At 37.6% G+C, this 72,089-nt stretch overlaps 1 pseudogene; it reads right to left on the bottom strand.

Moving 5' to 3' along the window:
* Positions 1-44,268: 44,268 nt before the first annotated feature.
* LOC106986125 (tubulin alpha-1C chain-like) lies at positions 44,269-45,603 on the bottom strand (annotated as a pseudogene).
* Between the last annotated feature and the right edge of the window lie 26,486 nt (positions 45,604-72,089).

Here is a 72,089-nt window from a genome sequence, read left to right as displayed (position 1 = left end):
TGACTCAACTTAAATTTGCTTAGACACTTCTTTCAAGTGTAGGAACACTGACCTCTTCCAGGTGCCTCCCATGTTCCTTTTCTTGTTCCGACCCCCTGAACTGCAGTCCACACAGGGCTTCCTGCTCCCTTCAATCTCCGAACCCCTCAGTTAGAAGAGCACAATGGGGCAACGTTTGGTTTGCAGAAGACAGCAGCATAATGCTTGCCTTCTATTAGGTTCTATATAAATTTTCTCCCAGATCAAGCGTGTTTAGGGGGAAGAGAGAGAAAGAAAAAGGAAACGTGTGTGTGTGTGTGTGTGTGTGTGTGTGTGCGCGCACGCGCATGTGTGCACATGTAAGAGAGAGAGAAAGAGATGGAAGATGGAAGGTGGGGTACCCTTACAGTCCTGCTGATAAAAAACAGCAGATATTTGGAAGCACATTACAGTTTTATTTTTCTGCCAAACCACAATGCTGAGGGATTTGGCTGCTGGGAGAAAAAAAAGAGGGCACATTTGTCAGACTTTTCATTTCCATGTGTACTTGTGGAATTGGTAAATAAAATACCTGAGCAGATAGAAATTGCTCTGGTGTCCAGTGGCTTTAGGGCTGAGGGTCTACCTTACGTTGTTGCAAGACCTCACTCTGGCTTAGCACAGCTTTGTATTGAGTGAAGATATTTGAAAACCATTTCCCTATAGAAGGCCAGCTGAAAAATCAGTTTGCTGAAAAGTAAGCTCACAGGTATGAGGAGAACATCAAGAGATGTGTTTTGAAAAAGCTTGGTATTTCTACATACTGTGTGATTTCAGTGCAAATTTTGGGACATAGTAGGCACTTGATAAATGCTAGATGAATGAATGCATGCCCTATGCTATGTTTATATCATATGTGTTGAATAGTAGTTTACTGTTTTGCTTTTGATCTAAGTAGTGGGTCAATAATGGGTCCATGTGGTGTTTAAGAAAAAAGATGTGTATAAAAAAAAGTTGGAAAAGACAGCAACCCAACTTAGGTGTTCAATACATGTCAGTGGGATAAATTAAAAATTCCCTACTGAAAAATATCACCAGTAAAGTAATTTTATTCTGTCTTTTGCTTCAAGGCTATGGGACCTGGGATATAAGCAGAACATACATTAACCATGTATTTATGGTAAACTCTTGCCATTCCTTTTAAAGAAAAGAATTCCCATGGCAATCTATTTCTGGATTTGCCCAGAACAGTTGTTTAAGTCATAATTAAAACATTTTCCTTGGTTTGGAAGGGAAGAGGAATGGAGCCCTTGGCTGCCCAGCTGAGAAGAACAGCCCTTCGTGGAGAAGTAGGTGACATTCTTTCCGCGCATAAATCAGTGGCTTAATCCTTAGCAACAGACCTAATCATTGCTTCAGGATTTCCAGCTGAGTGGAACCAACATCAAGATATGAGGACAGTTAAAGAATGCTCTTGTTGTTCACAGACTGATTAAATTCTATATGTCATCGCTCCGTTTTTAAGGTGAAAATTAATAGAAGTTAGGAAACTTTCCCAGCATCCTCAAATGACTAAATATTTAATTATAGGAGATAGAATAGCCTAAGTCTGCAGCTACACACGCATCCTGATGTGTCTGCTTAACAGTCCTTCATCTTACCTTGTACGACAGTGTCCCTTATGATGAGCTGCTTTCAGAAAAGAGTTCCTGGGGAATATTTGCCACCTCTTGAATAACATCAGTTGATTTCCTTTTATCAGACCACAGTATCTTTGTGCCTAATGATGTTTTTCCTTCTCACTTTGACTTAGAGAGAGGACAGGGTCAAATTTCTTACTCTGCTACAGACTTCATAAAGACCAAAGAGTTTTTACACTATACATTCCCTATTGCTTGTGGAAGGCTTTCTGTATGTAACATTTAAATGTTATTTTCCTCTTTCTATTTAACAGTTTTGTATGTGTGTGTTTTGTAAACTGTCAGACACTTCTTTTGGCATTATGTGATCTATAAATAACACTTTTTGAATTATAAATTTAATCACAAACTATACTAAAATCATTACCGGCTATGACATTTCTGGCAAGTTTCAGAACTCTTCTATGCTTTCATTTTCTTATCTGTAAAATGGGGATAATAATATTTATCTTCTAGTGTGATGATGAGGACCAAATGAATTAATGATACAAATCATGAACTCATGGATTCGGAGTTCCTTGACAACTTAGGAGGTGATTTAATCAATTTTAGATTTAGGGCCTCAGACCACACCTGGACTTCATCTCATTGCCTTTGGCCACGGGATCTTCTAGGCCTGCGATGGCTTTGTATCTTTCTCAAACACCTATTTAACTTCACCTTTACAATGTCTTTCCACCTCCTGCCAGCCCAGAATAATTCCTTGGTCCTCATTACCCTGATATTCTGTATATACCAGCATTTCTCAGCTTTGATGCTATTGACATTTGGGGCTGGTTAATTCTTTGTTGTGGGTATCTGTCCTGTTCATTGTAAGATATTGATCAGCATCCCTAACCTCTGCCCACTAGATGCGGTAAGGTCCTCTCCATATGACAACCATAAGTGTCTCCAGCTATTACCAAATATCCCCTGCTGGGCAAAGCTACCCTGGTCAAGAAGAATGGTGAATACCTCTCTTATACCACTTAACAACATGTTATGGTTCTTATTTCATTTAATAAACATTTATGTAGTACATATAAATATCAGGTATTTTTCTAAAAGTGACATGAACAAATTGATAGTAACACTTTTGAGTTAGGTGTTAGTGTCACATCAGTTCACAGCTGAGGGAAAAGAGGCACAGAGAAGCTAAAGTGTCTTGTCCAAGAGTGGGGATTCATACATGGGTAGTTTGGGTCCAGAACCCATAGTCCTAACCATCATACTGTGCTTTTTCTCTTGTGAATGAATTTGCCTCTAGCCTGGACTGCGTAAGCCCTGTAAGCCCAGGGAGTGTGGGAAAATGGGGATGGGATTCAGGCGTGGGAATTACCTTTGTAATTATCTTTGATTCCAGAACATGAAACACACTAAAAAGGTTAAGGTAGATGGATGAGTGCCTGTCAGTAATTCTACCTCTTTCGCAAAGAATGTCTTCTATCCCAGAGGGAGGCCAAGGTTTCAAGTCTAATGTAGAATAATTTCTAGATAAGGAAACTGAGGCTGGGAGATTAAATGACTTCCCAAGGCCACAAGGCTGGTGAATGGCAGAGGCAGGTCTTCTAACACAGTTCAGTGCTCTTTTACCATTTCCGGGCTGTGTTCCTTCTGGGGGGCTACAATAATCTATGTGTGTATGTGTCAAGATCAACTTCATCTTCATTATCATCATCCCCATCCAGGTTTCATTATTTATTCTTTCCTAAAACTATTTGGGTATGTATCAAAAAATCCACAGTGTAGGGCTTATCTACTGTACTTTTTTTTTTCCATCCATGACACAAATTCAAAGATCAAACTGTTTAACCCCTCTACTAATGACTCCCTTCCCAACAGGACCATTTTTCAAGTCACCCTATGCTAACTATATCTCAATAAAGCTGGGAAACAATCATTCTAAGATCTTTGATTGTGATTACTGGGTTTTGTTCCCCTCAGAGTCCAGCTTCTTGAAGATCTGCATAAATGATGTTTGATTTATCAACATGAGCAATTATCAATTACTGACTTTTCAGATGTCAGATATAGTGGTAGATCGATTATGGAATCATTAGGGCTTTTCATGCTTTCAAATTACACCCCCCTGGTCCTTTATGTAATTGTCCTTTGGTCTGCCATTGATAATGATGACAGAAAGTAAGGGTACAACTGCTGTCCTGACTCACAATTACTGGAACCAGAAAAGAATCTTAAGTTAGGAAATTAAATATGTATAATATTACTAATAAGACTGGGTCACAGCTGAATGATATCATCAAAATAAATCTTACATGCAAGTAGGTATTCTTCACTTAAATTTTATCTGATTTATGGAACACCCAGAAGGTTCTTTCCCTTCCTTTAAATATCTACTTACTCGAAGTCTATAATGTCTTAAATTCCAGCATTAATGAATACGTCCTTTTACTTGCTATGTTATTTTAAAAGCCAATAGCCCTGGGAAGGAAGCACTAATTAAAATTAATTCACACTGAGGTATTAACAGCAGGGCATGGTGGAGAAAATTTCTAGACACAGAGTTAAAAGACTTACTAACTTGCCTTGTTACTTTAAACAAGTCACTTAACCTCTCCCAGCTTGAGTTTCTTCATCTGGAAATTAGAGATGATGAACTGACCCATAGATTCCTATTGTGAGCATTAAATAATGAAATCAAGTGAAAATACTTTCTAAAGCCTAATATGCTATTTTTTTTCCAGTTTTCATGACATGTTTCTAACTAAAAAACCAGGACACAAAACCACTGAATGCCTGAGATGGAGACATTTAAAATAGATTTCCTGGACTTCAAAGTTTTAGCTACAGTAATTTGTGTGTGTGTGTGTGTGTGTGTGTGTGTGTGTGTGTGTGTGTGTGTGTGTTTAAATAAAGAGCTTGCAGGATTTCTGGAGTTTCAGAGAGAAGATTGAAGGCCAACTGATATTGGAACTATGAAAAGATTTCTCAAATGACCAGCTACTCTCCAGATACTACACTCCCTGCTAGTTACTCATGACCCTTACAGACATGTGGATGTCCCATTTGCATTTGAAAATATAAGGAGTCATTATTCAGCTCCTGACCAGATTTTTAAAATCCAGAGTGGAAGTTATATTACTATATCATTTTAGGGAACTGCTATTGAAAACCATCTATTAAAAGGATAAACCAATGTGTAAACCAACTAGACTAAGTGGAGGGATGGAAACTGAGTTTTTGGATACCAACTTATGAGTGTCTTGGCAACCACCAATCTAAATCTTAACAGTAAAGGGAAATGACTATTGCATTCAGGGCTGGTCACCTGAAAACTGTGTTTGTCAAGGATCTGGAAGTCCTACCTGCTCTACCTTATGCAAAATCCCACTGTTAGACATAGCATTGCCTCACCAGGCATTGTGGGAATACCATTGCCTTGTGGAGTGGTTAGACCAAACAAATGGTTGCCCATCTAGACAAGGAACAGTGAACTGTCCATCACTTTCCTCTAAATTCATAGTCATGTGCCATTACTAGCCACTCTGCTCTGCCAGGCTTTTTACAAACTTTATATATTTTAATTTTTTCAACAAAGGAGTGAGAGGAATAAGTATTTTAATCCTCTCTGTGTTGCTGAGAAAATTACTAAAGCTACAGAAGTTAAGTGTGTATTTGTCAGATGTGGAGTTGCGATTCAAACTTTGATGTTCTTGCTTTAAGTGAGCATTTTGTACCACACACAACCAGAGAATAAATGAACCCAAACATATCACATGGTCAAGTCTTAACAGTACTTTAAAAAAAATTTTTTTTAAATGTTTATTTATTTTTGAGACAATGCAAGAGACAGAGTGCAAGCAGCAGAGGGGCAGACAGAGGGAGACACAGAATCTGAACCGGGCTCCAGGATCTGAGTTGTCAGCCCAGAGCTGGATGCGGGGCTGGAACTCACAAACAGTGAGATCATGACCTGAGCTGAAGTCAAACGCTTAACCAACTGAGCCACTCAGGCACCCCAGGTCCTAATAGTACTTTAAAGCTCAGCATAAATGGCGGGTCTTTAACCTCAAATCAGAACTTGGGTCCTCTGAACTCCTATGGTTCTTTATTTAAACCTCTTACTGCTTTTATTGTCTCTTATTTTAAATAGCAGAACCATTCATAAGTATCTCCCCTATTAAGCTTAATGTTTTGATGTTTCCTACAGTTTCATTATATTTTTTCCATCATGTTTCTTCATTCATTCATTCATTCATTCATACCTCCCATGTTTGAACCCTAGCAATACAGAAATAAATACAGTGGGCATGACCCAGTGGTTCTCATTCCAACTGTTGTTAAGTGAATGAAATACAGGCCTCCTTGACTATTTTAGTTACTTCCCCAGATCCCTGGAGATATAAATTATCCTTTCATAGCGCTTCACTCACACATGTTTTTTATTTTAGATTTTTTTTTTTCCTACCAAGTATGTATTTCTAGCAAGTGATACTCAGGGTCTGGGAAGTAAGTTCTCACATGGTGGAACCTTTTGTCACCTATTTCAAAGACAAAATCCACGTCTCTCCTTCATCTCATTCTTGCTTTTACAGCCATAAACTTGTCTATATTCATTATAATCATAGTTGCTGACACAGATAATCAGCCCAGTATGGGAAGGGGGGTTTTGGAGTTTTCACAAGGCTGGAGAAGAGTTCCCTGGGTGAAATTTACCCAGGTCCATGGCAAAATTCTTGTGCTTGTATGTAACACGTTTAGAGGCTTTTATTTTCTAGGGTATTCGCTCCTGTGAACAGCACCCCACATCTACCTTTTTATTTTGTTTTTTAATATTTCTGCCATTGTTTTTGAAAAGACTTTTATAATACTTTTAGATTTTATAATATTTTTAGATTTACAGATGCCTTGCAAAGATAAAGTAGTGAGTTGCCATATACACTTCACCTAGTTTTCCTGATTGTTAACACCGTATATTTCCATGGTACATGTCACAAAACTAAGGACTTGACATTGGCACATTACTATTACCTAAAGTCCAGATTTAATTTTGATTTCAGCAGTTTTTTTCCATTAAACTCCTCTTTTTCAGTATCCAGTTCAGGGTACCACATTTCATTTAGTTGTCCCCATAGTCCTTCTGGTCTATAATAGTCTTGCCCTGTTTGTCATAACTTCAACTGTTTGGAAGATTTGGAGCCAGATATCTTGTGGAATTGCCCTCAACTGGGTTTGTCTGATCATTTTCTCACAATTAGAATGGGGGTATAGATTTGGGGAAGAATACCACAGAAATGGAGTGCCATTTTCATTACATCCTGTTAGGGGTGCATGATATCCACATGACATTGCTGGTGATATTAACCTTCATCAGTTGTTTAATATAGTGTTTTTCAGGTTCTTCATTGTGCAGTTATTATTTTTCCATTTCCCTGTGCCATTCTGTGGAAAGAACTACTAAGTCTAGCATTTTCTCAAGGAAGATAGAGGAGGACATCTAAGCTTTGTTCTTCTGATCATTGGTATCAGAATTATTCTCTAAGAAAGTTCTGTTGCTTCACCATATTGATTTATTCAGTCCTTTGTAACACATGGAATCATGCATTTATTTTAAACTTTGGGTTATAATCCAATGCTACATTATTTATTATGTTGCTCAAATTGTTCTAGCTCTGGCTATTGGACACTATTTTAGGTTCTGCCACTACTTTTTGTTTTATGTGCTAACAGAAACAGATTTGCTGTCTATTTTGAGAATTGACATAGTCAATACTTGGTTAACCAGCTATAAAACAGCATGAAAAAAAAAAAAAAAATCATCCTGCTGCCCCATGAGGACAGCAACTTTGGTTCAGTCCTGGGCCTTGGTACTTAGAGAACAGTTCTAACAGTAAACACTCCATGACTGTGAATTGATTGTGTAGGAGCTCTATATGCCCTTAAATTGCTTGATAAAAACAACTTCCTGTTACAACTATACTATTGTTAACTGTCCTTTTTAGACAAATTCTATCACACAAGTGTATGTACATGTATTCACATGCATAAGCAAGTAGATATAACCTTCCTGCAACAGTCAGTTTTCATTTTCTGCCACCTACTTTTTCTCTTCCCCTTGTCATTTACTCTTGCCAACCTCAGAATCCTTGGTCTTTTCCAGTCTCATCCCATCCCCTGTTCTTACCTTGATTCGGTGTAACCCCTCTTTCACTCAGCACCCATGGAGGGAACTATTGACAAAGTGAGGACAGTATCTTTTAGACGTATATAAATTGGATTGTAGGGAAAGGACAATCCATATTCCAGGAGACAGAAGTGGCTTTTGTTTGTCAAAGAGTTGAAAATAGAATGAATATACCTTTAAATATGATTTGGCCTGATTTATTCTTTCATTCTGCATTTATCCTACACACATAAGTTGAGGGCACTAAGTGCTATGATATATTAATATGCAAAAGGGGACTGTGCCTCCCACCAGCCTCCTCCCTCCAAGAAATTTGTTGGAGTTGACTGAAGTGATTGTTTCCCGATTTAAATTATCATAATTACTAAATATACAAAGTTAAATTCCTTTAAAGGTTGTTGAGGGACTTTTTAATAACAGAGCTGGAAACTTCTTTAGCAGACAACAGCAAGAAGTAGTGTAGTATATGCAGTACTGCTCTTCCATCAGCTTCCAAGAAACAACATTCCCCTCACACTTTGTTTTCTTTTACCAATAAAGTTAGGAGTCTAGCCTCAACTATTTCAAAAGTCCTTCTGGCTAAAAAATTCTATTTTCTAATGGGAAGAACAATCACTTTGAATCAAGAGACTAGGACTTGAATTCTGATCCCATTATTCTAGGTAAATTACTTAACATCTCTGAGGCTCAATTTCCTGATCAGTAGAAATTGATTGAATATTCTCAGACAGTTTTGGAATATGTAAAATGTACAATTAAAATATGCCTTCATTTCAGTGTCATTTCCCTCCTTGCCTTTGACTTCTAATACTCTGAAGAAGACTTTGAATTGATAGATATGGTCTTAAATTCCAATCCATCCTTAGGCAAACTACTTAACTTCTCTGGGTATTCAGTTTCCTGACTTGTAGAAATGGAGCTGATATGATGATTCTTTTATTATTATTTTCTTGATGATGAATGAGATTATGTATTGGAAATATCTGATTCAAATATGTCATTAATATATGCTAGTTCTTTCCTCTTTTTAGACCCCAACATGATTTTGGTTGTGTTTGCCCAGAAGAATAGACAGCATTAAGACAGAAATCTGGGGCACCTGGGTGGCTCAGTCAGTTGAGCATCTGACTTTGGCCTAGGTCATGATCTCATGGTTCGTGAGTTCGAGCCCCACATCAGGCTTTGTGCTGAAAGCTCAGAGCCTGGAGCCTGCTTCAGGTTCTGTGTCTCCCTCTGTCTCTGCCCCTACCCCACTCATGCTCTGTCTCTCTCTCAAAAATAAACGTTTAAAAAAAATTAAAAAAAAAAAAAAGACAGAAATGTGTTCCAATAGAGAGAGCATGAACTTTGGAGTCAAGGAGATTCAAGAGTGAATCCTGGCTCAGTGACTCATTAGTGCTTGAAATGTACCTTCTGGCATTTATTTTCGTCATTTGTAAAATAGCACAAGTTGTTTTGAGAAGATTAAACCAGGTCGTGCATTTGAAATGGTGTTGCTTCTTTTTTAAAGTAAGGCCACTAAAAAAGTACAGTACTTTTAATACAGGAGTAGAGTGAATCTGATTTTTGCCTCATTATGGAAATACTGTTTTCAACATGTATTTCTGAAACTGTAACTAGAGTAACCTCATCCTTGAATCACAGTTCTGAACAAACATGGGAAACGTTCTGGGTGATAATGTCATTAGCCCTTTTATGGATCTAGCATCTTACTCATTTATTCAACTAGTATTAACTGAACACCTACTATGTACTTGTGTCTATTCTGGTTGTTGTTTGTTTTAGGTTCTTTGAAAACGTTGTTTCTCATAAAGTATTAGATGATGCCAATGAAAAAAATCACCAAGCTACACAATTATGTAATTATATGTATTTGGTTATCAGACTATTATATCATGAACTATGCTTGATATAAAAAATGATACATAAAAATATATTTCAGGGCAGTAAACATTGTATTTTCAAGTATGCTAACTAAAAGTTGAGCGCTGCTTTCTATCTGGGGAAGAGTGATTCTTCATAAATGACAGATGATATGCTTCACATAAGCCAAAAAAGCATTGAAAATGTCTGTGAAAAGCATTTGAGAAGTACTTGGATTTTCTGTAAACTTTATGGATATTTTTCCTTGAGTTTGAAAAAAACAGTCTCTAATTCTACAGAGATTCTAGCAGTAGGTTGATGCATGCCCTATCTCTGCTGTCCATCAAGATAATCCTTTTCATGGACTCCTGGAACTCTGAAGCCATGCCTTTGTTCCATAAAAGATCTAATTGTGCACTCCTTATTAACATGTGTGCATGTCAACAATAATTCTCTTTGGAAAATTAGCCTAAGTGGTCTTGATACTTGAGGACCAGCAGGCCTTTTGAATTCTCAATGTATGGTTATTCATCTGCCAGATAATGTAACAACAGAGAAAAATAAATGTATACACGCTTGGGACTAACAGACAGGAGGTATACAATAGCATTCTGATTAGTGGCATGTGACATATAAGCAGTTGTTAGAACTGCAGTTTCCAAAGTCAAACAAACTGGTTTTTACCCAGATCCTACCATTTCCTGATGATGTGGCCTTGGGAGAATTTCTGTATCTCTTTCTCAAACTGGGCTTCCTCCTCTAGCAACAGGATTGAGTCAGTTCCCTAACTTACTGGGTTGCCATAATGATTAACGTAAATGATGCACCTGAAGTGCTTAGTTCAGAGGTTTGTGCACCTTACGTGCTCAATGAATGGTTGATATTATTATTATTATTATTATTATTATTATTATTACTATTATCATTGTAATTGATGACAGTATTGATGATGGGCCCAGAGCAGTAAGAAGAAAGGAGATCTCCCAAATATCCTCTATTCTTTCAGTTCAGGAGCTGGTTTATTCTCTAGCTGTTTCCAGAATATTCTACCTCCCTTTGAGCATTTCCATTTCTACTTCCTATTGCAATGTGGCTCACACTGAAATTGTTCTCCACAGAGAATCCAGGGGGGGTTTGTGGTATAGGAATAAGAAAGCAGCAGCAAAAATAAAGAAGGCTTGTTTAGTGGACGCTACCTGGGCTTTGGAGTAAAACAGAGCTGGGTGCGGCTTGCTGTCCCTCATTTGCTATCTCTGTGAGATCCTGCACACATCTCTTTTTCTCCTACTCCTCTGGTTCTCATCTGTAAAGGAGGAAAATCACACCTATATACCAGGGTTAATAAGAAAGTTCAGCAAGATAAAGTACCCATAAGGATGAAGACAATGAAGGACAAAACATTCAAATAGAAAAATGAACAAGACATGACCAGGAATTTTACAAAAGAAGAGACACAAATGACTGTAAATATATTATGAGATTTTCAGTTTCACTAGTAATCTGGAAAATGCAAGTAAAAGTGTAATGAGATACTATTTTACCTATTAAATACCAGTAAAATGTGGAGGAATAGGAACTCTCATCCATGATGATGAAAGAATAAACTGGTACAACTATTTCAGAAAACAATTTGTCATTAATTCATAGAGCTAAAGGTTTGCAAACACTAGGACCTAACAATTTTGTTGCCTAGTCTTTACATAAAGGAAATATTCTGGGAAAATAGACTATGAAGATGATTGACACTTTGTATCACCATCTATATTCCAAGGGCTTTACAATGTCTTTTATTCTCTCAGAGATTCTGTAAATGTGGCTCTTAACTCCAGATAAAATATTCATGTGGCACAATCCTTGCAGATCATACTCTAGAGTACCATTTATAATTTCATGATTTAATTAAATGCTGGCCCATGTACAGACACATGTACAATGTGTCAGTTTATTCATCCAGGGGACTGATCAGACACGATTGTCAAAAGGACAAGGCAGTGGAATCAGTGAAGATACATGCTTTGCATCATGTCGCAGGTCTAAATGAAACACACGTTCTAGCCCCTGCTGCATCTTAGCCAACGGTTGGCCTTTCCAGCAAAATTTATAAATTAATCTTCACATGAACTTTATTCATAAATCACAAGTATCTAATTACATGGTTTGGGACTTCTGCTTTACATCCCAGACTTTCTCTGTCTTTCTTTGCAAGATACTACTCTACTTGGTGATAGGAAATGAATACACACAAAATTATGAATAATATGTCACCATATGTTTCCATGATAAAATACTTCAAAAACAGTTTGTCTTAACCAAGTTCCGTGTAGTAGACTCATCAGACAAACCCCTTTATGGTATAAAACATATTGGCATCCACAACACTGTGAGCATTTAGGTCAGAAGTCTCCTTTCTGGTTTAGTGATTTGCTGGCATTGTAACTTACTGAGCTGTTTGCTTACCCAGAGATAGTTTCCTTTTGATTCCCAATGGGATTATGTCAATATTTCTTGTCATTACTTACATAATTTTATTAAATATTACATAAATTCAGTTAAGTAAAAGTGTGAAAGTATAAAGGAGTATTAATTATAATAATAAAAATTATGTTAAAAGACTCAATAAAGGAGAGTTTCTTAAAATACTTTAGAAATTAGGTGTAGGTGAGACCTAGGTGCAACAAGATAGGGAAAACAATCATAAATTTTCAGGTGAATGCAATAGACTGATACCTTTCACATGTGCCTCTAAATTCTAGCTTCAATTTAACAATTCTGGAGTTGGATATTTTTTAAGAAGCATTATAGGTGAAATTTATATAAGAAAAATAAAGAAAGTGCAAATAAGCATGTCATTTTAATATGTTTTGGCTAAAACTGTTATGTTTTCCTGCTGTATTCAACCTTTTAAATTAATTGATTACCATGCGGATCAGGTTTGATAAAATGGATTCTAGAGTAGTGATAAAGTTTTAATATCTAATATAGATTATTAGGAAAAAAGAGCCAGCATTAGGCAGTATTGCATGTGCAGATAGTATAGAAAGGTATTTTCTTAGCTAAATCTAAAATAATGGGCACCTAGAGCCTCATTACTCGACGTGTTTTGAACTATGTGACCCTCCATCCAGGTTGCTGGAGAAGTTATTCCTAGTTTTGTTTTGGGATCAAACTTGATATATTTGAAGGTCTTTATGCATTCAGTAAAAACTTGTTCATCTGAAACCCTAAAATCAAGAATTTTCTTTTTCTTTTCTTTTCTTTTCTTTTCTTTTTTTTTAAGTTTATTTATTTATTTTGAGAGAGACAGAGATAGCATGACAAGGGGAAGGGACACAGAAAGAGGGAGAGAGAGCCTGATGCAGGGCTCAAACCCACAAAACCATGAGGTCATGACCTGAGCTGAAACCAAGAATCAGACGCTTAACCGTCTAACCAATTGAGCCACCCAGGCGCCCCAAGATTTTTATTTTTCAAAGAGTAAGACACCATGATACTATAGATGTAAAAGATTATACTTTTCCTTGGATAGACTTTTCGGAGTTAACTTGGGAGTGGGGGGTGTGTAATTCGCAGAGCCCTCTTATGGGTTCCTCAGGGTGTCCGAAAGTGGGTTGGAGGAAGGATGTTTCTTCTCTCTCTAGTTACAGAAGGTGAACTATACACTGACTGCCTACAGCTGAGATAATATTAACAATAGCCACCAAACTTTCTTGTCAAGTTAAATAGTACCCACAGAAATTCTTACGTGTTCTTGGCATTTGCTTTGCTGGTACCATAATGGGCTGATTAGCATCTCTGCTCTTTCAAAAGGACCATCATTTAGGGTTCTGTCTCTTTGACCACTTCCAGTTTTCAAGTATGATTCATATTGCCATATGGATGTGGGCTTTTACATTGTAATCAGTCATGTTTTACTTTATGGAAATGATATTTAAGAAGGTGCAAGATGGTTATGGCTTGTAATTGAATGGGTTATAGGTACGAGGAATAAAGAAATCTTAGAAATGCACTGGAGATCTTACAAAGTGAAACGGGTGAAATGGCAGTTCTACAGTCCCTTTCCAATTAGTTTGAAACTTGCTGGTGTCTTTACTAGTAGTTCACTGGAGCCTTTTGAGCTCCTAAATCTTTGATCAAAGTCAAATCTTAGCTCCACTCCTCCACTCTAATAAAAATAATAGTTAACATATATTGAAGCCATATTGCATACCAGGAGCCATATTGAAGGCTTCACATTTTATTTAATGCTTTCAAATCAGTGAATCAAACATAAGTGTGCCTAAGAATCTCCTAGAGAGCTGTTAAAATACAGATTCTTAGCTAATGCGTCCCCTTCCTGCAGTTCTAATTCAGATTTCTGGGGTAGGACTCAAGAGTTTGCATTCCTAGCAACCTCCTATGTGACTTGACAAGATGCTGCTGGTCCAATAATCACACGTTGAGTAGCTCTACAGATGATTTTCTGAGTCAGCTAGTACTATAATTATCCCCATTTCACCCATGAGAAAACTTAGCCTCAGAAAAAAAGGGTAAGTCATTTTCCCAAGATTAAGATATAGGAAATGATAGAGCCAGGACTTGAATTTGACAACAAAATTCACTATCTTAACTTCTGCATATATTACACCTTGACTCTAGGTGGATTCCATTTTTGTTTGATTTGCGAGTTAGGTCCTTGATATGCTTGAGTGAGTTTGACCTACAAACTGGATTCCTATGGCTAGCAGAACTGGGGAGAAAAATTCTTACTGATAGAAAGGAGGAAAAATAATTTTCCCTCTAATCTTCTAGGTTCTTGACTGAGATATGACTTATATTAAAACACAGATTAACGAGAGAAAAACAAACAGAAGTTTAATAGCATGCATACCTCCTGTATACAAGGGTGATGTCCAAAAAACTGAGCAAATCCCTGAAATGGGCTGAGCCACCACCTTAAAAACCATCTCTAGCTAAAGACAGAAGATGTTGGGGGTGGGGAAGCCAGTTTGGAAAGGTTATCAGGCAAAGCACACTAAACAAGGGAATGGTTGTTATGCTAATTTAAGTGCTTTATTGATAAGAGTTTCTAGAGATTTAGTCTTCCTTCTCTTCCTGGTATAGAGAGGGAAACACCCTAACCAAAGGAGATATTCCTTGTAAATGTTAATGTCTCTTACAAAAGGGTAATTTCTACTTGGTTTTCAGAGGTTTTCCTCTGTCTGCTGTTTCTTAAAAATAATCAGCCTAAAATAATCCGTAGGCCAAAGAGCCAAATTTTGGGATGGCAATTTCTGCTCCACTTTGCTGGATTCTGTGTCACCAAATGAAGCACATGGCTGTAAAGACTAGAGAAATGCAATCCTGGTAATCTGGTGATCTAACTGTGTAGTTTCAGACACAGGTTGCCAGGATCTGTGAATAGTTAGCTGAGCCATTGGCAACATCCCAGAATCTCAGCAGGGCTAGAGATTCTGAATGGACAATATTTCTTTGTTGAATTCCTAAAACTAAAATTAATCATGACTGGACATTGTTTAGAAATTGTCTGAGTGTATACTTTCCAGTAATTGATTTGTTTCCACATGGACACCTTGTTTTCGTTGTAAATGGTTTTCTTTGATGGGTTGTTTTATTCCTCTTTGTGTATGCCAGGAGACAGTGTGATGTAACTATAGTGATCATGTGTTTCTTGAGGCCACGTTACTTTTTTTTCTCTGGAATCTAGGCTTGTAGCCTACAGAATGATGGGATATGGGACATTCTTTGACTCTTAGTTAAGCCTAGTTTCTGAAACCAGCTTATCTTGTGCCTGTATTTGCTTCTCAAATATGGTATTCACAAGCTCAAGAATGCTAAGCAAATCTGACTTTTGGATGGTAGCACTATCGGCAAGAAGGTAACCCAATAGTATATAGTAGAAATCGTACAAAGTTAGTGTTAATTATATATTTAAACATTAGAATGGAATGAAGGCAAAGCAAAGTGGAATCCAGCATTAAAATTAGTATGATTCATTGATAAGACGCTGTAGAGTGGGATCACAAGGGAATTTACAAGTGACCTTTCAGGACTTTGGAATAGCTACTTAGGACAATAGGTCTTACTTATTTTAGGTACTCCCAAGTACTCAATCCTTGAGATTCAGGGGCACCATGAGAAAAAAAAGACATTTGTTTTATGGATGGAGAGCTTTATATCCAGCTGATGTGTTTTATCATGGTTGTAGCCATCTTTCTTTGAGCCCTCAAGGGAAATACACAAGGCAATTTTATCATTTGTCCTTATTTGGCCTTTGGGACCCCCCCTAGCCTATGAGTTGAAATTGATATGAGCACAAAGGGCTTCTTTACGTTCACTAAAATAGTGTGATAGTTGAGTGTACAGTTTCCTGAAGTCAGAATTCCTGGGTTCAAACACCATCTCTGCCTTTTACTAGCTGTAGGGCCTTGGATAATGGAGTTATCCTGTCTGGCCTCAGTTTTCTCATCTATAGAATGAGATCCATAGGGTCAGTGAAAGGAGCAAATGAGTTAATTGATGTGAAACATTTAGAAAGTAGCAAAAACATTTGATGTAGCAAATGCTACATCAAAGGTAAGTGTCAATTATTTGGTGGTAACAAAGTCAAGAAAAGAGAGGTTGATGACCTACTATGGTCTCTTTTCCTAGTTCTTTATCCTGATTGCCCTTCCAATCTACTCATTCTGAAGTGAGCCAAACCATACATGGAAGTATCCCACAGAAAGGTAGCAGCTCCTCTAAGCACTCTATTTTAGGTCTATTTACTCTGGGCTCCACACTAGTTTCTGCTGGGAAAGGGATCCCTCTGAAGGGAAATGTGCTCCAGGCCTATCTTACTGCAGCAATTCTAGAAGAGGAGCATTACAAAGAGGAAACAACTTATTCAGTGGAAAAGGAGTTTTAAAAACTTCTATGTTCCTCTTTCTAAAGGAGGCCCCTTGTCACTTGGCCCACTGTTTCTCCTAGGACTAAGTTTGTCTCTAATAGATACCTCTTCTCCATTTCTTCTTGGAATGTGGCAGAGACCCAGAAGAGGCCCCATTTGAGATCACTTGCATATCAAAGTACAATCCCTAAAGGGCATGCCCAAGAGTATTGTGTGTACTGTACTAAATGGCTATATAGCTATGGCAGCTTCACTGTCAGATCTTGGTTATTTTTCTTTGGATTTTGGTTTATTGTTGTTTTAATGATAAAATTTTTAATTCTTGTAATTCCATAGCATCATGTATCTGATAAACGTTTTCCTTTTGTTTTGTTACATTTTATCAATCCAAAAGAAATTCATGTGTTAAATCTTTAGTATCACAGAGTTATCATATTGTCATTACCCCTTTCCATTTTTTTGCCTTTATTGAGATGTAATTAACATATAACATTGTTTAAGTCAAAGGTGTGCAGTGTTGGTTTGATACACTTACATATTGCAAAAGGATTACTTTCACAGCATTAGCATAACATGACCTCCATCATATCACATAATTACCATTTCCTTTTTGCGATGAGAACATTTGAGATCTACTCTCTTAGCAACTTTCAAGTATACGATATAGTATTGTTAGCTATAGTGTATTTTAGATCTCAAGAACTTTTTTATTATATATCTGGAAGTTTATACCCTATGACCAACATCTCCCCATTTCTCTCACTAACCCCCCCCCAGCTCCTAGCAACCACCATTCTACTCTATTTTCATTAATTTAACTTTTTTAAAATTAAAATTTCAAATATAAGTCATATCATACTGTATATGTCTTTCTCCATCCGATTTATTTCACCTAGCAGAATGCCCTCAAGGTTCATCCATGTTTTTGCAAACAGCAGAACCTCCTTTTGCATGGCTGAATAATATTCCATTGTGTATATGTACCATCGCTTTATCCACCCATCTGGTGATACGCAGTTAGGTTATTTCCATATCTTGGCTATTGTGAACAATGCTGCAGTGAACATAAGAGTGCAGATATCTTTTTGAGATCCTATTTTCATTTCCTTTGGACATATACCCAGAAGGGGTGTTGTTGGTATTATAGTAGTTCAATTTTTAATTTTTTGAGGAACCTCCATACTGTTTTCCATAGTGGTTCTACCAATGTCATTCCCACCAACAATGCTCTTTTCTTCACATCTTTGCCAACACTTGGTATCTTTTGTCTTTCTGATGACAGCCATCCTAAAATTTCATTGTGTTTTTGATTTGCACTTCCCTGATGACCGAGTGCTGCTGTTGAACACTCTTTCCTGTACCAGTTGGCCATTTGTATGTCTTCTTTGGGGAAATTACGTATTTAGTTCCTCTGCCTTTCTTTTCTTTTCTTTTCTTTTCTTTTCTTTTCTTTTCTTTTCTTTTCTTTTCTTTTCTTTTTTAAATCAGATTGCTTGTTAAATTGCTATTGAGTTGCATGAGTTCTTTATACATTTTGGATATTAATCCCTTATTAGATACATGATTTGTAAACATTTTTGTCCATTCCATAGGCTGCCTTTTCATTTTGTCAATTGTTTCTTTTTCTCTGCAGAAATTTTTACTTTGCTGTAGTTCCACTTATTAATTCTAGGTTTTGGTGCTTGTGCTTTTGGTGTCATATCCAAAAAATCATTGCCAAGACCAATGTCAAGAGACTTCTTCCCTATGTTTTTTTTCTAGGAGTTTTATGGTTTTAGTTCTTATATTTATGTATTTAATTCATTTCCAGTTAATTTTTGTTAAGTGGTATAAGTAGTTGTCTGATTTCGTTCTTCCACATCTGGTTATTCTTTTTTTTTTTTTAATTTTTTTTTTAACGTTTATTTTATTTTTGAGACAGAGAGAGACAGAGCATGAACGGGGGAGGGCCAGAGAGAGAGGGAGACACAGAATCCAAAACAGGCTCCAGGCTCTGAGCTGTCAGCACAAAGCCCGACGCGGGGCTCGAACTCACGGACCGCGAGATCATGACCTGAGCTGAAGTTGGACGCTTAACCGACTGAGCCACCCAGGCACCCCCACATCTGGTTATTCAGATGGATATCTGGTTACTGAGTTTTCCAAAAATATTTATTAAAGAGACTTTCCATTTCCTATATGAGTATTCTTGGTCCTCTTGTCAAAAATTGAACATATGTATGAGGATTTATTTCTCGACTCGTGTTTATTTTTATGCCACAACCATATTGTTTTTATTACTCCATCTTTGTAGTATAGTTTGAAATCAAGAAGTGTGATGTCTCCAGCTTTGTTCTTCTTTCTCAGGATTACCTTGGCTTTGCAGGGTCTTTTGTGAATCCATACAAATTTTAGGATTGCTTTTTCTCTGTGTGAAAAATGCTGCTGGCATTTTGATAGGGATTGCACTGAATCTATAAAAAGCTTTGGGTAGTATGGACATTTTAACAATATTAATTATTTCAATCCATGAACATAGTATATTTCCATTTATTTTTTATTTCTGGCTGTTTCAATTTATTTCATCAAAGTCTTATAATAATTTTCAGTGTACAGATCTTTTCTCTCCTTGGTTAAATACATTACTACAAATTTTACTGTTTTTTTATTTATTTTATTGTTATTAGGATTAATTCCTTTATTTATTTTTCAGATATTTCAGTATTAGTGTATTGGAACACAACTTATTTCTGTATGCTAATTTTGTACTATGTAACTTTATTGAACTTGTTGAATAGTTCTTAAAAAATTTTTTTTGATGTTTATTTATTTTTAAGAGAGAGAGAGAGACACACACAGTGTGAGCAGGGGAGGGGCAAAGAGAGAGGGAGACACAGAATCCAAAGGAGGCTCCAGGCTCCAAGCTGTCAGCACAGAGCCTGATGCAGGGCTTGAGTTCATGAACTGTGAGATCATGACCTGAGCCAAAATCTGACACCCAACTGACTGAGCCACTCAGGCACCCCTGAACCTTTTTATTAGTTGTAATGTGTGTTTTGTTTTGTTTTGTTTTGTTTTGTTTTGTTTTGTTTTCTGGTGGAGCCTTTAGGATTTTCTATGCATGACATATCATCTGCAAACAAAGACAGTTTTACTTCTTCCTTTCCAATTTGGATGCCTTATATTTCTTTATCTTGGCTGATTGCTGTGATTGCTTTAGAATTTAGATTATGCTGGCCTTGTGGAATGAGTTTGGGAGTCTTCCTTCTTCTTCTAATTTTTGCAAGTTTGAGAAAGAATGCCATTAGTTCTTCTGTAAATGTTTGGTAGAATTGCCAATGAAACCATCTAGTCCTGGACGCTTTTTTTGTTGTTGTTGGTTGGCCACCCTACTTTGAATTAGGCAGTTTCAGAACCCTTTTTCAGCCACTTCTGTGTTCCAGGAAACTGTTTTTCCTTCATCTTGAGAGAAACTTGACTAAATCAGAAGTCTAGGTGATTGAAGAAGGTATAGAACTCTGCTTGTTCTATACTCTAATGCATGTACAAAGAAGAAACTGTGGAATGCAACACGGCATTAGAGAAGCAGTTGATAGCTGCTGTATGCAGTATTCAAGGTTTGCAATTTGAATGCCATCCAGAGTAATTCTTAAATACCACCAAGTTAAGGACAGGATGTTATGGTTTAAGGACTATGGTAAAAGGTTATAGTACCTGTGGCTAACTGATGAGGGTTATTGCAAATCATCATACTACTCCCATTATATTAATACAATTCATTCTAATTCAATTTAGTAGATCCCATTCCAGTGATCAAATTTCAATTGCAGCTATCAACAGCACTCCCCACTCCCCCACCTTTATAATCAATCGGAGCACCTCTTTTCATGTAGTCAAAGGATCTGCAAAATAAAGTTGACAGCATTTTGAAAAGGTCAAAAATGTTCCTCAAATGCAGCTTATTACTTAAATATATTCTGAGCATTCAGAAGTCCTGCAAAGCCATGGTACCTTTATTCTCCCCTAAAGTCAACTGTTGAATATTGAAAGATATAATAATTTTGTAACTAGATCAATCATTGCATTGAGTATACAACCTACTGAAACTGTCTTTATTTCTCAAATTGTTCATCAAAGAGTGTGTGTGTGTGTGTGTGTGTGTGTGTACATAGAATCAGACCAAAGAAGCAGGGGTGACCTACTGTTTTATTTAATAGACATCCTGAGCAAGATCAAAGCAACATCTCCCTCCCACATGGGATAGGGTCTTTCTTGTGACTGGATTACATTTTGCTTGCCACAGGTTTTAAGTTAAACTATAATGGTAAACTTAAAAAATAAGAATGATAGAATAAAGAAGATTCAAGGATGATTGAAAACAGTCTTTCAAAGGTACTATTGAAAGTATTTAATGCTTTCTATGCTTCCTTTCTCTATTGAACTCATAAATTTATAACTCAGAAGTTTGTACAAATATTAAAAAATATTTTTCCACATGCTATAGTTGTTTTTTTTTTTTAACTAGTACCTGATTCAGTGTCCAAGTAAATATATTATCTCCCATGACACGGAAAATAGTGTATTAATATATTTTCTACTACACAGGTTTCCTAACTGGAGACACTGTGTTTTCCAAGGAAATAAAACCCCTAAAATGTCAATATGAATAAATTACTAATAACGAACTCTTCACTTATCTTTAATGCTTTGCCAAACACCAACTTGATTGAAATGCTGATATTTAGTAGAAAGAAGAAAGGGGGTATCTTGGGGAAGAATCAAACTAACAAGAGTAGTGGAGTAGAGCATTTCTGTGTCAAATTCCATCTGAACAATCCTGTTTTTTTAAAGGTCGGAAGCCCATACATACTTGGAATTTTTGCTCTCTGCCTTTGATTTAAAGCACAAAATCAAAAGCCTGTTCTATGAAAAGAAGTGCACTTGAGCAACCCTGGAATGTGCTGAAGCCTTTCTACAAATTAATCTCTTCTTTAGTGAAGTGAAACATCGGGACCATTCAGGGACAGTGGGAGGGGCTCGGGGGGCTTGAACTGGAGCCAAGCTTAATGAGACGGAGTTGGAGGCAAAATGGAATTGAACTGTACCTTGTTAACTGGTGAAAGCTGTGAACGAGGTGGACTTACTGGCCAAGAATTCTTTCCCTTTGTTGAAATTAACTACAGGGGATATTTTGAGGTAGTTTTCATGATCTTTAAAGATTATGGAATATTTTAAAAACTTTATATATATGTATATAAAGAGAAGCAGTTGATAGCTGCTGTATGCAGTATTCAAGGTTTGCAATTTGAATGCCATCCAGAGTAATTCTTAAATACCACCAAGTTAAGGACAGGATGTTATGGTTTCAGGACTATGGTAAAAGGTTATAGTACCTGTGGCTAACTGATGAGGGTTACTGCAAATCATCATACTACTCCCATTATATTAATGCAATTCATTCTAATTCAATTTAGCAGATCCCATATATATATATATATATATATATATATATATATATATATATATATACCTTGAGATAATTCTCTAATTCTGATTGCCAAATTTCTCACTGCCTTGAAGACACACAATTTATGTTTCAGAAGAGTAAACATTTACTTGTTTGGCCCTTTTATTGGGAATCTATGTTGCTAGCCACTCTATCAGGTGCTAGAGAAAAAGGGATGATAATCTGATAATCATAGTACCAGGCCCAGAGTGACTCACATTCCAGTGAGAAGGGCTTGGATTTCTCAGCCCCAGTGAGAAAAGCAGAAACCAAGAGACCAGGTAAGCATCAGGCATTTTGCTTAACTTCTCTGAGCAAATAATTTCTCTGAGGCACCATTACATATCTTTCCCTGCTAGAGACTTTTCTGTGATCCAGTGCTGGTTTATTCCATAAATTTCTTCTATAAAAAATTTTCTAGGTAGGAAGCCATGTATCTTGAGACTGAATGTTCAACTAGAACTCAGGATACCTGGGTTTTATGACAGAAAAAGATCATCTTGAACAGTTACCAAAACATTCTATGCCCTAGTTTCCACTTTTGTAAAATGAAGATGAGACCTTCTCAGTGGGGTTACTGGAACAGAGTGCTGCCAACACTTAGCTATACCTTAACATGTTTCTCAGAAATGAGGTATTTGTTTAGCATCTTCTGATCATTCAGAAAATCCTAATTTTGGTGGCTGTGTTCTGTCTTAAGAGACTGACTTCTAAAGTGTTCATGGGATAGAATAATACTGTGCCTAGAATACCATTGGGTTAAGTGTGGGATTCTAATGGTCTTTTAAGGTCTCTACAGACTGAATGAGTCTCCAAATCCATGAGTAAAGTGGGTAACTAATATGTGCATAGGGGTAAGGGGGAAAATCTTAAACTCTATTTATGTTTGTTTTGTCTCATCTGTTATTACTTTCCACAATTATGTGTTTCATAATGCATGGAAAATATTAGAATAGTGTATATATATGTATATTATATATACTTTATTAATAAGTACATATGTATTATGAGTGCATGCTCAACTTTTCCTTATTGACAGACTTATGGTCAACAAAGGTAGGAGATTCCTGGTTTAGATATGGAACAGCTAGTTATTGGAGATATATCTCCCTTCAGTCAAAAGTTGATAAAGTGTCCAAACAAAGTTTAATTCAAATTATCTTTAATATGAACCTAGGAAGCCCCCTAGATATAAAAACAGAACCAGTTTCTGTCATTATTTTTCCATTTTAATGGGTTTGCACTCTCACACTGTGATTTGGAGAGGTTCTCTGAAACCTGAAAGCCTTTTTTTAACACCAGCTTTCCGGATTCTTTTATAGCATGGGAAAGGCTACAAAAAAGAAACACACATGGGGAGCCTGGGTGGCTCCGTAGGTTAGGCATCTGACTTCAGCTCAGGTCATGATCTGACAGTTCATGAGTTTGAGGTTCATGAGTTTGAGCCCTGTATTGGGCTGTCTGCTGTCAGCACAGAGCCTGCTTTAGATCCTGTCCCCCTCTCTCTGCCCCTCCTCTGCAAGTGTGCTCTCTTTCTAAAAAAATAAATATTTAAAAAAATGAAATGCTTCGATGTATTCTTCAGAGCATTTCTTGACCCTGCAGGATATTTGCATCCCCAGATTCACTGTCATCCCTTTCTACCTTATTGTGAGCTCTGGGGAAGCTGGCCACAGTGACTGCATCATCTAAAGTTCTTTGGCTTCTGACTTTGGTTTGCACTTGGACAATGAGAAGGCCTGGCAGGGTACAAATAGTGGAAGAAGATAAAGTGTGGAATATTTATGATCTCAGCTCCCTCCTGACAAGATGGCAAGTTGGCTGTTGCTGACTGGCCACAACCTCTGTCCCCCAGACCTCTCCTACGGGCACAGGTCACCTGCTTCCTGGTGCTGTTCCTCCTTTTGCTTGTTCAGATTGGCAGAGAATAAGAACAATCTTGCTATTGCTGTGTTGTTTCCTGTTGGTTTCGTAAACCCTGTCCTAGGTTGTAAATAGATCTATCATTAAGGTTTCCGTAATTGCTCCTTTTGGTTTACATCAATTTCCTGTCAGGACTCTGAGTGAGTCTCCAGATCAACTCACCTCTCTTCCTAAACTGCAGGAGATACATAGGTGGATAATCTATGGACCCAGATCTGGCTATGTTCCAAGTTTATTTGTTCTTACATTCAAAGAAGGTTTTTGATGTTCTTATTAAAGCAGAGTTATTGTGTTTTTAAGTAATATACACAATAGTCAACTTCCAGCAGAAAATATTATGCCTATGGTTATTCTTACCTGGAGCACTCCTGGAAAAGGAAGTTAGTATCTACTGAGACAATTGCCTTTCGGGAGGTCACACAAACAAGGATATGATCAAGTAAAGAAAATTACAACATACAGGGATAAGTGCTTAATAGGAAAAGATGGCGAGTTTATTTGGAAACCAAGTGCCAGACATGTCCTGGTGGAGTTAGCTGGCCTCCCAGGGAATGCATATAGTTGATTACAATATAGTTTGGATACATAGAGATCCAAATTTAGGAGGAAAATATGCCTTCTATTAAGTTTAGATTTTTAGAATAGCTACTACTACTAACAATAATACCTAGCATTTATTGAGTGCTTTGTGTTTTGCAAGTATTAACATATTTAATTTTCACAAGAACCCATAAAGTAGGCACTTTGCTAGCCTCTCTCTCTCTCTCTTTTTTTTTTTTTTTTTTTTTTTTTTGGTTTGGTCAAAGAAACTAAAGAATATAAGAAGAAATTCACCCAAGATGGGAATCTATGCAATCCAGCTCCACAGATAGGCTTATGATTTCACATATAATGTTGACTTAACAAAAAACATTTTATGAAAGAAAATAATTTTTTCTTCCTCCCCACCATATAGTACATTTGCCTCATTTTTAGAATAAAAAAAAGAGTTTTACTGCTAGACTTCTTTTTTCATTCTAGGAAGTCCTTTTCAGCAGTTACAATTGGATTACTTCAGAAAGAGACAAAAAATAATTCTATACTTCCTGTGAGATATATTTAAAGGGATACATTTTTTAACAGAGAGGGTTTTCGCTTTTCAGTAGTTAGAACATTAGTGCAAGAGTCCTTTTTGAAGCAAATAAAAGTACTTTTTAAAGTCAAGACCTAATTGTCCAAAGCTTCTCCCAGGCTGGTCACATATCAGTGTCTTAGTTGTCCACCGATAGTCTGGGATGTGTAAGGAGCAGAGACTAATATTTCAACTTTAGTTTACTATTAGAAATCCACTTGGAAATCTACTCCCTTGGAGAAGCTGTGAAATCTCCTGGATGTTTAAAATATATCACATTGGCTGGGTTTTTTTTCCCCTCTCTTTCTCTCTCTCTCTCTCTCTCTCCCTTTTTTTTTTTTTTTTTTTTTTAATCACATTCAACTATGAGTTTCTCCTGGGAGGAAACAGATCTGGTTGGCAAACTGTGGCCACAACCTTGGTTAGAGTATGTGATTTATCCAGCATGGACAAATGGGAGGGGCCTGAGTGCTCTGGGTTCTGGTCTGCTCTGATGCTGCACAGACCCTGGCCTTGCTCCCGAAATCTGGCTGCGGGTATCTTTGGGGCCGGCTATATTGTAGATCAAATACATTCTGTCAGAAGATCTCTTACTAACCTCCTAGGATTACCCTGCATTTCTGAGAGTAAAGTTCAGACTCTGTAGAAATAGCATTTCCCATAGAATTCACAGTGTAAGATCTATCAAAAGAGTAAAAGAAAAGAAAAGAAAAAAAAGAATGCATGTCACGTGAGATCATTATTAAGAAAGAGAACGATTTTCTGATGGAAAATTCCAGGCTCCCTTTGAACAACTGCCTTGGAGAATGTCCTTAGGAAACAGAGGTCTTACATCTAATATGTCATTAACTATGCTTATGATTTCCTTCGAGTGTTTATAGGTGGGAGTCAGGGTGTGGAATGTACAAATATTACACAAAAACTACAGCACGGCGATTGCTTTCTCTGCCAGTCCACTTTCCGGAAAGTCATGAAACATTACAATGGCATCTCTGGTATGCACAGAAACTTAGGCTTTTACCTTTATTTAACCTCACAAGCTAGGTCTGACCTAGAGTCTGAATCACATGCATACTAAGACAAACATTTTGAATGAATTTGGAAATTCAGGGCATGCGTGTTGTGGACAAGATTAAAATCCCTCTGTCCCAGAGAGATCTTCCTCAGCCCTACTCCTGCTTGACATCAAGGAAGAGATATTGTCTGTAGAAAAGAAACCAAAAATAATGTCAGGTTGGGGCCTCAGCTGTAATCCACATTAACCATTGTCGATTTGTCCACTAAAGCTGTGGAGCTATTGTCAGCTGAATTGTTGAGAACCGAGCACTAATGGGACCAAAGGTCACTGGTCTGGTTTAGCTCTTGGAACTGTCATAACTCCACCCCATCTGGCACAGTTATGCCCTTTCCCATCAGGTTATAGGGTTCTCAGAACTGATATGGAGCCTGGAGCTTGATGTTTCAATCAGATGACTGAACTCTGGTATAAACTCAGTGCTTCTTTGCTCTGAGACCTTGAACAATATGTTTAAGTTCTAGCTTAGCCTCAATTTTCTTTTCCAAAGGGCTTTTGGAAATATCATAATTTCACCATCTGAATTCTTAGCCCATGGATGATAGTTAATATAGTGTACATTTCTTGTGTCCCATGCACATGTGCCTTGCATGCTGCCAGATATAAAGACAAAATTAGAGAAGTCCTTACTGATTTATACGGTGCCACGAGAATAGACTGAATGATGGCAAATTTCCTCTATAATATCAAATAATAATGATGATAGTAGTAGTAATAGCGGTAGAGCCACTAACATGTGTCAACAGCGTGACATTTTGTAAAAGTTAGTATTTATTTTGATCCTCAGCACAACCCTCTGAATCAGGTATTATCACCATATCCAATTTATGGCTGAGGAAACAGAATGACACTCAAGTTACTTGAGCAAGGTCAATAATAAAGAAGTGATAGAACCAGGAATTGCTTAAACTTAGTTCCAAAGGTAATGTCATTTAACCACTACAGACCTTCCTGGATTTGGACACCCAGGCATTTCTATTACGTACAAGTATCTTTTTATTCAATCTGTTTGACTACTGTAGAGCATTCAACACATGCAGATTGGTCTAGCAGAGGAGAGAAAGTAGACATAGAGTATGATTCTACCTAACTATTTACTTTGTTACTAGCCTCCAACCATGAAAGAGTTTCAGAAGTGGAGAAAATGTAAAGTTTTCCAGCACCTATTTCCTTGATCTCCTTTATAAACAAACTAAATCAGATTGCCCTGGGTTTATTTTTGCTCTTTGGGAAAAGATATAATTTGCTCTCATTTAGATTTTTGGGTTAAAGCTGGTTTCCATCCAAAGGTAGACTGGTGAATTAAAAAACCCTACGTGCAAGCAAACCTCAAACTAACCATATTCTTGAGTAAAAGCATGAATAATTTTAACTTTCATTTGTCAAGGATCACTTTCTCCTCTGGTTCTTCATACCTTTAGGGCATTATTGATCCAGCTTTCTTCTCCACCAGATCTTTTTCAAAGTTGCCTAAAAAACTTTTCCATCTGTCTTTATAACTGGAACACCAAGAAGGAGCCTACTTATTGGGAAAGTTTAGTAATTTCTTTATACATCTTTTAAATGTTGGTGCTATGGACCAAATTTTGCAACCTCTCTCCCTGCATGTTGAAGTCCTAACCTCCAAAGTGACTATTTTTGGAGATAGGGCTTTTAGGGGGTAATAAAGGTTAAATGATGTCATGAGGCTGGGGACCCAATCCAATAGGATTGGTGGCTTTATGAGAAGAGGGGAAGAGATTTCTCCCTATTGCACCCCTCCCTTAACCCTCTCTCCTACATTTTCCTCTCTCTCTCCTCTGCACACAACTAGGAAGGGCTATGTGAGCATATGGAGTGATTGCAGCCATATATATGCAAGCCAAGAAGAGAGCCCTTACCAGTACCTGACTATACAGGCACCCTGATCTTGGACTTCTGGCCTCCAGAATTATGAGAAAATAAATTTGTGTTGTTTAAACCACCTAGACTGTGATATTGAGTATGGCAGTCCCAACAAACTGATACATATTCTTTTATGTATTTGGAACATTGGAGTGAGCAATGGGTGTAATTTTTGAGTAAAAAAAGCCTTCTTTAGTACCTTTGATGTCATATCAGCACTCAAAGTTTTGATAGGCAAATAGAATTTTATTCTAGTTTTGCTTAGAATAATAAAATCATACCAACCTTAGGTATTATCTCTTCCAATCTTCTCATTTTATATATGAGGAAATTGAGGCATAGATGAGGGGATCACATTAATTGGTTATAAAGCATGTACTAGAGTTCAAATATTAGATTTCTGTTTCTTTATTCCTGTTGCCATATAAAATGTTTCATCTTGTTTTTATCTTTTTACCATCGATTTAGTTGTACATATTTGCTTCATAACCTTCAATGTCAATGTGTTTACCTTTAATAAATATTTGTTTGTTCCTTTAATGCATACTTTGGAATATATTTTCTCTACCTGTTTTTACTGTCTTATAAACCACATGGTTTTCAGGGATTACACTAACAAGATTTCCCATTTCTTGTACACTTAACAAATGACAGTGGTGTTCAGCTTCATTAAAAGGTTGATTTTCCTAAAAGGAACATGTGATTTTTTATTTAATGTACTGAATTTGTAATTATAGACTGTAATTAAGTTATAGTCACTGTCCTTAAATTTTCTTCACTTTGCATTACTAGACACTTTTCCCCCCACTTTTTGCATGAAAAAAGATCTCTGGCTGTTTCCATTTTTAATTTTGCTTTCTTGAGCTACAAAAGAGCTTTTGTTATGCCCTCACAAGAAGTGCTGATGCCTTGTGAAGTCTATCGATGGCTTCGTCAGATAGAGTCTTGGCACAGCCTCAAATAAGTACTCAATCTTCATAGATTGATGCTATGTATAGATATGCATGGTACTTCGTAGGCATTTTGGAGACCATCTCTGATGTTTTTTTTAAATAAGATAGTTTAATCTCAATATCACATTGAAGTGGTACAGACCCCCCCTTTCAGTGATTAAAAGTGTATTTTAATCAAAGGGCTATCATGATGTTGAAAACAAATGTTGCTACAGGACCTAAAAGTTTACAAAGCAATTTCACATACATGATTTCACAAGCTCTTCACTCGAAGCATGTGAGAAGTTTACAGGACGAATAATATTACATTCATTTTGCAGATGATGAAATGGATAATGTGAAATCTTAAATGCCTGACTTAGGACGAACCACCATTAAGAATTGAAATCCATTATTTTTTGTCTCCAGTTCCTTCTTTTCTTTTTTTGTCCTCTATGCATTTTCTTGCACATTGCATCTCTCCATCATTAGGTTATTATTTTCTTTAAAAAATAAGTTTTGCTGAGTTTCTGCCAGGCTATGAGGATAGAAACATAAACTTGGGTTAAATAAAATTTGGCTATTAGTTCCAGCTACCAAGCAGATATTTTTAAAATCAGCAGTTACTTAATTTAGTTCCATTTTCAAACTAATTTATGTGATTGGTGATAGCTTTGGTTAGTCATGGCCTAGACCCCTTGAAGTTCAATTCTTTTCTTTTTGTTTTTTAATGTTTATTTATTTTTGAGAGAGAGAGAGTGAGAGCGAGAGAGAGAGCGCAGAGAAAGGGAGACACAGGATCCAAAGCAGGCTTCAGTCTCTGAGCTGTCAGCCCAGAGCCCAATGCACGGATTGAACCCACAAATGGTGAGATCATGACCTGAGACAAAGTCGGACATTTAACCAGCTGAGCAGCCAGGCGCCCCATGTTCAATTCTTATACACAATGCTCTCATCGGGCGAGAAATGGCACTCAAAGCATATCTGAGCCTCTGTTACTGTTTATGAGGGTCCATTTGACAATATATTCCAGCTTAGAAACTTGGAAAGACACTGATACTGTAGAGGTTAATAACCTTTCAGAGCTACCTGGCTTTGGAGCTTGACTTTCACATGAGCCAAGATACTTAACCTCTGTAAGTCTCATTTTCTTCAATGTAATAAAAAAATGGAAATAATGATAGTATCTCCATCACGGGTTTAGAAACAATTAATAAATAAGAAAATTATTTTGCACAGTGTAAACTCTTGCTCCCAGAAGTTTATTTCCTAAAATCAAAGCTAACCCAAATTCAGAGTCTCAAATATTTCTTGCCTCGATTATGAAATTCATTTTTTTAGTTGAATATAGTTCTTCACAGTCTCCTTCCATTGAACCATTCCAAATTTTACCCCTTTCCATTTTCACGCAACTTTCATTCCAGCCACACTGGAAAGGCAACCATCCCTTCCCATCTATACTGTCCTTCCTATTGCACCAAATGTTTATATGTTCTTTATCCTACCGTCATTTGTTGCAATACCCTCTCCTCCTGCTAGGAAAGCCCCACACTTCTGCAAGATGAAGCACACCAAGAGTTTATTGCTCTGCCATCTGTTTCCAAGGAACTTTTTCCCTTGTGTCTATTGCAAGGGAACTTGCAATACTTTCTGAACTTAATTGTGCTTTCTTGCCCACAGCCCTGACTCTTGCACTAGATGTTGAGTTTCTTAGAGCAAATATTCCATTTGATTCATCTTTGCATTCCTAGTGTCAGGCACAGAGCAGATAGTCAATAATTGTTAGACTGAATTGAACTTATCAATTAATCCATAAGTTATTACAGAATATCTACTATGTGCCTGGGAGAATGCATTGGACAATGCATTTGCCTGTGAACTATTTAAAGTTCACTGAGTAAAAACTTGAAAGATAAAACACTTAGTGAGCTTTTGCTTAATTAAATGAGATGATCACTATAAATAATTAAATGAGATGATCACAGTGCCTAGAATATCACAGATTCTCACAGACTTTAGTCCTTTTACCCAAAGGAGGAAATGTTTTCAAATCTGAAATGATGAGAACAGTGCTTTTTCTTTGAGAAAATTGTTCAAAACTCATTAAGAAATTGTTTATAAAGACATTTGAAATAATATTTAGATAAACAGCTTTTTCAGCCAGTTTTACTCTGTTGACTTTAATATCCTCTGAAAATGTTTGAATTTTAAGTTAGAACATTTCCAGAGAATCCCAGAAAACCCATATCTCACTGGTCTTCAGTTGATGGATAAATAATAACATCAGTTTTATTTTGTTTTCAATTTGAGCTAACCCAACAAATTAATAAGCATGGGAAAAACAATGATAGAATAAAATAAAAATATGTCTATGTAGGTGGAACTAATTCATTATTTGTATATTTTCTCTTTTCTCAATTTGAAAAATACAGTTTAAATCTCGCTAAACAAAATTTATAAATTTTTTTTAAATTTTTTTTTCTTAACGTTTTATTTATTTTTGAGACAGGGAGAGACAGAGCATGAACAGGGGAGGGTCAAAGAGAGGGAGACACAGAATCTGAAACAGGCTCCAGGCTCTGAGCTGTCAGCACAGAGCCTGATGCGGGGCTCGAACTCACGGACCGCGAGATCATGACCTGAGCGGAAGTCGGCTGCTCATCCGACTGAGCCACCCAGGCGCCCCCAAAATTTATAAAATTAAATAGTTCTTGGAGCCCATTTGTCCATCACTCCTAAGTAACTACAGATGCAATAAACTGGTTTTGACTCCCTTCCTTATATTAATCAACTACCTTATGTTTACCCAACCTGATTTTATCTTTATATTCTTTGTCCTGGGATTCAGAATAATGCATGCAGCTCTCTGCTTTGGTGTTGGTGTGCAAGATGATACCATTTTGGGGAATCTATCATATTGATTAGTAAGATTGCTTAAGAGAAAAGCAATACTTTTTGAATATCAGGTTAGAAAGGCCAAAATTAGGGGAAAAATTAATTTTATTTCAGTAACCCTAACGCAAAACTAAATTCTTGTCTTTTAGAAGAAAGATACAAGACATAAGACAACTCTTAAGTTGTGAGAATTAAATCACATCATTAATGTGACCAAGTAAATGCTTGGTAAGAGTTAGCTATTAATATTAAAGTTAGACCTTCAGCTGCAAACTTTGCATCAATCTCCTGTTAATATTTAATCTTAATTTATGTTAATTATAATAGTAATCATGCATTGTTTTCATAAAGCACATATGATTTGAATTGGTGATAAGGCATTACAAAGAAGATTGGCAGAGAAATAACCTTTGGGAAGAATGCAGAGACCTATGCATTTATTCATGCATCCACCTATCTATCCATCAGTCCATCCAAGATTTCCATTCACTTACTCAATACATATTAGATTTGTAACTCCATTATGCCATACTACGCTGGATTTGGCAATGGGTCAACTTGCCTAAGCTGAACTTCACTTTCCAAAACTCCTGTTCCTATGTTTCCCATCAGGGTGGGTCACAAGAGGGATTCTGCTGTGAGATATGAAGGGTGGAAGTGAAATAACAGCCCTGGTGTAGCTTACACACATTGTCTGGTATGCATCTGTGCTTATTGGTGTATGCCCGTGCTGAGGCCTGCAACAACCTTTCCTTAGATACATCTTTGTCTGCTCTGCCTCCTGGACCAGGTGTATATGTTTAGCTCTGTGATGCAGAGCCCTGCAAGACACTGACCCCATTAAGGTCAAAGTCAGCAAGAATTGACACAGGCCTCACACTGTCCTGGGCTCCCACTGCTGCTGTGTTTCCAGCTCATCCTTTTTTTCACCCACGTTATATTATCTTCCCTTCCCAATTACATGCCTTGCAGACTTCAAGCTTTACTATCAGACATGAACTCAATAACCTATAGAAATTGCTTATCCTGCTCTCACAATTGCATATGGTCAAATATCTGTAACAAATCTTCTCATTAAATATATATCCCAGAGATTCTCCTTCTCTGATTGAATCTGGACTGACCCACAAACCTAGCCTTACAACTGTTATCATTGAATCATATTATTCTATAAGGGAAAGAACACTAGAATTTATTCTAAATAAACCTACTTGAACACACCATTCTCTTCTTCAGAGGGAATATATTTGTTGCTTGGTTCAGAAATATTCTACTTAACTTCAGTATTTTTTTTATTTGCTTTTTTTCCTATGGAAACTGTAACTGTTTTAAAACTGATGATTCCATTTTGAACTGACTTTTAAAAATCATATTTCCAAATATTTCTATGCCTTTGGCTACCTTTGAACCCTGTGGCTATTTAGTTGACTGATGGCTTTATTTTGTTTACTGACCCTTAAATTATATCTTCCCTGATTTCCTCATCTTCTTCAAAGTGTAATTTATCCTTTTATTATATTTATCTCAGTTTGCTACATTAAATTACCCTTTTTGAGGGGAGGGGAAGTAGGTACAAATAATAAATGAAAATGAATTGTTCAATATTTTCTTCAGCTTACTATTTATTATATACATAGTTATAAATTTTAACTACTAAGTAGAAGTAAGAGGTTTTCTAATTAATTACAAACATGACATTATAAACCTCCAAAGAAAGAACCCTAATGAATAGAGTAAAACTAATATTATATTGTACTCAAGAATGTGTAACTAACTGAACATGTGTGATGTTCAACTGTCTCTCTTTTTTCCACTCATCTATCATTTATTCTTTTCTTAATTGATTTACTCAAGCACCAGAATCAGCTATTTAATACTATTGAGGAAAAGTGTTAAATAACGGAAGTACAAATTTCCTGCACATCAACTAATGGGGAAAATAAATGAAGAATAGAGGAAAATACAGTACATGATGTGTTAAGCATTATGTTACACACAAGTACAGAGAACACAGACTGAAGGTGAGGTGTTTGCAACTCAGGATTGGATGAACTCAACTCAGGACAGGGTTGTCAGGAAAGGTCTGCAAAGGATTAACCAGGACCAAGTTTGGAAGAGAGTGAAGGAATAAGAAAGAATAGAAATATGTTGTAGGGAAGCAACATATAGAGAGGCATGAAGAGAACGTGATATTTTGAGACTTGCAAATAGATATCAATGTGACTAAATGTTAGAATATGTAGTTGGATGAAAAGGATGGTTTTGTAAGCACACTATGTGTCTTACTAACAAGTTTGGTCTTTATCCTGAGGGCAAATAGAATTCTAGAAGAATTTTTAAGTGAGAGAGTAACAATTTCACATTTAAGTGTACCTCCACACGTATACCTTAATAATAATCTCAAGTTTAACATGGGTCAACAGAGACCCATTATTTCTTCCTGAGACTCACTCTTCCCCCAGGCTTCCCTGTCTCAAAAAATGGTAATGCTATCTGTTGAGTGCTCAAACCAAATATTTAGGCATCTTTCATGTTTTTCTTTTTCCCTTGCCCTTCATATCCAATTCACTCTCACTCCACTAACTCCTAAACGTATTTTGAATCCATACACTCCTCTGCACACCCACTTCTAGTGAGCCAAACTAAGTCATTTGTCTTTTTTTTCTTTGTAATAGCTTTCTAGGTAATTTCGAGTACCTACCCAGTCTTTTTTTACATACTCATTTTAATTATCTACATTGGATCTACCACTCTCTGATATTATGTTGTCCTTGCTGTCTTGCTTATTTTTATCTGTGTCCTTTTAGAGTGTAAATTAAAAAACTGGTCCTGGTCCTGTTCACCAACACATAGAGCAGTACCTGGCAAAGAGAATGCACTTAAGAAATTGTGTTGCATTGATGGATACAAATGTAAGAATGATTGTTCTGGAGACAGGGTGAAGAATGGTTTCCAGAGGGGCAAGCCTAGATTAGTTAAATAGATAAGAGTAGTTAAAAGGCTGTTTAGCAAACACTGCTTCCTTTACCCACTATGCTGGTTTCCCCTGAAGCTCTGTTGGGCAGTTCTGTGCCCTGGGACAGCATGCTATTTCAAGCACCTCACTTATGTCAGCTTTTCTGTCTCAGAACTTATTTGCAGAGTAGCTCAGAAGTTCTGGAGATTTAACATTCCTGGGGCCACCCATTCAATGGGAAAGGAGAAGGGATATGGGAAGGGGAGAAGGAATAAAGACCCACTTCCCGTCCTTCAGAGGGAAAATTCTGAGTTTCATTCTCCATGGTTCTGCAGAGCTTCCCCAGCACCACTGAGCTCCATTACCCACAGAGGGAAGCAGCACAGTAACACAGCTTTGATTGATTTTTCTTCCTTCACTGGCTCACTCTTCCAGCTCTCTTATTCCTGCTCTGGGATCACCTCACCAATCAACTACCCTCACTCAAGTCCCTGTCTCAGATTTTGTTGTCACAGGAAACTCAAATTAATATAACTCTTTTGTGTTAATGTGTGCAAGAAGAGATGAAGATTTGCAAGCTCTTTGGTGGTGAAAGTGACAGGGTTTTGAGACTGTTTTAACGGGATGATGAGGAAGTAACATAGGAGAGGGAATTCAAGAATTCTCAAGTGTATGTTGGTGTAATCCATTCTGATGGGAAAGAGGTTGGGGGAGGCATAGAATGAGTAGTTAAGTGTTCTAGTACGACAACCAAGGGCAAAAGTCCAGAAAGTAGTTAAAGATGAGAGTATGGGCCTCAGAAAAATTCTGTAAATCAAGTAAAGTTTCTTGGAGTCAGTTTCAGCTTGGTGTGGGAAATAGTTGAAGCGAAAGCAGAGACAGTCCCAAATGGAAGATGGGTAGAATGAGAAAACAAGAAGAAAAAGAACAGATCCTTGTGCTAAGGACCCCTCAAACTCTTGAAATAAAGAGAACAAAATGTCCACATTTGAATGACTTCAGGTGTTCAGTGCTACTAGTGTTCTACTAGTTATTTATTGATGCGTTGCACATAAAGTGGTCTATGGTTCACTATTTGAAGGTGGCTGAAACATACATAGTTTTCATTGAAGTAAAGCTTTCACATTTTAAAATCTAATATGCTTTGAGAAATTTCAAAAAAGGAGGAAATGTGTGGCATTTCTCAACATTATTTGATATTATTTGATATTTTTCTCACTTAAGAAACCACAGAAAATATTCTTTAGTAAACATTAGTTTAGCTGCACTTGAAATTTTTGTCTAGTTATAGTATCTGATGCTTACATTGCCCCAAGTTGAAATGGTCTCCAGAAATGGCCTGTTTCCTGACCCAAAGAACTTGAATGAAATTCAATGAACTCCCAGATATCAGACATTCTATAAATTATAATAAATGTAAATGAAACAGAAATTTATTTTGTCAAAACAAACCATTGCATTAAAACATTCTTAGCAAAGTTTACAGTGTGTTAGAAAAAACGGGAAAATATTCAGAGGTTCAGAGGTTTAGGAGATAGACTTAAAAACAAACTATCATGTCTTGGATACCCTTCCAGATTGCATGGTAAATACAGGGCAGTGGTCTTATCTGGGCTTTCACAAGGAGACCATCTACCAGTATTTCCTGGCCACAGGGAAGGTCAGCTACTGCTGGTCTCCAGGCCTGCAGACTCAATCCCATTTAATGTCCAAACTTAGTTGGTCAGATAAGATCTTACAATGGTAATCTTAATCCAGTAGGCAGTCTTCACACCCCTCCTGAAGATGTGCTTTCCCAAACTATAGCCTGACTCTGGTCTTGGCTCTGATTACTCTCTCTGACTTATTGTGCCATTCTCTGATAGACACTCCTGTTTTTATCCAGGTAAGGAGGCTTGCCTTGAATTCTACCCTGTTTGCTTGTGACTCTGACAACCTGACAAAGTCCTGTTAATCTTTGTCAGGGGCAGAGATAGAGTATGTGAAAACTGTCCCTATACTTTAACTTCTAAAACCAGATGAATTCTCCTATACCCAGTACTCTAGCATTCCACTGAGTACGACCATACCACCACCTTGATACACTTACTGCTCTACTCATCTACTGTAATATTTACTCCAAAAGAAGCATGAAACAAGACTGATTGCAAGTTCTTTCAAGAGCATTGTTATGTGGGTGCTATTACTGAGTAAGCATAATAACTATAAACGTATAAACATATATACATACATACGCTATAGTGTATTCTCATCATAGTGGAAACTCCTATCCAGATTTTACTAATTGAAACGGAGGAAAAAGGCAGAGGGAGAGAGGAAAACCTTGAGAGCATATTGTTCAAGACTTAAGACTGAGAGAGGGCAAACAAACCAAAGACACATGTTCACTTATTGATTCATTCAATAGACACTCTCTGAGAACCACTATATGTCAGACACTGTTCTATATACAGGAAACATAATTATAAAAAGAGACATAAAAATTCTCTCCCTTCATGGCCATTCAGTGAGTACATTCGTAGCACATCTGTTTTTAAAGTAAATTCAGCTAATTTGGACAGATCCAATTAAGGACAGTCAATGTGTTCTAGTATCCAATTTGAAACTTGTTTTCCTATGGTAGATAAAATGCCTAAGTAAGCCAAGGCTAGTTTGTTAGACACAAAAACTATGATCACATAATCGGTTTTATTTGCCTCTATTCATGTTTAGTAAGAATTGAGTAGAGTTTTTAATGTGGGAATTTTAAAGACAAAAAAAATGGGACAAAATTTTAAACACTACATTTTCTAAAGAATTCATTTGTACACAGCATGACTCATTATAATGTAAATATATAAATATAAACTGCTTTGATTTAATCACCAATCTCAGTCTACTAGAAATTGAAGTAGAGGAGAATCAGCTCATGTGCAGGAAATGTCTTAAGCACAACCTTGGGGCTTGTCAATTTTTTCCTTCTTTCCTCTCCTCTCTAACCAAACCCCCCCTGCCCCCCGCTCATTTTTTCCTTTCCAGATACGTTTTAGTATCTGGAAGGCTTTTCCTCTCTCTGAAAGTTTGTTCTCTGCAAAGACTCTCAGACTCCTCTGGCACAAACATAACTGTAATTGCTCAGAGGAAAAATTCACTCATAATCTAATTCTGCTAACGGTTATCTAACCTAATTGCTATTTGATACTGTTTACCACTTCCTCTTTCATAAAACTCTTATTTTGCTTTAACAACACCCTTATTTCTTAGTCTCTTTACATTCATATTCCTTTTCAATCCATTCTTTATTTAACCACATCTTAAATATTTATATTACCCATACTCTTTAATTCAGTCCTTTTGTTACTCCTCAGTGAAACATGGTTTCAAGATGCTTAGCTATATAGTCTATAGCTATGGAATTCACTCTGTAATTAATTAATTAATTCACAAATTGACTAAATCTTTCATGAAATGGCCCTTTCCTATCCGTAATTCCTGGTCCAACATGTGGTCTCATTATTCTACTATTGTATCTGGAAAGATAATTAAGATTAAAATATCTCACAGAATTTTAAGTCTAATAAAATTCAGTGGGTGACAAATAACAGAAACTACTCTACTCCACTTCAGAAAACAAAAAAAAAGGACTAATTGAAGTACTGTTGTGGCAGCTCAGAAAATCCAAGGGTGGAGAGATAGTTGGGCCTTGGGAACAAATTGGAACCAAATACTCAAATGTCACTGTTTCTGTCTATTAGGGGACCACAATAGTGCTGAACAAACACTGTTTCAAGAAGGCATAAGTAAAATAAAATAAAATAAAATAAAATATAAAATATTTATAATCTTTTATAATAAAATATTTATAATATTTTATAATAAAATATTTTATAATATTATCATGCTGCAACTAAAAAAAAAGAAAGTATGGGGTGCCTGGGTGGCTCAGTTGGTTAAGCGTCCAACTTCGGCTTAGGTCATGATCTCGCAGTTTGCGAGTTCAAGTCCCACATCGGGCTCTGTGCTGACAGCTCGGAGCCTGGAGCCTGCTTCGGATTCTGTGTCTCCCTCTCTGTCTCTGCCCCTCCCCCACTCACTCTCTGTTTGTCTCTCTCTCTCAAAAATAAAGATTAAAAGAAATGTTTTTAAGTAAACAAATTAAAGAAGGTATATAACAGTAAGAATTGATTTTTCTTGCTTATAGGGTTTGCAGGTTAGTTCGAGAAGCTTGCTTCAGGCTGTCGCTTGGCTGGGCTGGACTGGGATTTTCCCTAGGTTATGGATTGGACTTGTGTATGCTTCATGTGCTTTCTCATTCTTTTTGGACCGAAAGCGACCTGGCGTGTGCACTTCTAGTGCATCCCTAAAATGAATACATCAGTCTGAGCAGAAATAAACGATAGCTATTAAAGCCTCAGCCTGCAGTTGGTGTACTGACACTTTGACCCCTATCCCATTGGCCAAAGTAAATCACATAGCCAAGCTCAACATCAGTGAAACAAGGAAAGGTACCTACCTTCAGTGGGAGGTACTGCAAAGTCACCTTGTAAAGGGTGTGGCCATATATGGGGTGACCATAAAGAATTGGGGAATAATAATCCAAACCGCCATACTCCCTCTATTATCTTGAATTATATATAATCATGAAGGGTATCACAAATCATTCAGTTTCCCAGGCTATAAGCCTTGGAAATGCCTTTGGCATATCCACATTCCTAATCACCTATATCAGCTCAGTCATAAAGTTCCTCTGTTCTTTTTTTCTTAACTTTGTTTGCTTGTTTGTTTTTTTTGTTTATTTATTTATTTATGAGAGACAGAGAGAGAGAGCACACCAGCAGAGGAGGGGCAGAGAGAGGGGGGAGAGAGGATCCCAAGCAGGATCCACACTGTCAGTGCAGAGCCCATCATAAGCATGGTCTCACAACTGAGATCATGACCTGAGCTGAAACCAAGAGTCAGACGCTTAACCAACTGAGCCACACAGGCGCCCCTCCTGTGTTCTTCTCTCTCACTCCCATCCCTACTTTCTTTTTTAAAAATGTTTATTTATTTTGAGAGAGAGAGAGAGAATGTATGAGTTGGGGGAGAGGGTAGAGGGAGAGGGAGAGGGAGAGAGGGAATCCCAAGAGGTATTTATGCCCAGCACAGAGCCTGACACAGGGCTCTAGATCCCATAACCCTGGGATCATGACCTGAGCCAAAATCAAGTGTCATACACTTAACCTACTGAACCACACAGGCACCCCCACTATTTTCATTTTTATTACTACCGCTCGATTTTAGGTTTTACTGCTTTTATGTTAATGTATACATGTAGGTTTTATTGTATCTATATTATTATATAATACAAACATGCTTACATAAAATATAAATTTATATATATATACACATATATATGTATATATAATATCTAAATATTATATATAGATTCTTGCTATATCCCTGAACTGGTTTTCTGCCCCCAGCTTCCTCCTACTCTTACCCATGGACTATGCAGCACTTTGAGCTCCACATTTCCCTTTCTAAAGGAGGCTTCTGCGATTTTATATTACTTCTGATAGAGCTTTAATTATTTCCCATTTTCAGAGATTAAAATTCCTTAGCACGGAACAGAAGTCCATTCATAGTCTTCTCCCAACTCATTTTTCAAGTTTCATTTGCTTCTATCACCCAGTATGAACCTACACTTCAATCACAAATAATTATTTGTCATTCTGTGTACTTGTATATGGATTTCACTTGTAGGATGTCCCGTTAGCTACCTTTTACATCTCTGCCTGTGATACCTGTTTTAGACCCAGCCTCCAATTTTACATCTTGTGGGAAGCCTTAGCTGTGTCAGACCTTCCCATGCCCCTCCACAATACTTCACTTATCTAACATATTATGTGCCACATTACTAGAATATTCACTATTAAGCATTTTATACACCACATTTATTTTCATTGCTGCTTTAACCCTTTGAAGTGAGCATTAATCTTCACTTTACTGAAGAAATCACAGTTCAAAAAACTTAAGTAACTTAACCAAGGTCAATGTACTTAATAAGTGAAAAGGATAATGTTCAAAGCCAGGTGCACTGGACCTCATGGAATGTGTTTATAAACATTACATTATAACGCTTCACAATGTGTAATTACACATTTATGCATCTATCTATTTTTCCAGTGATGTGATTTAATCAAAGTGAGGACCCGATTTTTCTCATTTTTACATTACTACCAGCCAGTGTTCATCCCCAGGTGTCTGTTGGAAAATTTGTAGCATGAACAAATAAACACGAAAGTGAAGTGTCGTGAAACAACTTAACTGTACACTGACAGATACCTGGGAATGTGATAGAAAAGCAAGGGAGAGATAGAAAGGAAAGACCTGGAATGGTTAGAGTCAAATTCAGAGAGAGCTTGGAAAGAGTGAACTGTAAGCTTTTTAGCAAGGGAAATTGCCTTATGGATCCAAACATGTGCCCTCCAGAATTTCTAGCATGCTAAAGAAGGCAATCTCGATGCATTATAGTGCATGTTTTATTTCATTTTCTTCCTGTTGTAAAAATGACTCAGTTCTGCTTGAAAAAGGAAAGTATTTACTTTTGTTTTTTGAATAACTTCCTGGAGAGAACTGTTAGGTTTATTGGGGAAGGGAGGTGGGAAACTTCAAAATTGGCTTTATTATGCACATTTTGAAAGTGCTGTTAAGATATCATAAAGTAGCTTTTTTTTAATAGGGGTCTCATTCCTACTGTCAGACTGTAATTATTAACATAACCCTCTCGGCACTCTCTTGTCATCCCCACCTGAATGTCCTCTCTTGTTTTATCTGTGATCTTTCTCTGGCTTTATGAGTTTAGAGAGCCCTTGGCTACTCTCTAATGAGACAAAACCTGGTTTCTGTAGCCTAGTCACCCTCTATTGCTTGAAGGGAGAAAGGAGAAAGTTCACTGGAAGGTAAAGAGAAAAAAAACAAAAAAACCCTGGCAGACCTAATCTCCTTAATATCCTTTTGTAACTACCAAGAATAACCTGCCTGATACTGAATTTTTGTTTTTGCTTGACCAAAGTAACAAAAAAGAAAAAAAAAAGGAAAAGAAGAAGAAGGAAAGAAAGAAAAAGAAATTATAGCCCTACAATATTTCCCCTTGGGGGAATTAGCCTTATCTTGGTGTTCTCTATCTCTCCTGTGATCTCTAAATGCTGACAAATCTGCTGAACAACAAGCCTGGGTGTTTCCTTCTGGACCCCCAAGTTCTTTTCTTACAGCCGTTGGCCTGGGGCGAGGTTTTTCAATCAGTGTCAGCTTTAAGCCAGCAGCTCGCATCCTACTGCAAAATTTATGGAGCATGCTGATGAGAACAATGTGGCTCCCTGGGAAGATGACTGGGAATTGGCGGAGGAGTTTTGTAGGTCTGAGCTCTGCAGCTGGCCATCGATTGTTCTTTCATCTGGTTGGACTTCAAAAGGCTGCATGCCTGGTTATCTGTTTTGCACCCCTAACCAAAAGCTACTTTGGGAGCACAAGACACTTCTTAGAGTACGTTAGAGCATTTTCCACAACCTCATGTCCCGTTTTGCAGAGACCACTCCTTATCCAAGCTTTCTAAGGTGATAGGGGAGAGAAAAAGGAGTGATGCGTTTGATCGGTCAGTTACCTGAGCTGTCTCAAATGCAGGTGGCCAGGAGGTAAAAAAATGAATGTATTAAATGGTAGTGAAAGCATTGGCACAGTATCTACTATGTAGTATACACTAAATGAGCACTTGGAGAGGAAATCAAATGTAGACTCTGGAGCCAGATTGCCTGGCTATGAATCCTGCTTCTCTTTTCCATATCAGCTACAAGAACATAAGCAGTAATTTAACTTATTAGTGTTACAGCTTTGTCATCTACAGCATAGAGACAAAATTAGCAAGGTCTCCTAGGGATGGCGTAAGGACTGTGTAGAAAAATACATGAACATTCTTACACTTGGCTCATTGAATGTGCTTAGTTAATGTTAGTTATCTGTTGAATAGGAACAGTAACTGAATAGGGAAAATGGATCCCAGCCATTCAAGGGTCTAATTCCTCTCATTCTTCACATAATCTCTGATACGGCTAACCACAGCAACATCACAGCCACAACTGTGATTTGTATTTCAGAAATTGTATTTCTGAAAGTGACCTGAGGAGAAAGATTTATCTGATGTAACATATATCACATATTATATACTATGTACATTATATGTACTATATTATATACTTATATGTTTGTATATAAATATTTTGTTTATTTATTTTGAGAGAGAGAGTGTGAGCAGGGGGAGGGGCACCCAATGCGGGGCTTGATCTCAGGAACTGTGTAAGATCATGACCTGAGCTGAAACCAAGAGTCTGAGGCTTAACTGACTGAGCCACCCAGGCATGCCTATATATAAATCATTCTTATGTATAGTACATACAAATCTTATTTATATATGTATAGGTACATTATATATAATATAATATAATATAATATAATATAATATATTAATTATATAATTAATTATATTATTTCTACATTAATATAGTATTAATTAATATATAATTATATATAATATATTAATTATGTTATATTATATTATATTATATATTACTATATGTAATCTTATTTTCAAGCCCACTTTTGATACTACTGCTAAATTTGAAATCAGTATGTTTGTAAAGAGAAAAACTGTTTTGAAATCTGAATGTCTGGATTGTGGTTGTATTTGTATTAACTGCCTGAGAGCTGCTGTTTTGATATTACCTGGTTTAAAGATTATTTGTTTTATCAGCTTTTCGGGATACTCTTTCATCTGGGCTAAAAAAGTTTCTTTGGAGAAGCACATTCTGACTTAACTAATCTAGAATGGGGGCAAAGACCATCAGAGTCCACATGTAAGACAGAGGGGAATGATGCTGGGGGATTTTACTTTGTAATTTTCCTGGTTTTTATAGTGCCGGTCATTCTGAACTTCCATTTCATTTTTTGGTCAGTTTATTTAAATACAGTTCTTCCCAAAAGGAGATTGATGAAAGAGAGTTATGGATCATTTTCAGTGATATATACAAGACAACAGTCCAAGGGACTGTTAGATATGTCCAGATGCAGTCAATTTTATATAGGTATAGTTTTTGGCCAAATTATAAATCAAAAGAGGCATCCAGATGTGGTGGAAAAGACATGGGGATTTGGAGTCAGATAGAATTGGGTTTGATTCTTAACTCTACCGCTTGTGAGCTGGTGACCCCAAAGTTTTAGATTTCTGAGTTTTCTCATTTATGCTTAAGGACTTCAGTATTATTTCTCTGAGCCTCAATTTCTATACAGAGATAATTATACATCCTTGCTGTTAAGTATTAAATAAAATACTGCTGAATAATTCGGTCAACAACCAACTTGACTGAGATTTTTTTTTTTTGACATTTAAAATAGAAACATCACTTTTATTCACAAGTTGTCATAGTCCCAGGACAACAGAGTGTAAAATTGTAGCAGACAGGTTAATACTCTTCACCCTTATCCTCTCTCTCAGCACTATTTGCTCCAATTTCTTCATACTCCTTCTCAAAGGCATGGGCTTCAGAAAACTCTCCTTCCTCCATGCCCTCATCCACATACCAGTACACACAGGCATGCTTGGCATACATCAGGTCAAAGTTGTGGTCTAGGCGAGCCCTGGCCTCAGCAATGACTGTGGTGTTGCTCAGCATACACACAGTTGCCTGTACTTTGGCCAGGTCTCCACCAGGTACCACACGGTTGGAGGCTGGTAATTAGTGCCAACTTTGAAGCCAGTGGGGCACCAGTCCACAAACTAGATGGTACACTTGGTCTTGATGGTGGCAATGGCAGCATTGACATCTTTGGGAACCTCATCAGCATGGTACTACAGGCAGAAAGCCATGTATTTACCATGGCAAGGATCACATTTGGAGCCATCTGGTTAGCTGGCTCAAAGCATGCATTGGTGATCTCTGCTGCAGTAAGCTGTTCATGGTAGGCTTTCTCAGCAGAGATGACAGGGCATATGTGGCCAGAGGTAAGTGGATGCAGGGATTGGGCATCAGGCTGGTCTGGAATTCTGTCAGATCAACATTCAGGGCTCCATCGTATCTGAAGGAAGCAGTAATGGAAGACACAATCTGGTTAAGATTAGTACAGTTTGGGTGTTCAATATCAAGGTTTCTACAACAGATGTCATAGATGGTCTCATTGTCTACCATGAAGGTGCAATCAAAGTGCTCCAGGGTGGTGTGGGTAGTCAGGATGTAGTTGTAGGGTTCCACTACAGCTGTGGAAACATAGGGGGTTGGATAAAAGGAGAACTCCAGGTTGAACTTCTTGCTATAATCGAGAGAGAAACATTCCATCAGGCAGGTGAACATGGAACTAGTTTCCCCTCCAAAGCTGTGGAAAACCAAGAAGCCCTGAAGACCTGTGCACTGGTCAGCCAGCTTACGAATTCTGTCTAAGACAAGGTCAGTGATCTCCTTGCCAATGGTGTAGTGTCCTCGGGTATCGTTATTGGCAGCATCTTCCTTGCTTGTGATGAGCTGTTCATGATGGAAGAACTGGAAGTAGGTGCCAGTGTGAACTTCATCAATGACTGTGGGTTTCAGGTCTGCAAAAACTGCCCTGGGCACTTGCTTTCCAGCACCCATCTCATTGAAGAAGGTGTTGAAGGAGTCATCTCCTCCCCCAGTGGTCTTGTCACTTGGCATCTGGCCATTGGGCTGGATGCTGTGTTCCAGGCGATAGAGCTCCCAGCAGGCACTGCCAGTCTGAACACCAGCCTGGCCAACATGTATGGAGATATACTCACACATGATTGAGACTTTTAGGGCTCCTTGGGGTTAGAGGAGGTGAGGGGACAATGACAAGGATCTCCCACTGACAGCTACCAAGGAGTCTGGTGGAGAAGTGACCTGAGATATTTTTTATATTGAATTCATACTTTTGAGTGGTAAGAATTCTCTCCCTAATACAGTGCTAATTAGAATTGTTAAATCGTAGTCCAAGTTTTAATGAGATGAAAATAGCATAGGTTTTGGAGATAAGATTAAGTGGACATGAATTTTAGATTTTATTATTTTTTTATTAGGAGTTTATTTTTTTAAGAGCAGTTTTAGGTTCACAGCAAAATTGAGGGGAAGGTACAGAGAGTTCCCTATACCCCTGTGCCCCTACACATGAACACAGCCTTTCCCATTATCAATAGCTCCTAAGAGAGTGGTACCTTTGTTAAAATTGATGATGACGAACATACATTGACACATCATAATTACCCAAAGTCCCTTGTTTACATGATTGTTCATTCTTAGTGTTAAACATTCTTTGTGTTTGCACAAATGTACAATGAAATTTATCTACTATTGGGTTTCATACAGAGTATTTTTCCTGTCTTAAACATCTTCTGTTATCTGTCCATCATTCTTACCCCTGACTAGCAACCTTGGCAACCACTGATCTTTTTGCTGTCTCAATAGTTCTATCTTTTCCAGAATGCTATCATAGTGGGAATTATACAGTATATAGCTTTCATGAATTGGCTTTTTTCACTTAGTAATATGCATTTAAGTTAATCTCTTAACTTAACAAGGTTTTGATAGCTCTTTTCTTTACTCAGCACTGGAGGTGACACTGTTTCCCCCTTACCCCCATTCACCTATTGAAAGACATTTTCATTGCTTTCAAGTTTTGGTAGTTATGAATAAAGCTACTATAAACATTTGTGTACATGTTTTTGTGTGGATGTAAGTTTTCAACCCATCTGGGTAAATATCAAGGAGCAGGATTGCTCGATCATATGGCAAGAGTATGTTTATTTAGTATGAAACTGCCAAACTGGTTTCCAGAGTGGTTGTACCATGTTACATTCCCATAAACAGTGAATTAGAGTTTCTGTTGCTCCACAACCTGGCCAGCAATTGGTTCTGTCAGTGTTCTGTAGGCTTTGGTACTTAGTCTAATAATCCAGAGCAAGTTAATTCATATATTGGCATCTCAGCTTCTTTGTTGGTAAAATAGGATGTACTGAACTTGAAGCTTTATGAGGTTTTTTAGACAGTGTTCAACATGCATTATTTTTTCTTATTTTATTCTTAAATAGGAATTTGCTCTTTTTCTCTTGTTTGAAGCAAAGGAAACGGAACCCTAAGTCACTGATCTCATACAGCTTTGTACCTTTGCATCTTTTTCTTCTGTCCTAGAATATTCCTCTTTCCTTCCTTCTCTACCTAGTAAACTTTTACTTTTCTTTCAAGACCTTTCAAGAACAAACACTTGGAGGAATATACTGTCAGACATCATTTCAGCCATTTGCTGGATTATTTTAAATAACATCATGTACTTTAAATATCTCCATGAGATTGGAGAAGTAAAATGGGAATCTCAAGATCACACCATTCACAGGTAACAGAGAAGTAAAGGGTCTGATATTCTAATCTGGATTTATATAACCCTAAAGTCCTTTGCAAATTTCTTTTCATTCTCCTGTCTGCCTCTGCTGCCAGAGGGCTTTGTGTTCATCTTTCTTCTAACATTTATGTAAATTCAGTAGAATCATTTTTACATACTCCTCTTCCCTGGTAAACTATGAATGTGTCAAAGTCAGGGATCTTAGCTTGTTGATCATTGCATCTCAGCTCCTGAAGCACTCTTTGTATACGCTGGATACTTAGTCAGTGCTTGGGCTAACATATGCACCAAATGTTGACATCCAGTTTTCAAATAATCAGTTTGTCATACAATGGTGGTATTAGCAAAAGGATGCTTAGCAGGATGTAATTTTCTTGTGTCATTCAGAAAATTCTACAGGACAAAGAAGGGCTTTAGGAGAAACACATCATTTTAAATATCAGTTATCAACAACCACAAGAGCAAACATATGTTCTGTTTAAAGTCGTATCTTTACTGTAACTGTCTGTAAATTTCCACACAATCTACAAATAGTCACATTTTCTTGACAGCTGTCAGTACTTAAAATTTTAGTCTGGACCATGCAGACTTATGCACATTATTCATGAGTCTCCCCAGTACAGTATTTATAGAGAGATCAATGAAAAGATGGTCTGTGGGATTTACATAAATAAGTTTTAAAAGATTCCACATATTCTCATATCCTATTATTATACAGAAAATTAATTAAATCAATTTAATAAGAAGCCAGATTTTCCCGTTAATGGTAACTATTTAAAACTTTAAAAATAACACCTTTTCAACCACATATAGAAGAAACAAAATTTACTGACCTTATTTGATTGGTTATCTATTTTTGTAAGTCCCCAAAGTAGCAAACAATTACTCTTGTCAGTTTTTGTTACAGTCTTGGAAAGATCTAGGGCAACCCTTTTTCATTTTTTTCTTTCTTCATCATGTTTAAATGCAGACAACAAGGACACTTCACAGGCTTATGCCAAAGACATCAATCGTTTTTTAATGAGGCCATAACCCTGAGTAGGTCATGGAATATTAAAAATAAATGAACATATTGCTGTCACTGGGGATTGAACTCTCTCGGCTGAAGGGTATCGATGAGGAAACACAATACCAGGACACAATACACTGAACTGCCTACGTTTCAAAAGGCAGTTAATTAGTAGACGCTATATGAACAGCCCCCTTGCCCATGTCCTTGGTGTGTTCAAGTCATGTCTGTGTCAATGAGAGAAACTTGCACTGCTCTTCTCAATAGAGGGCCAATTGGCTGAGACACATGACCAGGCTTTATCTACACAGGCAATTGGGAGAATTAAAAGGTCAGTTATTGAATAGTAAAGATTTCACTCTTAGTGGCCTTGTCTAGCAAGCAGATGATCCTCATGAATGAGCAAGAATGAGAATGATTGTTTGTAAGGACCTGGACCCAATCAATGGAAACTGAGGGGAAGGGAGAGTTGAATGAGAAGATAGGGTGTTGCTATAATGACATTTAGGCTCTTCATCTTCAGCTCCTTAGCTGTCCCTCCAGACTCATCATCCACTATTCACTATCACACAGTCAGTGTAGAACCAAGATGGAAGCTCCCTTATTTCCTGTTAACATCTTCTGTGTCTAACCTGCTGGCCATTGCACATGTTGCTCACTTCCTCTGGGATATTCTTACCTACCTACTGGATAATGCCTATTCTTTATTCTGGTCTCAGACCATGTGCTACCACTTCTGTGAAGTTCTCCTGACTCAAGCAGACCGTGCTTGACCCATTGTGGGCCCCTCTGGCACAAATGCTTAAAATTGCCCACCAGATTTGCACAGCAAGGAGGTATCTCTGCAAAGCAGTTTCTCAGGGAGGGGCTTCACTTTCCAGATTCCCTTTCCTCTAGGTATGATCCTTCAGTCAGCTTTTGCTGTGGCCTGTGGGCAGAAATGTTATGCATCACTTTCAAAGTGAGGTGTTTAGGAAGAGGTTGTGTCCTCTTCCAGCTCTCTTTCCATGTCCCGCAGTCCTCCAGCTGAATACAGAGACAGAAAGACCCTAGAGGATGGCTGAGGAAGGACATGGCTAAATAACATATGGAAGAAAACCACCTCTAGGCCATACGGAAACACTTGTATTTCAGCTATTGAGATTTTGAACTCATTAATTTTGCCAACTAAGATTTCCCTTATGGTGAACTATCCAAGAAATAGTTTAATATATTGACTCTGTGCCAAGAAAACGTGAATTTTGAAACTCTAATTTTTTTGTAGTATGATACAATCAATGTGCGTCTCTTTGTGGTAGACTTGGGGAAAATGTCTTGTCACCTTTGTAGCTCTGATGCCTCACAAACTGGTCACACTGTAACGGGAACAAAATAAAATAAGATGAATGAATGGTACTCTCAAAACTACCCTTTAATGAGCACCTTCTCTGCACAGTAATATATGTCATTTATCTCTGTTAATCTGCAACATCTGTGTAATGAGTATTAATACCTGTGTTTTCCAGAAGATCATAATCATTTATTCATTCAACCAGTATATGTTGATTCCTGATTCTGTACTGTAGATTTTGCAAGAAACTAGAGACAAAACTATGAAAAGACTTGTTTTTTTGTTCTTTCGAAGCTTATAGTTAGTATAGTACATTAATTTACAAATTTTATATTCAGTGTTGCTGGGGAAGCTTTTTAAAAATATAAATTCCTGGGGAACCTGGGTGGCTCATTTGGTTAAACATCTGACCTTGATTTTGGCTCCTGTCAGGATATTATGGTTCATGAGTTCGGGCCTCTCAAAGGGCTCTGTGCTGACAGTGCAGAGCCTGCTTGGGATTTTCTCTCATCCTCTCTCTCTGCCCCTCCCATGCTCTCTCTTCCTTAAAAAAAAAGAAAAAGAAATATATATATATGTATATACATATACATATATATATATTCCTACTAATGTTCAGGTTGAAACAGCCCAGTATAGCAATGCTGGAATGTTAACTAGATTTTTCTACCCCTAAACCGGTATTCTTTCGGAATTAAATTATTAGCAGGTTGTTGTCTGTTCCATGAAGAGTATTGATAGTGAGATCAGTCAATTTGGTTAACTGGCTGTCATAATTTGGTTACTAACAGGTAAGAGAGACGCAAGATGATATTACCTTTCAGTCTATTGAAATTTGGCAAGAAATTGATTCACAATTGTGCAGGCTGTTTGGCTACTTTGGAAGAACAACCAGATATTCTTTGCCATTGATCTAGCTCTCTCTCCATAGTCAGTTTTGGAGATAATTTATATTCATAAATGGTCCTAGAGCTGGAAGGAAAACCAGACAAAGTGGTAAAGTAATTTCTCCAAGGGCAGAGCAGCGATTTGAACCTTGTACTCTTCAGTTCTAATCTACTATGCCCTGGATGGAATTGCATTTTTCCCCTCTAATCTGCCCCTCTTTATTTTAAACTGAGCACTTTTATTGTTCAGGATGTATTAAGACTTTAGGGCAGAGAACAGTCTAAAAAACACCATCTCTTTACATTACATTATTTTTTAAAAGACAATTTTTTAAAAAGTTTATTTATTTATTTTGAGAGAAAAAGAGAGAGAGTACAAGTGGGGGAGGGCCAGAGAGAGAGAGGGAGAGAGAGAGAGAGAGAGAGAGAGAGAGAGAGAGAGAGAATCCCAAGCAGGCTCTGCACTGTCAGCCCAGAGCCCAACACAGGGATCAAACCCATGAAATGTGAGATCATGACCTCAGCCGAAATCAAGAGTCAGATGCTTAACCAACTGAGCCAACTAGGTGCCCCTATATTCAATTTTGTTAAAAGAATTAGCTTCCTGAGTCTAATATTAAGAACACTAAACTCTCAGATGTCTTATGAATAGGGAGAAACTTTCAGCCAGTGTGACGAAATATCTTAAAGGCTAGTTGTGATATTAGTTTGCTAGAGTGGCCATAGCAGAATACCACAGACTGGGTGGCTTAAACAATAGAATTTTATTTTCTCACAGCCCTTGAAGCTAGATGTCCAAGATCAAGATGCTGGCAGGTTTGCTTTCTCCTGAGACTTGAACTCTTCTTGGTTTGCAGATGGTCCCTTTATCACCGTGTCCTTAAATGGTCTTTTTCTGTGTATCTCTGGTACCTTTTTATATGTCCAAGTTTCCTCTTCTTATAAAGGCACTGGTCATATTGGAGCAAGGCACACTTATGTAAAGGCCTCATTTTAACTTAATCATGCACAAACTGGTGCAGCCACTCTGGAAAACAGTGTGGAGTTTCCTCAAATAATTAAAAATAGAACTACCCTATGACCCAGCAATAGCACTGCTAGGAATTTACCCAAGGAATACAGGAGCATTGATGCATAGGGACACATGTACCCGTATGTTTACAGCAGTGCTTTCAACAATAGTCAAATTATGGAAAGAACCTAAATGTCCATCAACTGATGAATGGTTAAAGAAGATGTGGTTTATATATACAATGCAATACTACTTTAAGCAATAAGAAAGAATGAAATTGTGCCAGTTGCAGCAACGTGGATGGAACTGGAGGGTATTATGCTAAGTGAAATACGTCAGTCAGAGAAAGACAGAAATCATGTTTTCACTCATATGTGAATCTTGGGAAACTTAACAGAAGACCATGGGGGAAGGGAAGGGGAAAAAATAGTTACAGAGGGGGAGGGAGGCAAACCATAAGAGACTCTTAAATATAGAGAACAAACTGAGGGTTGATGGGAGTGGGGGAGAGGGGAAAGTGGGTGATGGGCATTGAGGAGGTCACTTGCTGGGATGAGCACTGGGTATTGTATGTAAGCCAATTTGACATTAAATTAAATAAAAAAAATAAAGACCCTATCTCCAAATATAGTCACATTCTGAGGTGCTAGGACTTGGGGTTCAGCATATAAATTTAGGGGGTTACAAATCATCCCATAGCAGTTGCTAATGAATAGTTTTGAATAACACCAATAAAGATGCCATAAGCAATTGTCCATCTCATGAAATCTACTAAGTTTTTTGTTTTTTTCTGAAAAAAACAAATACAAGTAAAAATAAACACCAGTCTTGATTTAGTTCCCTCACGTAAAAATATGTTATATCCATGACGATGCCATAACATCATTATCCTTTTAATAAACCTATGGACTCCAAAATATATGAAATCATTGTTCTATATGGATATATTGAAATGAATCCTGAGTGCATTTGTCTTGTTATCTGGTGAACCAGTTTATTACCTGAATTCTAATTGCATTCTCTCCAGATAAGTGAACTTTTGCAGATGACCTTCATGTCTACCAAAGCAGTGATGGTGCAGTACCTGATTTCTTCCTTGCCTAAGTCGGTGCAACCTCATAATGGTATCCTTATACCCATGTAGCAATTGTTCTTTTGCTTAGAGTCTGAAATTCAATTGCTTGACAGTTAAAATTCACAGTACAAGGTCAATTATTATGGATGATACTAGCTTGTAGCTAAGCCTTCTCCTTGTCTTTGTTTGCATGTCAGCTGGATTTCTCTGTGAGCGTAAATCCCATCAATACCCATCCAAGGAAACTAGCTTGAAAAATAATTGAGAGTGCATTTGAGCAATGATCAAACAAAGCTTTTTGTATTTTCAGAATAAATTTCAGGGAATGCATAGCAAATATCCCATTTTGGCAGCTAAATGCAAATGTTTATACAGTAGGGTAGACTACATATATGGACTCCTTTATCAAATATCAGTGAAAGTGGTTCCAGGAGCTGCCATTCCTCAGGAGAAGCAATATAATGTAGTTGTTATGAACACAGGTAGTTCAGTGGTTTCTCTCACAGTCTGGCTTCTGCTATCCCCTTCCTGGTGGGTTAGGTGTTTTGACACAATTCTTAACCTTTTTGTGACTTAGTTTACTCTCATGTTGCACGCAAATGATGAAAATCATCCCTGATCATTAGAGATTTGAATATGACAATGGATGTAAAGTTCTTAGCCACATTGGCTGGTGTATATTGCGTTATCAGTAAAAGTTAACTTTACATATGACTCTAGAATACGTTGTAAAAATGTACTTTTCTAACAGATCTGAAATATATCTGTGAGGCCCAGCAATATGTGGGACTTTTGCTATTGAACGCCAAGTTATAAATTTTCCTGAGTCCTGTTACCAGAGTCCTGAGTTTTCTTGGTTCACATGCTGCTCCCATGAAAGGAGGTTTCCCCCAGTGGGTTAGAATTGGACTGCATTTGAGCATCCACAGCACAGCAAAGCAGGGGAGATATACTCTTCTGCAGATTCTATTCCTTTCGTAATTCTTATTTCAGTAGCATCAGAAACTGCCTTCCGATTAATCATTTTCATCAGCTTATAAGATAAATTATTTGGCGTATTTTCTTTGTTCTTTTTTCCTTTGCCAACTTCCCATATAGCTAGTTGTTTGAAAAGGAAACAAAAAATCAGTTCCTGTTATTCACATGTGGCTTATTGATTTGCTCAATAGCATCCATAATACATATTAATAGTGTCTTAGGAAGATATGCTTTTAACTTTAAAAAATGGTGCCCATCTAATTTAAAATAAAAATAACGAAAGGGAGAGATAGAAACAGAGAGACAGAGCAAGAAGAGGAGGAAAAGAAGAGGGAGAGTGGGGGAAGAAGAGGAGAAGAAGATAGAGGAGGAAGTGGGGAGGAGGAGGGAAAGGAAAAGAGAAGAAGAAGGAGAATAAGAAGAGGGTTAGAGGGAGGAGGAGAAGAAGAAAGAACAATAATAAAAAAGAAGAAGGGAAAAGGAAGAAGAGATATAAGAAAATAAAAATCTCAAGTCTTATATTTGGAAGTTGGATGTAAAAACATCTTTAAACCTTTTTTTTTTACCCACCTGAAACTTTTATTTGGTAAAAGTCAATCATCGTCTTCCTCAGGAAACAGGAAGCTATTATTTTAAAAATGCTGATGTAGGTAGGAAATATTCAATTCTATTAAGTCCTACAGATAATTCATGAACCTTGTATATATTTAATTTCCTGTGAGATATAAAGAAAAAAATGTATTTTTGTTTGGTGTAAAAGTAAATAAAATAGAGTGAATTTTGAGTCACATTTAGGTTCATATCCCAGCTTCAACATATGTGACTTCCCCTTGGGATAGTGACTAACTCTGTTTCTTTTTGTACATAATAGGGGTAAAGTTTCCTATTTAAAAGGCTTGTTTTGAAGAAAAAACAAACAGTGCATACGAAGTACTGAGAAGACCAGACACACAACATCTTTGTTATATATTTCAGTTTTATATCTGCCTGCCTTCAAGGAACTTGGGTTTTCTTTGGCACAGCACAGCATGAGTATATGATACACTGTGTCAATTACCAGGTTGTATGTGGTTACGGAACAGCAGGAGCTACTCAGACAGTGAGGTACTGGGAGAACTCAAGGGAGGGACAAGCTAGGGCCTCATGGAGCAGAAGAGAGTGGAGTTGGTGGCTGAAAGGAAAAGAGGGGGGCTTCTTTGCAGAAAGGAAGACTGGTGTTTAAGCAGGGCAATGGAAGTAGAGGTGGCTGAAGAAAAATGAGGAAAAAAAGGCTAACATTTCTTTAGCTTCCATGGTTCAAAAATGTCCTATACAGCTTCTTTGGAGGAGTCATTGGCTTGGATAGTGACAAGAAGACAGTGTTCCCACAGATGTAGTAAAATCACCAAATAGAAATTTTGTAGAATGATTCTTTTGTTGATGGCTCCTACAGGAGCCTTCCTTCCTGGGATCAGATCATCACATCCTTATTATAGAGACATCTGAAAATAGGGCAAAGGAAGCTACTTTTACTTTTTTTCAAGACTGTGAACAGTATTTATAATCATGGATTGAGTGTTTCTAATATTCAGCCATGGTACTGAGCACCTCACAAAATTTACAATTGGTAACATGCTGCCAGGCATTTTTAGTTACTTACTAATTAAAGGGAAAAAAAACTGAAACTATAAGAGTTTAAGCAACTTGATCAAGCATCCACAATTTTAAGTAGAATAGCCAAGTCTTTTTGTTTTATATATATATATATATATATATATATATATATATATATATATATATATATATTCCCCCCCCCCCCAATATGGGGCTCAAATTCACAACCTTGAGATCAAGAGTCTTATTCTATTCCAACTGAGCCAGCCAGGTGCCCTAAGAATGGCCAAGTCTTGTATCAAGATTCCTTTCTTCCCCCCCCTGAAGATTAATAAAATCTTATTTTTTAAGTTATCATACAGTAAAATCGACTTGTTCACATTGATAAAATTAATTGACTAAATTTTTAAGCATGTAGATTTATGTCACTACAACTATAATCAAGATTTAGAACAGTCCCATCATCCCCAAAATTCCACATGTTATATTTTTAAGTTTACTTATTTATTTTGAGGAAGCAGAAGGGCAGAGAGAGAGAGAGGGGGAGAGAGAGCAGGCTTCATGCTGTCAGCACAGAAACCAATGTGGGTCTCGATCTCATGAACCGTGTGATCATGACCTGAGCCGAAATCAAGAGTCACTTAACTGACTCAGCCACCCAGGTGCCCCAAATCCTACATGTTCTATATCTTTATAGTCAACCCCTACTTCTACTCCTAACCTCCGTACAGAATCATACAGTGCATATATGCTTGAGACTGGCTTCTTCCACTAAGTATAATGCCTTTGAGGCTCATATGGGTTGTTGCATATATCAGTAGTTTGTCCCTTTTTATTACTGAATAGTGTTCCAAAGCATGGATATACCACAGTTTGTTTATTCACCACCCACTGATGTGCATGAATCCAGATTCATTTGATATTTCCTATCACCAAGCTAAGAAATTTTTCTATAAGCCCTTAGAAAATTCTTCTATCTCACCAATAATTCATAATGTTGTTTTTTCTCAGTCTTAGTTTCTTTGATAGCACTCTTTTTCTTCTTCTTATGTACCTAAGTAAGCAGTCTAGTGATTAGGAGTATATATTCTATAGCCAGACTTCTTAGGTTTAAGTATTTGCTCTGCAATTTACTTGCTGTGTAACACTGACAAGTTATTTAATCTCAATGGGCCTCAGTTTCTTTATCTGTAAAATAGGGATAATAGTGCCTACCTTGTAAGTTTCCTGTTAGGATGAAAAGAAATGATGCACACACACAATTTTTTGAAAGCTGCCTGCCACATAGTTACTACTGTAAAATGTTAGGCATCTCCATAAATATAATGAAATCATATACCCCCAAAATTTTAAAGCACATTTTTTATATGTGTATGCATTAATAGGCTTAAGTTGAATTTCCAGTATCAAATACTGATGACGGGGCTGAAAAATTAGTGGCGAGTACCATATTTTATGCTTTCAGGGTAGATAGAGTATAGGAAAATAAATCAACACCATTCATGTCTGTTGGATAACTGCTCTGAACACTGGCAGTGAGAAGTGAATCAAGTTTTATATGATAAAAATGGGATTATGTTTCTAACTACATTTGAATCTCAAGCAGCGAGATAAATGTGTTGATTCTTCTTGCAGTTTGACAAAATGGATTGACTCTACTTCTACTTCTTATATTACGCCCATCCGTTCGTTCTTTTCTCAAGGGAGCATAACAAAGAGATGAGATTATAAAAGCAAAGACAAAGAATCACCCCTTTTCTCTGTTCCTTGTTTAAAAAATGCTTTTGGGCATTGATCTTTTAAAAGTGTTTATATTTATTTTCTTCCTAAGTCAGAAGGGCAAAGGTGGGCTTGGGGTTTGTGCATGCAGAATATTCACTTTTGATATTTAATCGAAGCTTATATAAATCTATTTGGATCACTAATATAATTATACTGAAAATCTGTTGAGATACGGATTTTCCTTGAAAGTTCAAGCTCCTCTGGGTTACAAATAAAGCCACAACATTTAACCTGAACAGTTTGGAATAAGACAGAAAATAACATGTTTACCCTCTTTCTGAAAATAAACAAAATCAAAACTATCTTTCCATCTCATTGCCACATAGGAAGAAAATAAATACACACAAAAATGCACTGACATACACTTGAAACAGGAAAATCATAATCCATGGCGTTTTTTTCCCACAAACGGATATGTACATGTGTTCCCTTCTCATGTATCCATTTATGACTAGAACAGTTTATTCAGAATTTTTTATATACTTTCACAAATTTATCATTGCTAAGGGAATGTCCATTTATCTGTCCCTGACTGTAGAACTCTTGACATCATCTTTGGTGTGTGACTTCATAAACTATGACCATATTTTCCAAGTAATATGACTCTTTCTTTGACATTTGACTTTGTCCTCGTCTCCTTTGACATATTCTTCGATTTACGCATTTTCTTCTTGTTTGCCGTCCATTCTGAAATGACTCTTAAGAAGGTCAGAGATTTACCTTATGAATAGATTTTAATAATAGTCTTCCTGTAATCTTCTGTTTTTAATGTTTCCTGTTTGCCCATCCTACTTTACCAAACAAATTCATAAATCACTTATTTATGACTTCTCTGCTCAAAAGCCTGTTCCTTACCTATGTTTTCTCCACCTGTAGTGATCCAACAGCTTACTTGATGTCAGTTTCTACCTATCTGGTGTTCAGGTAAAACATCGTGCAGTCATCCTTAATTCTTGGGCTTTCTTCCCATCCACTTACACATCAATCAATCAGATGATCATTTTGCTCTACAGCAATTGTTTTGAGACTCTATTCTCACTCTTCTTCTGCTACCTCTTTATGGGCTAAGAAATAGTGTATAGCTGCATAAATTATTTCAAGTTACTCCAAAACTTTATGGTTTAAACCAATATTTAATTTTTCTCCATTATGTTCGGGTTTGAGAAGTCTCCACTGAATGGTTCTTACTTGAGGTCTTTCATGCATTTATAGTCAGATGATACATGAGACTAGATGTCCAGGATGGTTTACTCGCTTGGCTGGCTATTGATACTGCTGTTTACTGAAGCTCAGGTGGACTTGTCAACTGGACCATCTGCATATGGATTTTCCATGTAGCTTGGGTTTCTCAGAGCATGGCAGTTAGGTTGCTAGTTGGAATTTCTCAAGAGTGAACTTAAAAAGAAATTGTTTGAAACTTTTTATGAGGTCCTTCTGCTACTTCCATCTCATTTTATTATTCAGGTAAGTCACTAAGCACTCCCCAGATTTGAAAGGAGGGGGATGAATGAGTTTCCCCCTGTGAAGTTTGAAGAGGAGCATATTGCAGTGCCTGACACAGGGAAGGAAGGAACTGGGAGAGATCACTTTGGGGACTCAACAGTAGCCCTTCACTTTTGTCTTTGTTTCCTTCTTGTCCCCTCCCTTCACTGTTATTTCTGAATCGTCAAGAGTAGTTATTTCTAAATATAAATCAGATTGTGTTAGTTCTCTGCTCAAAACCCTGCAATGGCTCCCCATTTCACTTAGAGTAAAAGCCGAAATTCTACAAAACCCTACACAATTTGACATCTTGTTACTCTCTAAACTTCTTTTCCACTGCCACTCTGGTTTAGACACACTGGTTTCCTCCTAGTTTTTTAAAACATTTCCGGCATTTTCCTGACTCTGGGACATTTGCACTGGCTCTTCTTCACTCAGCTAGCTGCATAGTTGCATTCCTCATGTGTTGTCTTTGTTTAAATGTCAGCTTCTCAGTGAGGTCTAAAATGAATATTGGATTGTAGAGCTACAACCTCACCTCAGTTTAGGGTTCCTCCATCTAACTAAGGTAAGTGATTTCATTAATTTCTCTTTTGATAGGGATCTTGATTTGTTAAATGGTCTGGTGCACTCTTGCTCCTCTCAGATACACTGGAGGTGAGTTTTGGAGAACAATAGTTTTGTCATAGATTTTGGACATTTACTATCTGTAAGTAAATGTGTGTATAACTCAAATGTAACCTCAAGCATCTGTACCTGTCTTAGGCTATTCTCTCATTGAAGTGCTGTAACATTGCCACACCTGAAGAGGCTTGGGTCTTCTAGAACAACCTATTCTACATTAGTCAAATGCTTTCTTCCTTCCACTGATTCAGTCTTTCTCTTCTCAGTATAAGAAATGTCCTCCACCCTTTTCAGTATGTTACCCATTTTCAAATCTCAGCTTCTATCCCTGAGAAGGATAGAAGCTATTTCTATTTCTATTTCTATTTCTATTTCTATTTCTATTTCTATTCATGCTCCAAACTCTTGGAGATTAATCAGTTTAATGAGAATATCTTTTAATTCAGTGGTTCTTAAAGGGTGGTCCCTGGTGGTTTCTGAAGCTCTTTCAAGAAGTCTTTTGGGTTAAAATACTTTTCAAAATAAAACTAAAAACTTACTTGCCTTTTTTACTCTCTTGTTCTTCAAAAAGGCAGCATTAAACCCATACCTAGTGATAAATTAGGTTCTGCAATACAGCTCAGAATATCATATCCTGTGGTTTCCAAATAGGGTAGAAAAAAGGAAAACAAAGCACACTCATGTTTTCTAAATAGAGTGAGCAATAGAATAAAAGGAATGTAATTGCAAAATTGGGTTTAAAAAGTATAATTGCAAAGTCAGGTAAAAAAGATCTAGTGTGAAACTCTGAGAAACAGACTACCAAAATGTTTGTTTCAGTCAAAGGAATTCCAGCCCTAATTATTAGCACCTAATCATGATACCTCAATCTTTGGGTGTGTTTCCTGATTGGCCCATTGTCAATGATATATGAGGTGTTAGACTGAGAACAAAGTTAAGACAAGGTGTCAACTACCACATCTGGAATGGATTGAACCTTCCTTCCAGCCCTATTGTTAACACCCTCTTAACACCTTTCTTTTTATACTGCCTAGGCCAGGGAAGGGTAAATTGGTGGATAGCTAAGACAGTACAGCTGGAAGTACTTGTCTACTGTATACATAACCTTCTTCATGGGAGGAATTATTCCATACTATGAATACACTTGAATTCTGTTGATGTGGACAGTCTCATCTGTTTAATTGACGGCCCACTTTTCCCTTTGTACACACATCCCCAAATAATTCAAGGAAACAATTAATTCAAATGAAATACATTGATTGAGTGCCTTTTTTATAGATATACTGAGAGATCCTATATTAACCACATACACTGAGAGATTAAATATAAGCAGGATATAGACTTTGAATGGCTTTCCCAGAAAGGATAATGGAGTTAGACTAGTAAACTATATTTTCATTTAAAGTTTTCTTTCTAAATCAACTGCTCATATTTGTAAGGCAGTTTCAGTGGTGTGGGAGGTAGGAAGACTATATCAAAAAAGAGAGGAAAACTCTACTCACACCACAGATGTACCCAAGTCCCTCACAGCCCTGGTCCAATGGTATAATAATGTAATCTTAAGGGAATATAAAAAGAGCCTTGTTTCTAGGGGTACCAGGCATCAGTAGGCATAAGTTCAAGTCCAAGTGCTGACATTCACCAGGAAAAAGTGCCCCTTCATTTCTGTAGGTGCCACTTTCTTCAACTGTAAAAAAAAAAATAAGGGGGGCCCTAAGCTCCTATTCAGATTTGAAAATCCTATGGCTTTAAGTAAATATGTACTTTTAAGCCCACAGATGTGGTGGAAATGCAGCTGCAGGCACTTGCCCTCTGAAGTGGATGTGATAAGAGGATCTGTTTGAGCTAAGTTGTCACTCTGATTTCTGACTGTCTCCCAGCCCCTGTCCCTGCAGTCACTCAAAGGACAGACCCACTCAACTGTTCAGTACAATCCAAAAAGAAGTGACAGGCATGCAGAAATCTCAGCCACCAACACGTGTTCTTGTAGGGAATGCCATAAGCACTGAACCCCTGGAGCCACAAGGGCCGAAAACTGAGTCAAAGAGGCACATGCATCTGCTTAAGCAAAAATATGGCTGGCTGACACTTTTATGGGAGGTCCTGAAGGGAAGACAGAAACTCAGAGATGCAAAATGATGAGAATGGATACCTAAAGGAGCATATGTTCTTTAGGTACTTTTGGCTTCAATACAGGACACTAATATTTCAAAATAAGTGGAAAATAATTAGTATCGATTCCTTTTCTGATTCAGTGCAGTCATATTAATCAAACCCTTTAGAATGCATTTTGATGTAACCTGACCGCATAGAAAGTTTACTACAACTTGGCCTTCCTTTAAATATTTGTATGCAATATGTGGCTGATATTTTAAATCAGAACCACATTCATTTGTGTACCCTAAATACCCTACAGTCCTCGTTAAAAATGAACAGTCTTCTGTCTAATAACTCCTGAGGTTGTTGAATTTCACAAACTCACCACTCCCCCTTCCTGAATTTTATTTTACTACTTGATCAACAGGAACTGTTTGCTGTGTTTGGAGATTTCAGGTCATATTTGTCCAGTTTGAAAGTTAGCACTGAATTCTAAGCTAGATTTGCCACATGGGCTTTATGGGGAGATTCTGGGTGAAATGAAATACTCTGCTAAGATAATAATATTCTCATAATCTCCACTTATTAAATTGTCAAGTGTGGTGAGAGTCTTCATTAGCATTTGCTCCTTTCACTTTTCTTTTTCAACAGTCAGCAATAAAACCTTCCTCTTCTCTCAAAACACACGTATAAGTTGACCATTATTTCTATTTCTGATGGGAAGGATTTGTTTTGCTGAGACGCATCTAAAGCATTTTTTTTTCAAAATATGCACACAAAGCATATGAAAAACCCTTATCTGTGTGTGATGGTGTAAATTGACTGCTTTCATTATAATTGTAGTTTCTAAACAACTTTCTCTTAATAGACATTATTTCCTAGAGACATTTCCCCAGAAATTGTACACATTTATGCACATCCATTGCTGAAAAATTCTCCATATAGCAATGAATGATGCTAAGATAGTTTTGATAGTTGGCGGAGATCTTCACACGAAGCTGCAAGTGGATGGCAACACATGGGATTCAGAGGTGAAAGAATTGGCAGCTGAAAGCTACACTGAGGATGTTTTTTAGATACCCATGATTAAGAACATCCTTCCCCCTTCCTTTGCCTTCCAACTCATAGCAGGTTAATGATATTGCCTCCATAGGGAAGCATCAGCCTGCCATCTCGACAGTTGGGAGGGTTAACTTGACTTCTAAGGAAAGCTATACAGGAGTACTGAGCAATAAAGAGCCTGGAGTTCAGGAATGAGAAACAATTAGAGATCACTTCATTAATGCTTAATGATGTGGAACAAGCATACAGCAAAGCTGATTGTGTGTTCTGTCTTGGCCAGTGATGCTCACATAATGCCAGTGTGGAGCTATAAATACCTCTGCACTATAGGCTATGGATCAAAGAAGGCAGGAGATGAAATTATCTGGGGAACCCTGATATGACAGATTGGAGAAAAACCAGAAAATGACGGGTGTGGATCCCACTGCCAATCTCAGCTCAGGTTGGGGAAATGTTATATACTTTTCATATTTGATTCTCTAAGCCTAATTCCTAATAGGAATGGGTACATTCCACTGAGAATTTCTGTTCCTAATAATGCATTAAGGATCTCAGTTGGAAGGTCCCATAAAGCCTTTCCCCCTGCTTTTTTCTCTATCATACTGCAGTGAAAAAGGATTAAAAAATACACCACAGGTGCAAGTCGCAGCTGTTGAGAGTAGACTCTGTTCTACTATATTAATTCATATCCCACCAGGGGAATTGGAGAATGGTTTAGTTCCCATGAAAAGAAAAAAAAAATTGTCTTCATCAAAGAAGAAAGAAGTTTCTTTTCCAGAGCATAACATTGTTTCTGGCCAAAAGGCCTTTTATAAATGCAATTTCCTAACCCAGTCAAACAACCAACCACAGACATAAAGAGAGAATTCCTTGGTTTTGGTCTAAAATTATTTGTGTGTGTGTGTGTGTGTGTGTGTGTGTGTGTGTGTGTGTGCATGTATACATATATACATATGCAGTATATTATACACATGTAGTATACTGGTACATACATACAAAACCCCAAGAAGTCACATTTTAGTAAAAGTTGAAATGATTAAGGCCAAATATGCCAGATCTACATGATCAGAATCTTTTACATTTAATTCCTGGGGAAAAGTCAATGACAATATATAAGTTCATATTACATGTTTATTTCAAAAAGTAAGTCACCTTCAACTTCATTATTATAGTGATCCTTCAACTTCACTATTTCCTATAGCTTCATCTATAGCTGTGTATGTTTGTTGCCTATATTTCAAACCATAAACCCCAATGTACAAGCTTTTAAGTGTTAAATGAAGGTTCACATATGCTCAATCTATGAAAGAAAGAGAGAAGGAGAGAGGAAGAGAGAAAAGGGCAGAGGGAGGGAAGAAGGGAGAGAGGAAGAAAGGAAAGGAGGAAGAGGAGGAGAGACCTTGAATGGAAAGGGGGAGGAAATGTTGGATCATTCTCCTTCCCTGACTCACTGGTTCTAGGTTTTTAACTTCTGGAAGGTTCAGATCATTCCAAAAAGATAATGATTCCTGACCTGCTGATCTTTGAGAATAGTCATAAGAATTCAATAAAATAATAATCAAAGATCTATTATAATCTGTGAAGAAGGGTATGATCATATTATGATCTTTGCAATCCAGACAGTCCTGTACTTTGATATTTTCATAAAATCTTTACTCTCCTATAATATTTCATAAGATATTAATTGCCTCCTCAAGATTTGTGTAATGTTTACATTTTTTTAAAGTTTATTTATTTTGAGAGAGAGAGAGAGGTCATGAGAGAAGAGGAGGGACATAGAGTGAGGGAGAATCCCAAGCAGGCTCTGCACCACCAGCACAGAGCCTGATGCAGGCCTCATACTCAAGAACTGTGAGATCATGACCTGAGCAAAAATCAAGAATCAGGTGCTTAACTAAATGAGCCACCCAGAAGCCCCATGTTTACATTTTTATAAACACTTTAAGCTCCATGGTCCTCACGCTTACACTTAACTCTATAACCTATTGGTGTCTGCATCTTGTAGCCATTATTTTTTTTCTGATCTGGTTGAGGTTTTGGTTGAAATCCCCTGACATTTAGAAACACCAGTCACACAGGATGGGTTTGCCATAGCACATATACATCATTGAGCCTTCCCTGTCAAGGAAATTCTCACACTTTGTCCACTTCTACCAAGTCATCTTTAACCACCATCCCCCTTTTCTTTCTCATCATCTCTCAATCACCCACAATTTAATATTAATTTTTTATAGAGCCAAATATCTGTCACTGTTTTTTTTCTCATCTAATTAAGGGTATGTGAGAAGATGAAGGGCATCTCAATTTTAGCATCCAAAATGGCAAATAGGAAAAAAGGATATGCATTCTAGGAAAAAATGGTAGCACTCCATTTTGGACAGAAAACTGGTTTAAAGTACTGTTTTGTATAATGTTTTAATTACATACTTCGAATTCTAGAAATTGCAAGCATGTGGTGCTTATATCCTCATATCCCCCTACTAAACCCATGACAGGTGTTTCTAAACAAACAAGACCCTCTGTGTAGAATTCAGAAATGACACTAGGATTTTTGTCAGTAGAGGCCTACTAACACTGGTAGACTGAATTTGCCACAGCAGATTGTATCTCTTTTCCATTCCTGCCTTAGAACATATGAACTAAGATAAGACTGAGAAGCATCACATCAATTCTTTCTATAAGTATATACTCATATGTTGTGCACATTAATAATTGCTCAGAATATACAGACAATGACTTTCATAAAGATGATACTGTAGTGGAGACACTCATGCCAGTAAATAAGTGAAAGAAGATTAATGGGTTATATGATTGAAGTATGATTGAATCTTTGTGAGGACGTACACGAAGGGGTGCCCAGTGTACAATTGAGATGAGGAAAAACCTCGCAAATGAAGGAGCACTTTAGATTTGCCTTTAGAAAAAAGTAGAAGTTTAAAAGGTGAATAAGATGCTGGTGCTGGAACAAGGTCATTAAGGGTGAGGCCTGATGCCAGATGTGTGTTGTGATTTTCCATAATCCCTGAAACACTGCCGCTACATGATTGCATGAACTTTTTCTGGGGCAGGCTGGCACCCAGCCACAGTCTCTGGGCATTGGCAGCAAAACGGTTCCATGAATATTCCTGGGTGTGGCTGGAACCTGGTCATTGCTCAGTGAGACCTTCATGCAGAGGGGCAGAACAGGTCAAAGCCGCAGTCTCTCAGAAGTAAGGGGTCGGGAAAAAGAGCCACACCTGAGATAAAACTCAGGAGAGAGGTGCTGACTGGGGCTTGGTCACAGACAGTGTAAAAGCGGGGAGCAGATGGAAGCCAGAGACAAAGGATGGGTGCAAGATTGCTGATTGAGGAGAATAGAATTCTGTTACTAGAGACTGGGTAGCTGAGTGACGCCATTTTTACTAATCCCGTGCATGTGCATACCCACTGACAAATGCCCCAACAATCCACGCCATTAAGCTAAGCAGCGCCATATAGTGGATAATGGAGCCAACACTAAGCCCTGAACAACTGGGCCAACTTCAAACCTTCAGGAATACAAGTCGCTCTGCCTGCATAGTTTATGAGCTATAAAGTGCTTCATAGTTTGAATGTTAGGAGAAAAGGATGTAATTTCAATCGTATTTCAGTTTGTTTCCTGGTGCATCTATTCAATTTTCTTTTTTCTTTCTCTCCTTTTCTTTTTTTGAAAACAGAAAGAGAAAAAAAATTCTATTTTTATTTTGAATTTTTATTAAAAATATTTTTAAAAATTTTTTCAACTATATTTTTTACTGTTCTGTAAATTTTTCAAATTCTATTTTACTTCCATCATTTCATTTTATTTTATTTCAGCGTATTCATTTTTACAAATTTTCAAACAGTTTCCTTTTTTTTCCCTTTTTTCTCTAATCAGTCAAGTCCCTTTCAACACCCAGACCAAAACACACCTAAGATCTAGCATCATTTATTTGATTTGTGTGTGTGTGCGTGTGTGTGTGTGTTTGTGTTGTTTTTAATTTTTTAATTTTAATCTTATTAAATTTTATTTTTTAATTTTAATTTTTTTAAATCTCAATTCCTTTTCTTCCTTCAAAATGACAAAATGAAGGAATTCTCTCCAAAAGAAAGAGCAGGAAGAAACGACAGCCAGGGACTTAACCAACACAGATACAAGCAAGATGTCTGAACCAGAATTTAGAATCACGATAATAAGAATACTAGCTGGAGTCAAAAATAGATTAGAATGCCTCTCTGTAGAGATAAAAGAAGTAAAAGCTAGTCAGGATGAAATAAAAAAGGCTACAACTGAGATGCTATCTAGAATGGATGCACAGGAACAAGGATGGATGAGGCAGAGCAGCGAATCAGTGATATAGAGAGCAAACTTATGGAGAATAATGAAATAGAAAAAAAAGAGGGAGACTAAGGCAAAAGAGTACAATTTAAGAATTAAAGAAATCAGTGACTCATTTAAAAGGAAAAACATCAGAATCATAGGGGTCCCAGAAAAGGAAGAGAGAGAAATGGGGTAGAAGGGTCATGTGGGCAAATCATAGCAGAAAACTTTCCTAACCTGGGGAAAGGCATCAAAATCTAGGAAGCACAGAGGACTCCCATTAGATTCAAAAAAACCACCTATCAACAAGGCATATCATAGTCAAATTCACAAAATACTCGAGCAAGGAAGGAATCATGAAAGCAGCAAAGGAAAAGTCCTTAACCTATAAGTGAAGACAGATCAGGTTTCCAGCAGACCTATCCACAGAAACTTGGCAGTCCAGAAAGCAATGGCAGGCTATACTCAATGTGCTGAACTGAAAAAATATGCAGCCAAGAATTCTTTATACAACAAGGCTGTCACTCAAAATAGGAGAAATTAAAAGTTTCCCAGACAAAAATTAAAGGCGTTCATGACTACTAAACCAGCCCTGCGGAGGTACTAGGAAGATGGCGGTACAGAAGGATGCTGGGCTCACTGCGCGTCCTGCTGATCACTTAGATTCCACCTACACCTGCCTAAATAACCCAGAAAACCGCCAGAGGATTAGCAGAACGGAGTCTCCAGAGCCAAGTGCAGACAACAGGCCCACGGAAGAGGGTAGGAAGGGCGACGAGGCGGTACACGCTCCACGGACTGGCGGGAGGGAGCCGGGTTGGAGGGGCGGCCCGCCGGCCAAGCAGAGCCCCGAGTCTGGCTTGCAAAAGCGGTGGGGCCAGACGGAGTGTGTTCCGACAGCAAGCGGGACTTCCCATCTGGGAGGTCATAAGATAACAGCTCTGTTCTGAAAGCAGGAAGGCTGGAGGACAAAGGGAGGGAGAGTTGCTGAGCCCCGGGACGACAAGCTCAGTTTGGTGGGGAACAAAGGCGCTCGCCAGCGCCATCTCCCTCTCCCATCCGCCAGCCAAAATCCCAAAGGGAACCAGTTCCTGCCAGGGAACTTGCTGGCTCCGCGCAAACACCCAATGCTGTGCTTCTGCAGAGCAGCGGGTCTGACTCCCTCCCGCTGCCACAGGGCCCCTCCTGAAGTGGATCACCTAAGGAGAAGCGAGCTAAGCCTGTCCCTCCTGCCCCCATGCACCTTGCCTACCCACCCCAGCTAATACGCCAGATCCCCAGCACCACAAGCCTGGCAGTGTGCAAGTAGCCCAGACGAGCCACACCACCCCACACTGAATCCTGCCCCTAGGAGAGGGGAAGAGAAGGCACACACCAGTCTGACTGTGGCCCCAGCAGTGGGCTGGGGGCAGACATCAGGTCTGACTGCGGCCCTGCCCACCAACTCCAGTTATACACCACAGCACAGGGGAAGTGCCCTGCAGGTCCGCACCACTCCAGGGACTATCCAAAATGACCAAACGGAAGAATTCCACTCAAAAGAATCTCCAGGAAATGACAACAGCTAATGAACTGATCAAAAAGGATTTAAATAACATAACAGAAAGTGAATTTAGAATAATAGTCATAAAATTAATCGCTGGGCTTGAAAACAGTATAGAGGACAGCAGAGAATCTCTTGCTACAGAGATCAAGGGACTAAGGAACAGTCAGGAGGAGCTGAAAAACACTTTAAACAAGATGCAAAATAAAATGGAAATGACCACAGCTCAGATTGAAGAGGCAGAGGAGATAATAGGTGAACTAGAAGATAAAATTATGGAAAAAGAGGAGCTGAGAAAAAGAGAGATAAAAAAATCCAGGAGTATGAGGGGAAAATTAGAGAACTAAGTGATACACTAAAAAGAAATAATATACGCATAATTGGTATCCCAGAGGAGGAAGAGAGAGGGAGAGGTGGTGAAGGTGTACTTGAAGAAATAATAGCTGAGAACTTCCCTGAACTGGGAGAGGAAAAAGGCATTGAAATCCAAGAGGCACAGAGAACTCCCTTCAGACGTAACTTGAATCGATCTTCTGCACGACATATCATACTGAAACTGGCAAAATACAAGGATAAAGAGAAAATTCTGAAAGCAGCGAGGGATAAACGTGCCCCAGCATATAAAGGGAGACCTATAAGACTCGTGACTGATTTCTCTTTTGAAACTTGGCAGGCCACAAAGGATTGGCAGGAAATCTTCAATGTGATGAACAGAAAAAATATGCAGCCAAGAATCCTTTATCCAGCAAGTCTGTCATTTAGAATAGAAGGAGAGATAAACAAACAAAAACTGAAGGAATTCGTCACCACTAAACCAGCCCTACAAGAGATCCTAAGGGGGAGCCTGTGAGACAAAGTACCAGAGACATCGCTACAAGCATAAAACATACTGACATCACAATGACTCTAAACCCGTATCTTTCTATAATAACACTGAATGTAAATGGATTAAATGCGCCAACCAAAAGACATAGGGTATCAGAATGGATAAAAAAACAAGACCCATCTATTTGCTGTCTACAAGAGACTCATTTTAGACCTGAGGACACCTTTAGATTGAGAGTGAGGGGATGGAGAACTATTTATCATGCTACTGGAAGTCAAAAGAAAGCTGGAGTAGCCATACTTCTATCAGACAAACTAGACTTTAAATTAAAGGCTGTAACAAGAGATGAAGAAGGGCATTATATAATAATTACAGGGTCTATCCACCAGGAAGAGCTAACAATTATAAATATCTTTGCGCCGAATACCGGAGCCCCCAAGTATATAAAACAATTACTCATAAACCTAAGCAACCTTATTGATACGAATGTGGTAATTACAGGGGACTTTAACACTCCACTTACAGAAATGGATAGATCATCTAGACACACGGCCAATAAAGAAACAAGGGCCCTGAATGATACATTGGATCAGATGGACTTGACAGATATATTTAGAACTCTGCATCCCAAAGCAACAGAATATACTTTCTTCTCGAGTGCACATGGAACATTCTCCAAGATAGATCATATACTGGGTCACAAAACAGCCCTTCCTAAGTATACAAGAATTGAAATTATACCATGCATACTTTCAGACCACAATGCTATGAAGCTTGAAATCAACCACAGGAAAAAGTCTGGAAAACCTCCAAAAGCATGGAGGTTAAAGAACACCCTACTAAAGAATGAATGGGTCAACCAGACAATTAGAGAAGAAATTAAAAAATATATGGAAACAAACGAAAATGAAAATTCAACAATCCAAACGCGTTGGGATGCAGCGAAGGCAGTCCTGAGAGGAAAATACATCGCAATCCAGGCCTATCTCAAGAAACAGGAAAAATCCCAAATACATAATCTAACAGCACACCTAAAGGAAATAGAAGCAGAGCAGCAAAGACACCCCACACCCAGCAGAAGAAGAGAATTAATAAAGATCAGAGCAGAAATAAACAATATAGAATCTAAAAAAAACTGTAGAGCAGATCAATGAAACCAAGAGTTGGTTTTTTGAAAAAATAAACAAAATTGACAAACCGCTAGCCAGGCTTCTCAAAAAGAAAAGAGAGATGACCCAAACAGATAAAATCATGAATCAAAATGGAATTTTTACAACCAATCCCTCAGAGATACAAACAATTATCAGGGAATACTATGAAAAATTATATGCCAACAAATTGGACAACCTGGAAGAAATGGACAAATTCCTAAACACCCACACTCTTCCAAAACTCAATCAGGAGGAAATAGAAAGCTTGAACAGACCCATAAACAGCGAAGAAATTGAATCGGTTATCAAATATCTCCCAACAAATAAGAGTCCAGGACCAGATGGCTTCCCAGGGGAGTTCTACCAGACGTTTAAAGCAGAAATAATACCTATCCTTCTCAAGCTATTTCAAGAAATAGAAAGGGAAGGAAAACTTCCAGACTCATTCTATGAAGCCAGTATTACTTTGATTCCCAAACCAGACAGAGACCCAGTAAAAAAAGAGAACTACAGGCCAATATCCCTGATGAATATGGATGCAAAAATTCTCAATAAGATACTAGCAAATCAAATTCAACAGCATATAAAAAGAATTATTCACCATGATCAATTGGGATTCATTCCTGGGATGCAGGGCTGGTTCAATATTTGCAAATCAATCAACGTGATGCATCACATTAATATAAGAAAAGATAAGAACCATATGATCCTGTCAATCGATGCAGAAAAGGCCTTTGACAAAATTCAGCACCCTTTCTTAATAAAAACCCTTGAGAAAGTTGGGATAGAAGGAACATACATAAACATCATAAAAGCCATTTATGAAAAGCCCACAGCTAACATCCTCCTCAATGGGGAAAAACTGAGAGCTTTTTCCCTGAGATCAGGAACACGACAGGGATGCCCACTCTCACTGCTGTTGTCTAACATAGTGTTGGAAGTCCTAGAATCAGCAATCAGACAACAAAAGGAAATCAAAGGCATCAAAATTGGCAAAGATGAAGTCAAGCTTTCATTTTTTGCAGATGACATGGTACTATACATGGAAAATCCGATAGACTCCACCAAAAGTCTGCTAGAACTGATACATGAATTCAGCAAAGTTGAAGGATACAAAATCAATGTACAGAAATCAGTTGCATTCTTATACACTAACAATGAAGCAACAGAAAGACGAATAAAAAAACTGATCCCATTCACAATTGCACCAAGAAGCATAAAATACCTAGGAATAAATCTAACCAAAGATGTAAAAGATCTGTATGCTGAAAACTCTAGAAAGCTTATGAAGGTAGTTGAAGAAGATATAAAGAAATGGGAAGACATTCCCTGCTCATGGATTGGAAGAATAAATATTGTCAAAATGTCAATACTACCCAAAGCTATCTACACATTCAATGCAATCCCAATCAAAATTGCACCAGCATTCTTCTCGAAACTAGAACAAGCAATCCTAAAATTCATATGGAACCACAAAAGGTCCTGAATAGCCAAAGTAATTTTGAAGAAGAAGACCAAAGCAGGAGGCATCACAATCCCAGACTTTAGCCTCTACTACAAAGCTGTCATCATCAAGACAGCATGGTATTGGCACAAAAACAGACACATAGACCAATGGAATAGAATAGAAACCCCAGAACTAGACCCACAAATGTATGGCCAGCTAATCTTTGACAAAGCAGGAAAGAACATCCAATGGAAAAAAGACAGTCTCTTTAACAAATGGTGCTGGGAGAACTTTACAGCAACCTGCAGAAGGTTGAAACTAGACCAGTTTCTCACACCATCCACAAAAATAAACTCAAAATGGATCAAGGACCTGAATGTGAGACAGGAAACCATCAAACCCCTAGAGGAGAAAGCAGGAAAAGACCTCTCTGACCTCAGCCATAGCAATGTCTTTCTCGACACATCCCCAAACGCAAGGGAATTAAAAGCAAAAATGAATTACTGGGACCTTATGAAGATAAAAAGCTTCTGCACAGCAAAGGAAACAACCAACAAAACTAAAAGGCAACCAACAGAATGGGAAAAGATATTTGCAAATGACATATTGGACAAAGGGCTAGTATCCAAAATCTATAAAGAGCTCACCTAACTCCACACCTGAAAAACAAATAGCCCAGTGAAGAAAT

This window comes from Acinonyx jubatus, chromosome B1 (assembly GCF_027475565.1).
Source record: "Acinonyx jubatus isolate Ajub_Pintada_27869175 chromosome B1, VMU_Ajub_asm_v1.0, whole genome shotgun sequence".
NCBI lineage: Eukaryota > Metazoa > Chordata > Mammalia > Carnivora > Felidae > Acinonyx > Acinonyx jubatus.
Note: the sequence above shows the minus strand (reverse complement) of the source record. Positions and strands in the feature narration are given on the sequence as shown.